Source organism: Rhea pennata, chromosome 23 (assembly GCF_028389875.1).
Source record: "Rhea pennata isolate bPtePen1 chromosome 23, bPtePen1.pri, whole genome shotgun sequence".
Lineage (NCBI taxonomy): Eukaryota > Metazoa > Chordata > Aves > Rheiformes > Rheidae > Rhea > Rhea pennata.
The window spans coordinates 4,518,690-4,574,944 of record NC_084685.1 but is presented as its reverse complement, the minus strand read 5'-3'; the positions used below and the strand labels follow the sequence as shown (position 1 = coordinate 4,574,944).

General features: G+C 63.0%; 3 protein-coding genes across 8 annotated transcripts; all 3 read right to left on the bottom strand.

The window, feature by feature from the left end:
- Window positions 1–6,058: 6,058 nt before the first annotated feature.
- OPRD1 (opioid receptor delta 1) lies at window positions 6,059–12,226 on the bottom strand. Of its 2 annotated transcripts, none has more exons than XM_062594021.1 (3): window positions 12,195–12,226; window positions 6,927–7,276; window positions 6,059–6,686 (listed from the first exon to the last, which is right to left on the bottom strand). In XM_062594021.1, coding segments are annotated over exons 1-3 (885 nt in total). In that variant the 5' UTR covers window positions 12,197–12,226; the 3' UTR covers window positions 6,059–6,153. The 2 variants fall into 2 exon arrangements, with proteins under 2 accessions (XP_062450005.1, XP_062450004.1); XM_062594020.1 differs by having other exon boundaries at window positions 12,180–12,211.
- A 12,141-nt stretch (window positions 12,227–24,367) lies between these two features.
- TCEA3 (transcription elongation factor A3) lies at window positions 24,368–33,264 on the bottom strand. Of its 4 annotated transcripts, none has more exons than XM_062594330.1 (14): window positions 33,044–33,264; window positions 30,620–30,682; window positions 30,352–30,457; window positions 29,792–29,960; window positions 29,608–29,676; window positions 29,254–29,307; window positions 29,015–29,104; window positions 28,482–28,559; window positions 28,188–28,342; window positions 27,788–27,843; window positions 26,462–26,617; window positions 25,603–25,749; window positions 25,444–25,515; window positions 24,368–25,036 (listed from the first exon to the last, which is right to left on the bottom strand). In XM_062594330.1, the coding sequence occupies exons 1-14, from the start codon at window positions 33,110–33,112 to the stop codon at window positions 25,028–25,030; spliced, it is 1,293 nt and encodes a 430-aa protein (XP_062450314.1). In that variant the 5' UTR covers window positions 33,113–33,264; the 3' UTR covers window positions 24,368–25,027. The 4 variants fall into 4 exon arrangements, with proteins under 4 accessions (XP_062450314.1, XP_062450311.1, XP_062450312.1 ...); XM_062594327.1 differs by having other exon boundaries at window positions 29,254–29,304; window positions 33,044–33,172; XM_062594328.1 differs by lacking the exon at window positions 29,608–29,676 and having other exon boundaries at window positions 33,044–33,172.
- A 289-nt stretch (window positions 33,265–33,553) lies between these two features.
- Window positions 33,554–53,814, bottom strand: ASAP3 (ArfGAP with SH3 domain, ankyrin repeat and PH domain 3). Of its 2 annotated transcripts, none has more exons than XM_062593865.1 (26): window positions 53,623–53,814; window positions 49,294–49,366; window positions 48,799–48,944; window positions 47,067–47,141; window positions 46,756–46,805; window positions 46,371–46,497; window positions 43,557–43,642; window positions 42,625–42,700; window positions 42,379–42,465; window positions 41,923–42,032; window positions 41,010–41,079; window positions 39,928–40,015; window positions 39,331–39,379; window positions 38,887–39,074; window positions 38,519–38,652; window positions 37,905–37,999; window positions 37,397–37,577; window positions 37,149–37,234; window positions 36,945–37,060; window positions 36,737–36,804; window positions 36,534–36,641; window positions 36,141–36,387; window positions 35,589–35,868; window positions 34,872–35,016; window positions 34,573–34,695; window positions 33,554–34,482 (listed from the first exon to the last, which is right to left on the bottom strand). In XM_062593865.1, exons 1-26 carry the CDS (start codon window positions 53,749–53,751, stop codon window positions 34,408–34,410), a joined length of 3,012 nt encoding a protein of 1,003 aa, XP_062449849.1. In that variant the 5' UTR covers window positions 53,752–53,814; the 3' UTR covers window positions 33,554–34,407. The 2 variants fall into 2 exon arrangements, with proteins under 2 accessions (XP_062449849.1, XP_062449851.1); XM_062593867.1 differs by having other exon boundaries at window positions 36,534–36,605.
- Window positions 53,815–56,255: the final 2,441 nt, after the last annotated feature.

Here is a 56,255-nt window from a genome sequence, read left to right as displayed (position 1 = left end):
TCGCGGAGCCTCTGTCTGCTGGTATCTGTTCGCTCGTAATTAGTTTGGGAGCAGGTTTCTTAACGAGCCTTCGGCAGGGGATTCGGGGTTGGACGGTGCCTCGTTTTTCTTTCACGCGACCGTGAAGTTAGGATGTGGACCGCGGGGCGGGTTCTCCTCGCCGGGCCGGAGCGCTTTCCCTGAATTCCCTGTCGCTAGCACGAGCCGCGAGCGAGCGCGCGCAAAATGCGGGTGATGCTGCTCCGGCGGGACGGCCGGCGCTCCGCCGCCCGGCGCGGATACCGGCTGGGAAAAACGCTCGTCGTCTTGCGTCCGATTCCCGGGCACAAGCTCGTGGAAATGTTAAAAGTCCCATTTCCAAAAACAGCACTGTTATTTTTATATCCCTTCGGGGGGGGGGGGGGATAAGCCGAGCCGCCCCGCGCTTGCTCTGCAGCCTTTTTCCGAGCCCGTTAACGCCGCGGTGACATAGACGGCTGCGTCGGCCTCTGCAAAAAGTCCTATTTAGGCTGTTCCTCTTTTTGATGTGCGTCTGCGTGCGTCTCCGCACGCCTCACTTTAAACATTGCCGATCTATTTATAGCTAATAAGTGCGGAGAGATTTAATAAAGGGAGACATGGGAATCCTCCGGCGTTGCAGAGATGGGGCGATGCTGACGAGCCACGCTGGCTGCTCGGGCTGCAGGAATATCTGCCGGCACCCGCGGAGAGCGGCTCTTGGCTCAGCCGAGCTCCGGCGGGTGACGTCTGCGGCCCTTGGCAGAGCTGGGGCTTGGGGGTGGATCCAGGTGGGCTAAACTGGTGGAAAGCCTGAGGCTTCGATCTGGGCTCGGGGCCTCGGGGGCTACGAGGGCTTTGGTTGTGTGAAACCCTCCCGAAACGGATGAGGAATAGTCTGTGAACAGTGTGCTCCCATGGAAAACGTTTCTAGGAAGGCCAAAACTTGCCTCGGTGGGAGCTCACCCTGCTCCCGGCTGCTGGGCGCCCTGGATCTCTGCACCTGACCTGAAGGACTTGCACCAGCACGGTGGGTTTGGGGTGGCGGTGGTCCCGGGAGACCCCGGCCGAGCCGACGTGCCGCGTGCTCCGTCCTTCTCCCAGCAGGACCTGACCACAGGTTTGCGCCCCCTCGGTCACTGCGGGAAACGTGGCACGGGGCAAAGCTGCACCCAAAAAGCCTCCACCGCGGGCAAAGGTGGCATCTGAGGAGGCTTCCAAGGAGCCCGGAGCTGCTCGGCTCAGGGGCGGGGGAGAGGGTTTCTCCTCCCTTCTGCCACCGGGGTTTGTCCCCTCGTTTCCTTTCCTGCCCTCGGAGCGGAGGAGCCCGCGGGCGCTGCGCAGGGCGAGGAGGCTTTTCGAGGGGGAGGCAAGGGTGGGCAGAACGGGAGCGCCGGGCGACGAGGGGGCTCCTGCGGGGGCTCCCCCCGGCGCCCTGCCGCTCTCCCCCTTCCCACCCGGGACTATCCGAGCGCACAAAGACGCTTCCTCGGTTTGCAGGTGGAAGATAGCGGGAATGTGGGATCTGGGGCTTGGAGCATCCGCGGAGGAGGAGCTCTTGCGTCGTGAGGCTCTTCTGCCCCTGGAGGAAAAGCACTCGGTGTGTTGTTCAAGCAACAGGGTGTCTTCTTCTTCCTCTTTTTTCCCTTCCTTTTTTTTTCTTTCTTTTTTTTTTTTTTTTTTTTTTTAATATGCTGCTTTTTTTTGACTGCAAAATATCTACCTGCGCAAGTCTCCCAAAGGACCTGCAAGGGGAGATGGTGTCTGTCTTCAGGCTGGTGCGGTTTGGGAGATGCCGAGGTGCTTTCTTGTCCTCCTTTCCTGCCTCAAATAGGAAATAAGCTTTAATTATTGCAAAGTTTCCTGCTGGCAGCGCAATGTGATTTGAGATATATATATATATATATATATATATATATATATATATATATATATTATATTTTTTTTCCTTTGGGCTTTGGGAATTGACTAATTAAACTGCTTTCTGCAGCGTGTCGGCCTTTACCGATGACTCTCCAGCCAAAGGAAAGAGTTTGGTGCTTGTGCTGTCCCAGCCATATGAAATAGCTGCAAAATCTGGCGTTTTCCCAAGCGTCTTCGTGCGAAGCGTCGCTGCTCGACGGAGGCTGTTGCGTTCGAGGGAGCGGGGAAACGGGCTCGAGCCGGGCAGAGGGGCTGGCCGCCGCCGCCGGGGCCTCCCGCGAGCGCCCAGCCTGGTGCCGCTGGGCCAAGCGTTGGTCTCCGGGGCCGAGGAACAGCACGATTCCCCCTCGGCACGCGGGGAAACCGAGGCACTGGATGGGACGAAGCGTCCGACGCCCGTGGTTTCAGGGCACGGGGAAACCGCGGCTGAGCCATGGGGCAGTGTCTCCCCTGCCCCTCTTGCTCCCTAGGAGCAGTAATTGCAAAGACTCTGGGGATCTGGGGAAGTCTAGGGTTGCTTTCTGGCAACAAAGCAACAAAGATTCAATATTATTATGCTAATATTGCATCTTGCGGCATCGAAGTCTGTCCTTCTGCTCTACCCTTATTATCACCTTGCTATCTTTTTAATTAAAAACCAAAAAACTAATAAGAACTCTGAACCAAAAACAAACCTGGCCAGTATATCCCAATGTATGTATATATATGCACATACATATATATATATATATATATATATATATATATACATGGCTGCTGGTAGGGGAGCAGGTCGGTGGTCTCTGGGGCTGGGAATTGGGCTGAAACAGCAACACGCAGAGTGCTCTGCCCCCTCCCAGCTACATGAGGGAGAAAAAAAAAATCCGTAGGAATTATTTATGTTGGATTTCTTTTTGTTGCTGCTTTAAATGATGAATTGCAAGTCGAGCAGCATCTCTTCGGGCCTGGGAGCCCGAACGCGTTTGCAGGTTACTCTGGCGAAGGGGTGGGAGAAGCTTTCTCCTGAACCTCCGCCAGGAAAGGCAGATCGAGTCATTTCCATATGCATAATAATGCAATTACGGAGTCGGTCTAGACCTGAGATGCAGACAAAGAAGCGGGCGGATGTGTAATTAATCACGTGTGTAAGCCTGTTACATTAGGGTTAGTTGTGCGGTTGATTAGTCAAAAAAGCATGTTCCCTGCAAAAGCAGATGTGATATCAGGCTGCAAAGACGTAACGCGGAAACGTCTCCGGACCGCACGGGAGGACGGTCCGTCGCGGGCGAGCCGGTGGCTCTCGGCCGGCACCGGAGCCGGCGTCCTCCGCCCGGCAGCCCGCGGGCTCCGGCACGCCGCCTTGCTCAGCAGGGCGGGAAGGGCCGGAGATCTGCTCCTGTCTAATCTCATCGCTCGTTAGCCCCATGTTCTGCCGGCCTTCAGGAACTCGCAAGACACTTCATAAATTACCCTGGCACAAGTGATAAATACTTTAATATCCAGAGCCTTATTAAGTGGGAGCAGAGTTACAGGCTCTAGCACCCCACTCTGTGGCATTTACACTAAATCCTCATTTGCATTTAAATTACAAATTTAATTTGAGCCAAACGATTTACTGGGCTATTAAAATAAAACTCCATCATGATGACCTGCAGCAGCGATGCCTCGAACGCCGCCGATTCAACGCCTGCAAAATAACCTGAGCAAAAGGGGTAAATACGAACGGGTAAATATTATGGTGAAGTTAGGGGTGGACTTTCCCAGCACCTGAGGGGTTTTGAAATTTGGTCTAATCCCACTCGAAGAAGGATCCTGTTTGTCTGCCCTGTCTCGGATTGTAGCCGATCCGTGCGAGTAAAGTGATTTTTTTAAAGGAGGGAGAGGGCCCGCGAGCAGGCGCGTTGGGGTCTGCCGGCCGAGAGGCAGCCGCTGCTCCGGCTCTCGTTTTACTGCGTTTTTTACAGTTGAGGACAGCTCTCCGGGGAAGCTGAACCGGCAGCGAGTGCCTGTGGGGATGAGCCTTTGAGCCTCGGCTTTGAGACTTGCAGAGCGGAGCCGGAGCCGGCCGGGCCGGGCTGAGCCCGCGCGGGGGTCCGGGCACCAGCCAGCTCCGCTCCCGCCCTGAGCCACGTGGTGCCCGAGAGCTGAAGGAGAGCTGGAAACCCTTTGCTGTGTTTTATTTTATTTTATTTTTTCAAGAAAGCGTCGTTTCTGATGCAGAAATGCCATCAAAATCCCAGAATCGCAAGGGCTGGAAATACAAGCTCAAGCACTTAAGAAGGGGCCAGGTCCCGCAGACGCGACCCGTGCTGCAAGCTCGCCGGCAGAGCTCGCTCCATCACGCGCACGGTGGCAGGCTGCTAGCGCAGGCGGCACTGGCTCGACCGGGAGTCGCTCTAATTCCATATATTTACAGGCAGAAAGAGATATACACCTATACATACGTACGCAGGAACGTGCGGCTGGGCAGAGCCGGCCGGGCGGTCGCGAGCTGCCGGCGGCCGTTTGCTTTGCTGGGGTTCACCCCGCTTCCCAGCCCGAAGGGGAGGCCGCGTCGATCCTCGCGCGCCTGCCGAAACCGCTCCAAGTCGGTACCGTTAAAAACGGGGCGTCCGTCGTTCGCCACGACTAACCCCGTCCTCCATCCAGCGGTTGAGAGCGGCTGTGACACCCGATCGGCGACGGGGGCTGCGGCGTTAGAGGAAGCGTTTGCTCGGGCAGGATAAAACTGCAAGACGTGGCAGAGCTGCATCAAGCTGTTAACGAATTAACTTCAGCTTCCCCGTAGGCGGCTTGATTATTCGATTCAGCGTTCCTGGGGTAGCAACAAGGCTAAATTTCTCCTCTGCTTTCTCTTGTGCCGGTCCTTTCGTGCCGCGGGCCGGGCTCCCAGCTCCCCAGGGAGGTAAGGCCCCTGGTGAGCCCCGGGCACGGCCGGGCGCCGAGCGGCGGTCTCCAGCGGGGATCGCTCCGAGCCGAGAAGCACCGGGAAAGAGGAAATCGGCGATCTGGGATCTCCCGCCACTGCCCCGGGTGCCTCGGTTTCCCTTCTCGTGCTGAGCAATCCCGGATGCTGAACCTCAGCTTTGCAAGCCCCCGCAGGGATTCATCCCACCAGGCGGGGATTTATCCCAAATTCTGCACCGGGGATTTCCATTTCTGCACCGGGCAAGTGAGGGGCCGCGCGGCCGCGGCGGCTGGAGACGCTCGAAGGGACGCGGTGCCGAGCGAGATGGCTTTTCCTCGGGGACGGACGGGCTCTCGGGAGGCCAGGCGGGTTGCTCATGTGCTCCACTGGCGCTTTTTTTTTTTTTTTTTTTTTTTTTAATAAAAGCTCTAAATGGGCAATTTTGCCCCATTTTGTCCTTGCAGAAAAGCAATCGCTTTGGGCCGCGACGTCTGCAGGCAGCCCGAGAGCGCTGCGGAAAGGTAGGGCTCAGGAGGAGAGGTAATGTCCTTTATTAGCCTAAATTGATGCGGCTGGAAAAAACCAGAGACGCAAGCCGGCCCCTCGTCTGAGCCCCAGGTGCACCCGGCCGCGCGCCTGCTTCCTCCGGCAGCATCAATTTGTCCAATAAAAGCCATTACCGCTGCCCGCGAGCCTCGGCTCTCGCGGGCGGCAGGAAGGCGAAGGCGCTGCTGGCGGCTCCTGCTCGGGGCCGGCGATCCGGGGAGCGGGAGCCGCCGGGTCTCGTTCGGCCCCGCGCGCGGCGGCCGCCGCGCCGCAGAGCTCCCCGGCCGGCAGCTCCCGGCGGGGGAAACCGGCCCCTCGAGCGGCTTCCTCGGAAAGACGTCAGGTCGAGCCGGAGCAGCGCCGAGCGCGGAGGCTTTCGCGGCGCGGACGGAGCCGACGCGGCTCCGGCCCCCGGCTGCAGGTTACGACACGACGGGCGCTTTCTTTTAATCGCTTCGCAGTTTGCAATCGGGGCATCAAAGGCTTCGCCGCCGGCGACGCGTTCGGAGACGGCCGGGCGTCCCGGCTCCACGCACCCGTGCTGGTTCTGGCTCGAGTCCTTTCCCCTCGTCGCTCTGCGAGTCCTGATTCGCCACCGTCCCAGGGAGGGGAAAAAAAAGGTCTTTGCAATCGCTTGCTTTCAGTCTGAACGAAGAAAGCGGCGTTACGGAGCGGTCCCCGTGCCACCGCCCCCCGCGCTGGCCCTGCTAGAGCTCTGTGGTGGTGACCTGAGTCACTTCGGAGTGCAGGTCATCCCCTCTCCGGCCCCGGCAGCCCCGCTGGTGGCTTTCCACGCCTAGTCATGCCGGCTTGTTGAGGGCTTCGGACGGGGTGCAGGTGGAGACCTGCTCCCGCGTAGTGTTTCTGGCTCGGGAGAAGCTGTTCTGTTCCATCCGAGCCCGGAAAGGCAGGCAAAACTCTCGGAAACACCTCTTGAAATTTTCATCCAGGAAAGCGTAAAGGACGGGGTTGAGGCTGCTGTTGGTGTATCCCAAAGCAATGCAGAAATGCAAGCTGGCCACCACGTAGGGGTTCTTCTTGTCTATGTCCACCAAGGTCCAGACAATGACGAAGATGTGGATTGGTGTCCAGCAGATGATGAAGGCCGCCACAACCACCAGCACCATGCGTGTGATGCGTCGCAGGTTGCGGTCTTTCTCCTTGGAGCCTGAGAGGAGGCGGACGCTCTTCAAGCGAAGGATCATGAGCCCGTAGCAGATGGTGATGACCAAGATGGGGACCATGAAGGCAAAAATGAAGACACAGATCTTGGTCACGGTATCCCAGTAGATGGGAGGATCAGGAAACTGGAGCGTGCATAGCACCATGCCATCTGCAGGAGAGAAGATGATCAAAGAGGGATTAAAACAGAGAGAATACGAGGAAGCGCTCTTAAAAGAACACTGTGATGACTTTCATGTGGCAGGACCTGCTTACAGCCCCATGCAGGGGTGCTCACCACTGAACTCCAAACATGGTCCAGCACCAGGTGGCTTTGGTTTGCCTAGAGGGTCAGGTCAAGGCATCGCCTCTAGGATGGACAGCTGGGGACCCTTTCCCAGAAGCCACTTGCCTTTTGACTTTGTGACAGCCATGACCATGATGGGCACCCCGATGATGGAGGAGAGCACCCAGATGCACACATTGATGATCTTGGCCTTGGCAGGCGTGCGGAAATCCAGGGCCTTGACCGGGTGGCATACGGCGATGTAGCGGTCCACGCTCATCATGGTGAGGGTGAAGATGCTGGTGAACATGTTGTAGTAGTCGATGGAGAGCACAATTTTGCAGAGCAGCTCCCCGAAGGGCCAAGTTTCCATCAGGTACTTGGCACTCTGGAAGGGCAGCGTGCTGGTGGCCAGCGCGTCTGCCAGGGCCAGGTTGAAGATGTAGATGTTGGTAGCAGTTTTCATCTTGGTGTACCTGAGCGGTGGCAGAGAGGGGAGCTGTTACACGCAGTCGGGGGCCGGCTCACCACGGCCTGAGCACGTGTGTCCACGCTCATCGTGGTGAGTGGGTCACATTCACACACGCGCTGGGAGTGCTCTGCTGAGCTGCGACCCTGCTCCGGAGCCTGTAGAATACATCTCAGCCCTTCTCAAGGCCATAATCCATTACCTGAGCAGGGAGGTGTTTTTCACTCCTGCAGCTGCCTTTACTTATTGTTCAAAAGAAATCTGAAGAGATTTTCAGAGAAGTCTCTTTTTCCAATTAAATTGATTTACTCCATTTCCCTGAATCAGTTGCACAATGCCCTTTACCTCCCCGAAACTGCCTTTATCTGATTTTCCACCCAGTAAATCGTGATTATCTAGCTTGCTTCCCTATCGAGTTTACTTGCAGAAATTGGATCGATTAGCCCCGGAAGCAGGCCATCTGGAAGTAGCACAATTAGCCAGACGGGAGCCTTTTGGGGAAGCCTGGCTGGCAAGGCAAAGCCCAGCCTGGGAAGGAGAAATGAGGAGCCCCGATCCCTGCTGCTGAGCGCCGGAGCCACTGAAACCTCCTTCTTCCCTTTGCCCGAGGCAATCCACACCGGACATGGTGTCCAACCTGCTAGGCGCAGCCAGCCCAGCTAGCCTGTTTGGGTCCCCCCCCCCCAAAAAAAGGAGCACTTTTTGCAAAACAAAAGCACCTCTTTGAAATTGCAATAAACCTCCCACTTTGTCCTCAGCTTGGATTCCTATCTTGGGGGCGTTTGAAGGGAATCTGCATCTTGCAGGTTCTGGCAAAACCAAGATCCCTAAATCACCCGCCTGAGTTTTACAGCCAGAGACCTACGGAGCTGGGAGAGTCATGGGATGGGAATAGTTTTTTGGAAGGTGTTCTGCTATATATGTATATATATATATATGGTGGTTTTTTTTTTTTTTTTTTTTTTTTTTTTTTTTTGCTCTTGGCCCATCCCTGCTGCTGCTGGGTGAGGGGTCCCTGTTCCTCCCCAAGGAGAGCACATTGGGGTCAAGCCGGGCTGGCCCAGCAGCAGCCCCCCTAGACGGTTTGCTGAGCTCTGGTTTACCTCCTTCCCGCGCCTCCCCGTCCAGCGAGTCCCACTGCCCCCAGCGTCCTGGGCAGCCCCGAGCTTTGCACGCACCCTAATGAATTAACAGGAGCGTCAGCTGGAGCACGAACATCTCTTTGCACGGATAAACCTGTTGGTGTTATCCCCGGGGCCGGCGACAAGCCGTTCAGCCCTAGACGGTGGCGGCTGATCGCGTTGTGGGTGCCCCGAGGTGAGTCCAGCCCCGTGCGCAGGGAGGGGGGTGGGATTAATTCGGTCTTTACTGGATGAAAATATATCGACCTCAGCTCCTGGGTTGTGTGCGTTGGGGTTGTGCCCCCCATCTCGGAGGGTTATCGCTCCGCCAGGCGGCTGGAGACCGTGTTGCTGCGGGAAGGAGGCTCCCCGGCTCGATGAGGCTTTGCTCTCGCGCGGTGCCGACGCCATCCCGCTCCGAGCAGCACCCTGGGCCTTGACTTCACCCTTCGCTTTGCCCCGGCTGCTCGGAGGGGTCGGGTCTCGCCAGGGCCCGGCCAGCGGGACCTGGTGCCGCGGAGACCCTGCCGGCAGGGGCTGGCAAATGGGCTCAAACACATCTTTTAGAAAACTTTTGTTCTGTGTTAAACCAAAAACTTCAGATTTTCTGTTATTTTCAGGTTTCTAGCTCCCCTAGATTAAAATTAGTCATTTTGGGTAGAATTTGCAATTCTTTAATCTTTGCTCCCCCCCCCCCCCGGTGCTGGGAGTAAAGTGGAAAAATCGGTGATTCAGGCCGTGCTCCGCCAGGCGAAACCGGCAGTGCTGGGTAAGCGTTTCCGCGCCCCGCTGCCAGATGTGCCGGGACGCGGACGGAGGCGCTGGGCAAAGGCGAGAGCAGCAATGGGGGGGGGGGATTTGGCCCCCGGGTCTGAGGGTTTGGGGTTGTTCTCAAGGGCTGCTCAGGGCCCGGCCCAGCAGGAGGGAGCTGGGCTCCCGGGCAGGATTTCGCCATCGCTGCCTCACCTCTCGGGCCGGGACCCATCAGCTGTCTGAGCCTCTCCAGAAGGCCACATCGCTTGGAAAAATAAATGAGTGGGAAAGAAAAGCAGCTGCGAAACTCCTGGGGCTGCTAAAAGCCGCCGCTTTGGGCTTAAGGAGTCTGGCTAGCGAACCCCGGGCACGGCAAAGGGTTCCCGTTCCACAACGCGGCCGGCGAGGGGGCCCGGCGGGGGCCGGAGGGGGTGACGTGCTCTGCAAGGACATCGGGCTGCTGCTCAGCTCCGGCTAGTAGCAAAGCCTGAGCTTGCAGCTGCAAAAACTGTTTCCAGGGGTATTTTTAAAAGCGCCTGACAACGCAGCAGTAATTGGAGCGGCGACCGCCGCCGGAGCTGCCGGCCGTGCTGCTGCCGGGGCTCCGGGGCAGGCAGGCGCTGCCTCTGGGTTTTTCCTATATTTTGGCTGCTCTGGGCACGGGGCGGTTGGGGTTTTGGCCGTGCTTGGCTGTGCGTGCGCTGCCCGGCGGCTCCCGGGGCTGGCGGTGCCCGCCGGGAGCGCTCAGCCGAGGGCACAGGCGCCGCGCTCCGGCTCTTGCCCTCTCCCCAGCACGCACGCGCCGCTCGGAGCCGCCGGTCTCTGCAGCATCCTTAACGCACCGCGTCCCCCAGGGTCCCTGAGCCTCGGGGGGAGGACGCGCTGCATCGGCACTCGCGGGCTGCCACGTGCTCCGCCGCGGGTCCCCGGGGTGCGGGGGGTGTCCCCGGAGGCACCGGGCGAACAGCCCCCGCCCGGCTCCCCGGCGGAGAGCTCCGGGTTGGAGCTGTGCCTCCAGCCCTGCTTTCCAGCGCTGCCCTGCGCGGATGCGGCTCTCTCCCGGGGAAGTCTGCCTGGGCGCAGGCTGAACTCCGCCGACGGGCAGCAGCTCCACTCGTGCAGCGAGTCGCACCGTCCTCATACCCCCGCAGCGGAGAGCAGAGAGGCAGCGAAGGGCTCTGAGCCTTCCCGGCTTCAGCTTCGGGAGATCATGTCCCCGGCATGCTTAGAGGCTGCCGCCGGCTTTCGGGAGCCCGGCATGGGCAGGGGGTGAGAGCGAGGGGTCCCCTCCACAAGCGTGCGCCTGCGAAGCCCCCCCCCCGGGCTCGCTCACGTCACACGCGAAGGCACACGGTTGGCTTGGTGGTGTGTTTGCACGCGCGCGCGCACGCACCCCCCTCCCCGCCATGGCAGGGGCTCGGAGTGGAGCCGATCGTTCCTGCCTGAGGAGGTGAGAATGGCTGAAACGGGGGGGGGGGGGGGGGGGGGGGGGGGGCAGCAGGGTTTGCCCCAAATCGCCCCCCCGGCTTGTTGCAGCAGCGGTCCGACCACGGCCCTCGTCGGAAGCGGCTAATCCCGACCCCCGCGGGAGCCGCCAGCCTTGGCGGGACTTGCCCGTGTTATCCCCAATAACCCCTCTTCCCCGGCAGGATAAACCTGGATCTCCTGGCCAGGGGCATCTGGGATTGCGCTTCCCACCGAAATCCCAGCTCGCCGTGCTTCGCGCTCCGGCCCCGAGAGCTTTCGGGTGAAATTCCCAGGGGCTTTGGCTCCGGGTGCCGGACTCCCAAAGGTGCCTGGATGCCCCTCCCCAATCCAGGCACCCCCAAGGAGGCTGCTGACGGAGCTGCCCCAGCGCCTCCGGGATCTGGTTTCTGCCACCCACCGGAGCAGCCGGTACCTCGTGCCAGGGTAGGGGGACGAGGGACGGCCCCGGGGCCACCGCGCCGTGTCCCCGGCCGAGCCGCAAGCTGGGGCCGGGCTGCGCCGGTTCCTGCTCTTTGTTAGGGAAAAGCCGGAGTCGGCGGCTGCAGGGGAGCTGCTGCCTGACCGCGAGCTCTCGCCAGAGCCGCAAATCCCACGGGATTCGGTAATTCGCAGTCGGAGACCATCAGGTCCTGGTGACAGAGCGGCACATGCCGCAGTCGCCCCGTCGGGACCTCTCCGGGTCGGACCCTTGGAAGCGGTGGCTCGGAAGCCTCTGGGCTAACAGAGCATCTATTAACAGAGCATCTATTAACGGAGCCTCTATTAACGGAGCCTCTATTAACGGTGGCTGCTGCTCACGGCTGGGTTTAGCGCTCGGGCGCCGCGGCGCAGAGCATCCCGGCTGCAGCGATTCCCGCCAGCCCGGACCCTCCGGCTTCTCCAGGCGGCGGCACCAGCGGCTGCCCGTCCCCGGCTCGCGCCGCGCCGCGGGAGCCGCCGCGTTTCGGGCCGTGCGAGCACCCGGGTCCCTCTTGCCGGCGCCCACCCACCCGCGCTGCCTCATGCAATGTGGTTTTTTTTTCTTTTTCCTGCGGTTTTAGCCTCAAGCAGACACGCAGCTTTTCCTCTCACCCAGACGGCCCCCCGGCACGTGTGTGTGCTCCCGCGCACGCCGTTCACACGCATGTCCCCTCTCCCCTCCATGCACACCCAGCTCAGGGCTACCTGTGCGGTGGATTAACCCCCCTCCCCGCTCACGAGCGCCGGGGGCACACCCACCCTCGGTCTCGCACACGGTGCACGCTCACCCCCGGTGCACACTCACTCCTGCTGCTGTCTCGCCCATGGTTCACACTCACTCCTGCTGCACGCTCGCTCCCACCACTGTCTTGCAGCTGGTGCACACCCACCCCCGTGCACACTCAGCCGGGCACACACCTGCTCCTGCTGCTGCCTCGCACGCGATGCACGCTCGCTCCTGGTGCACGCTCACCCCTACCCCTGCTCTTAGCCCAATTCCCGCCCCCCCCCCATGCTCTCGCGCCCTCCCGGGTGCCAAGGCGCGGCGAGCGGCGACGGCGGGCCCGGCGCGGCGCGGCCCGCTCTCACCTCACTATGCCGTACATGACGAGGACGTTGCCCAGGAGCCCCACGACGCACACCACGGAGTAGAGCGCGGTGATGACGATGGCGATGAGGATGGAGGTGGCGTTCTTGGCCCGGTACGGCGCCGTGTCGTTGGCGCTCTGGTTGGGGAAGGCGGCCCAGGCGGTGCCGTTGGCCCCCCCGGGCAGCTCCATGGCTCTGCGGGCGGCCGCGGTGCCCGCACGCCGCCGGCGCGGGTCGCAGCGCGCATCCGAGCGCCGCGGGTTCGAGCCCCGCCGCCGCCGCCGTCGCCGCCTCCTCGCACCCGGGCGGCCGATGGGGATTTCTTATAAAACCTGGCGTGTCCCGGCGAGCCACGTGGGGCCGGGGGGGCCGGGCCCGGCCCGCCTTCCCCCACCCCCGGTCGCCGCCTGCCTCCCCCCCACCCCGCCGCCGCCGCCAGCCGGACCTGCCTCCCCCCCCCCCCCCAACACGGCGAGTCCCTACCCGCAACCCGCCCCCTCGGCTTCCTGCCTCCCCCCGCCATCCCTGCCGCCTTCCTTCCCTGCCTCCCCCGACCCCCTCCCTCGCCCCCATCCTTGCGCTCCCCCCACCTCGGTGCCTGTCTCTCCTCTGTCCTTGCTGCCCCCCGCCCCCCCTCCCAGCCGCGGTCCCCGCATGCCCAAGCCCGGGCCATGCCTGCCCCCTTCCTTGCCTGCCTTCCTGCTCCCCCTATCCCTACCTGTCCCCCCCGCATCCCCCCCACCCCCGGCCGGCAAGCGCTGCAGGAGGCAGCCCCAGGCACCTGGGAGGAGAGAGGTGCCGGGGGCGGGGGGGTAGGGGGGAGAATCCATGTAATCGGGACCAGGGCAGATTGCAGAGCTTTGGGGGTTTGCTTCTTCGGAGGAAGATGGGGGGGGTGCAAAGAGCCCTCTGTCCCCAAAGCAAGGCCAGGCTGCCCTGGTCCCACTGCACGGGGGAGCCCGCAGCTGCTGGGGCTTGTTCTGGGGGCAGAGGGACCCCAGCACTACAGAGGGATGAGCAGGGACTGCTCCCACCTTGGGAGGGGGGATTGGGAGATGCTCTGGGGTGGGAGATTTGGGAGGCTGCTGCGGGGGAGGGAGATTTGAGGGAGATGCTACGGGGGGGGGGGGGGGGGGGGGACAGGTGCCCAGGATGGAGCTGGGCTTGGCCAGGGAAGATGCTGCTGTTGCCAGTTCGGGTGCCCCTGGCTCACGAGCGAACAGGGTACCTAAAGGCCTGGTGCTGCTGGCAGCTGGGTTCGGCTTTGGAGATGGGGGGTTTGAGTCTGCGCAGTGCTCTGCAAGCGTAAAAGTCCTGTATTGTCAGAGGCATCCAGATATCTCAGCAAGAGCCTCGTGAAAGTGCCCAGGAGGGAATAGTTCTTCACTCCTCCAACAGTCTGGATGGGAAACAGGTCCTCGGACTACTGAGAAGGCAAAATATATGTTGGTTATCGAGCGAGCTCTTGGTGGGAGAGCGATGCTGGCTGTGCGCTGAAGGCCTGGTGCGGGTGGACATGGGAGCTGGGAGTTAGGTGCACACAGGCAGTTTTAACGCGCTCTTTGCCTTCGCTTTGGGGTCCTGGTCTTTGCAACCTCGCAGTGGGGTTTGGGGTATTGAATTCTCCCAAAAAGGGAAAAACCTCTCCAGCAGGCAGAGAGGAAGGATTTGGGGCTGAGAAAGCAGGAGCTCGCCTGGAGTGGCAGCCGGCCCGTTGCCCGGCGAGGCAGAGATGAGGCTGCAGGCTGCTGCCTGTCTCGCGACGGTTCCCCCTCGCAGAGCCCCCGGGAGCTGGAGCTGGGGAGCTGCTGGGTTTGCTGGAACCGCGGCGCTGGTGCGCAGCCCCGGCTGGAGCTGAGCATCGCAGAAGGCGTACTCTCGGCTCAGCTTTTACATTGCTGATTTTTTTTTTTTTTTTTAAGCTGGAATGTTAAAAATAAACCCAACGGATGCATCAAACAAATCGAAAATCTTTAAAGGGCTTTGCTGTTTGTCTGCCCGGGCTCTGCTCAGCTTGCTGAGCGCCGCGGCGCGTGAGCATGCCGGGCCGCTGCCAAAGGCGCCTCTGAAAGGGGGGAAACTGAGGCAGGGAGGGCACCTGCGAGGAGACGCCTCCCTGAACGGCCGGGAATCCCCATGAGCAGCTTTTCTCCCCACCCTGACGCTCGGTCTCCCTCTATTTCCCCCGCCGGGTTCAGAGCGAAGACCCTGGTCCTGGGCAGCGGGTCCTCTCTGTGAGCCCCCGTGTTTTCTCCCCAGACAGCGCCGCGAAGCTGCTTCTCCCGGCACCTCCAAACAGCCCCTGCCATTCCCGCCGGAGAAGTTAAATCGAATCGATGCGGAGCGAGCGATTTCCGAGGCCGCAGGGGAACGGCTGGGTGAGATTCGACGTCGCTGGGCCGCGCGGCAGGAATTTACGGCCCTGGCAGCTAGCGGCCGCGACTTGATTTAGTTAGAGGCTGCAAACTTGACAACGCGCATTTCACCAGGGGAAGACCCTCTTCCCCGCAGGAATTTATCGTTTTTAATTAAAATAGCCATAAAAAAATGTCACGCGGGGACTGCGAGTCTGCTCTGGCTCCAGCCAAAATCTGTGGGAATCTCTGAATGTTAATGCAAAGGAAAGATAACGGGAACTGATTTCTCTCCCGAGGCTTTCCCAGCTCTCAGAAACGCTGAACGACGATGGGTTTTTCTCCGTGTAATTTTTTCTCTCTGTCCTGCCTGCGTTCAGGCCTCGCCCCGGGGACGGCGGTGGGGCTCAGCACCTGGCCAGGACTGGGGCTCTCCCGAAATCTGCCCCGCGCTTTCCCTGCTTCTCCGCTCGCCCTCGACGGCAGCGTTTGGCGGTGCAACGCGCCGGTTCAGTAGTGGAGCGCGGCGGCGCCGGTCGCTGAGCTCAAAGGGAGGGGGAAAAAAAAAAAAAAAACTCCTTGTAGTAGCAAATTAATAAAAACCCTCAACAAATCCAGAATGCCAGAAGTCAAAAGCAGATGCTGGGTGGAAAGTTTCCTGTTTCAGCGGCACCCTGCCAAGAGAGGGACTTTGCTGCACCAGATTTGCTCTTTGTAGCAAATGCAGCTCCTCCTGCAGGGAGGGAAAAAAAAACGTGGCACCGGCAAGAGCCCACCAGCCCCGGTCCCTTCCGCCTGGCGAAGCCGTTGCTGGGTCTGCGGGCAAGGAGGAGAGGAAGGACCCGGGAGGAGAGGGGCCGAACGGGTTACGAACGGGCAGCCGTGCGCTGCATCCCGGCGCGCCCTGGCGCATCCCGGCGCCGGTGTCCCAGCGGGAAAACACCCAAGGGTTTGGGGATGGAAGATGGAGATTTGCCTGATTGCAGAAAAAGAAGGGGGGGAAAAAAAAAGCACTTCTGGGAAGGGCGTCCCCCGCCTCTGTCCGAGGGGACCCAGACGGTGGCGACCCCGTGCCGTGTTTTTTGGGGCGACGGCCGTCTGCGGGAGCCGAGGGGGTTGGCACAGCTCCCCGCCGGCCCGGGCGCGCCGGGGCTCGAACTGGCGGCATCGATCGCGCTGATTGAATAACAGCGATTAAATAAGTATCGAATGAGTAAGCCGAGCGATTTAATAAACGGCCGCCCTGAGCGGGTCTCGTCCGGGGGGACCGAGCGGGGAAAGGAGCGGCGGTTCCCGCGGGGCGCTGCCGTCCCGGGTGGCTCTCGGCTGGCAGAAGCAGCCCCCGAGCGCTGGCTGCCTCCTCTCAGCCAGCTCCCACCGCCCGCAAGGGGCGCGGGGACGGCGGGCGGAGGGCGAAGCGCTGCCCGTTCCCGCGCGCTCTCGGCTCGCCGGGAGGAAGAACCCAGCCCCGCAACTCAGCTGCCCGCTGCCCGGCCCTGCGGCAGCGTCGCGGGCAGCGCCGGCTCTCGGCGCCGCGGCCCGAAGGCGGAGGGTGGCGGGGGACCTCTCCGCAGGCGCGGGCGGAGGAGCTTTGGGTGCTGCCGGGAGCTGTGATCCGTTTGGAGGGGTGGCAGGGAGGAGACGGGGGGTAAGAACCCGTTGCAAAACCCGAGCTCCCCGGCTCGTTCAATATTTCCCGCAGCTTCAAAGGCATCTTTGCTCGTGCCCTCCTTCCCCCTCCTCGCCAGCCGGGAGAACCTGAGACAGCGGATTAGGGAAGGCACAAAAATCCCCCCCTCTTTCCCCTGGCCCGAGCAGCCAGTGCCTTGCGGGAACGGTGCAGCCTTCCTCCCTGCCACCCCCGCTCTTCCTCCGTCCTCGGCGCTGGCGGGAGCCAGCGGGACGCGAGCCGGGGCCAGAGACGACCAGGGCTCTGGGACCCCCGTCTTGACCGTGTGGCAGGACCGGGGCCGGTGCAGCACCTGGCGTCAGCAGCGACCCCGCCGGGCGCATCGGCAGGCTGGATTTATTCCTCTATTTTATTTTATTTTATTTTATTTTGCAGAAGCCTTTTAGTGCGGAAATCCTGCAGGTTTCAGCTGGCTTGTCCCCAGGGGGTGGTTGGCCAGCCCAACCTGTGGTTCAATAATGAATAATAATAAGGAGAAACTGAAAGCGGTGGCTTAATGACTGAACCAGCTCTTCTTTCATATCTAGCTGTGTATCCATCTAAATATAGATATATATTTTCCAAACACAAAGCGCCAGCGTCCCTGTTCAAAGCCAACTGCCCATTTACCAGGTTAAGTGGCTGAGAGCCGAACCCAAGTATTTAGAAACAATATTAAATGACCGATGCCTAAGGAAATCCTTCAGCTGAAGAAAGCTCTCTCTCCCAAGGTGCGGTGTTTATTTACCGAGGTGGGAGCGTAGGCTGGAAATATGAGTCCCTCCCTCTCTCCCCCGCCCCCGGAAGGTTTTGAGTGCACCGATTTTGGAAGGGAGGTTGCATTTGAGATGCGCCTCGTGCAGGGGCATCATCACTGGCAAAAAAAAAAAAAAAACGGGGCTGAAAAGGCCCCGGGGAAGCCGTAGGGCTGCGCCAGCGGGCGACGCTGTCGCCCCAGACCCGGCACCTCCGTCCTGCGTCTGCAGCTCCGGCGCGGCCGAGGCGAGAGGGAGGCGTTACGCACCCCGAGCCGCCTTGAAGGTGTCTGACCTGCCTCTGGGCTGATTTCAGCTTGCATTTTCCAACCCGCCCTTTGCAAAAGGCCGTGGGTGCCGGGTGTGGTGGTGCGGAGCAGCATGCGGCCGGGCTGCACGCGTGCGCCGGCTGCTTGGCCACCTGCTTTGCGTGGGACTCATGGCAAAGGCAGAATTTAGGTAGTTATCAATTTATTGCATTTTTCTGCTGCGGCAGCCACACTAGTCGCTGCCACCTTGGGATGCTCGAGGACCGATTTTCCCTGGCTCACACGGAGATGCACCACATTAAAAGAGGCTTCAAAGCAATTTCCTTGGAGATGGCACCTGACAGCCGGATGGAAATACCCACCTTCCCTCCCACAAAGAGATTCCGGCTACCAGGGGAAGAAAAACACTAATAATCGTGCTGCATGTAATGGCTGGAAACGCTCCCGCCGAAGCGCTCCCATTCCTCCGCTGGACGAGCCTCTCTTCTTGTCCACCCTATAAGCGGCAAGCACTAAAACCTTCCTAATTCGGGCCGGGGCGGCCGAGGCGCCTTGGGGCCGCCATGGGTGGATGGCAGGGGAGAGGAGGGACATTTTGCTTTTTTTGTTTTCCTTGCTGTAGCCAAGATATGTAATGAGAGAAGTAATTTTTTTTTCCCCCTCGCCTCGTGTTTCTACCTTCCTCTGGATCCTCAAAGGGCTTCGATGACTCACCGCATCCGAAGTGTAAGGGCATTAGCACATGATTCCTCCAGAGGCCCCGGGGCGCTGCAGCTCCCTTCATCAGGAGTTTTTGTATTTGGAGCAGCGATCCCACCCCAAGGAAAAAAAATTTCTTTTTTTTTTCTTTTCTTTTTTTTTTTTTTTTTTTTTTTTTTTGTAAAACAGGGTGGAGGAGCGAGGGGCTGGTGGGCAGGCCAGCGGCCCCGGCGGAGCTGTGCTGCCCCGGGGCAGCAGAAGCGATGCTCCAAGGACCGCCCCACACGCTGGGGAGTGATGGGGGGGGGGGGATGTTTATTCCTGCTTTTCCATCACGTTTCTGAAACTGTAATTCAGAGACGGGAGCCGAGGCAGAAAGGTTCCCGCGGGCTGATGCGCTGCGTCCGGGAAAGCGCCAGCCTCGAGCCCGCAGCGGAGGCACCCGCAGCCTCCCCGCCGCGGGGCCTCGCGCGCTGATCGGCACAGCCCGCTCCCCGGCTGCTTCTTAGCAAACCTGAGCTCTTGCAACCTTGTCGGTCACCCGTTGCTTCCTAAACGCCTCGGAGCCGAGGTGACCGGCGCATCCTCGCTGCCAAGGGGGAGCCGCAGCCGGATCCGGTCCCTCTTCAGCCTGGGAATTAGGAGCTTGGTCATCCCTCCAGCCACAAGCTCCGTGCAGCGGAGGCTGAAGTTAACTCACTAATTGCACACCGCGCATGAGCGGGCTGCTTTGCAGAGTGCAATTAATTAGCATTTGCTTCCCTGATGATTGCTGACCCTGCCAGACTTGGTAGTAAATTGGCTGCCGTGGGTAATGGGTTCTGTACGAGGGGCTGGCGGTGGTGGCACAGCTCCTGGGTAATCACCGCCTTAGAGCCTGAGCTATTTATATTTGCACTTTGGAAGGAGACGCAGCTTGTTGCAAGAACGTGACTTTCTGTGCCACATACTTTCAGGCTAGCCAGGACCTTGCGGCAAGGGGCTACGGACCTGGTGGGGGCAAAGCGGAAGCACTGGGCACAACCCGAAATCTGTGCCTGCCTGGCATGACCCGTTCCGGGAGCAGGGGAAGGAAATTTTTGGCCAGGATCTCTGCACAGAGAGGGCGCACTGGGCGGCTGCAAAGCGAGCGGAAGATGCTCTGGAGCACCGCGGACAGCAAACCCCGTGCAGAAAATGTGCCGAGATCATTTCTGCAGGGCAAAGCCCGCCTGGCCCGTGCAGCGGGGAAGGAGAGGGCGGGTGGAGCCGGGGCGCAGAGGCAGGGCAGGTTTTGCTCCCAAAGCCCCGCTCGAACCGTGTGCAGTCGCAGAGCAAACGGCCCCTGCAAGGAGCCCGCAGCCGCGCTCGGGAGCCCTTGCTACCCGCCGCCCGGCACTTCATTATCTCACTAAAGATTAATCTGCCGTCCTAATTGCCAAGTGCCTGAGAGCTCCTGGCAGGGAGGAAAAACAAGTGTCAGGCGAAACAGCCAGCATAGTATTTTTTCCTTCTAATTAGGTTGTTCGACTGCGTGGGAAGCACAGGATTAACGCGGCTGGGGGAAACTGAGGCTTGCTGGGCGCCCCGAGGGCCGAGCTCCCACTCGGCCGCTGCCGCCACCACTTGGGGTGACGGTCCAGGCTCAGCTTGCAAATGAGCGGGGTTTGCTCCCTGGAGCAGGGGGCCTGCAATGGCGAGGGGCATTTTCTGGTTTCCTTTGCAGTTCCGGGATTTCTCTGGCAATTAGCCCGGCGTCTGCAGGACAAACAGCCGCCGCGGAGGGACGCCGAGTGCCGCGCCGAGTCGTGCACGGGCCGTTTCCATCACTGTCGGCTCTTGCCGGCCCCGAGAGGGAAGGAAGGAAGTGCATCGCTCTGGATGATGCTGGTGTAGATGCTCGTCTAAATGTCTAGAAAGACATTTTTTTTTTCCTTTTTTTTTGGGGGGGACCTTTGCTCAGTTCCTTCTCTTTTATCTAACTGAGGCAGAAAAAAGAAACTGCTGCCAAACGCCGCGATTTCAGGCAGGCTGAGATCAAAGTGCTCTGCAGGCTCTGCAGACCTCTTTGGCCAGGAAATATCAGGGCGCTCATTTTTCTTTTGAAATACATATGTATTTTGTACTTTTCCATACCACGTGTTTTGTCCTCGGTTCGGGTCTAGTTTGGGCTGCTGTGACTCATCGCCGAAAGGCTTGGAGGGACGCGGAGGGGGGGGGTTAGAGCACCGAGGGATCGCACCCTGCCAACCCGATGAGCCGTTCCCATCCGCTCGCAAAGGTTGCAGGTGACAAATTGATTTTTGACCTGTTTTTCAGGGGAAGGAACAAAAAGAAAAAAAAAAGAAAAAGAAAAGAAAAGAAAAACAGTCCAATCGGTCTAAATCAGTGTTTTTGCTTCGTGCGTTCTGGCCGCGCGGCCCCGGGCGCCGGCTTGGCAGCGCGGGGTCTCGCCGGGGTCCGCGGCGGTGGGCGCTGGGGGCGACGCCAGGGAATCGGAGCCGTTTTGCAGCCTTAAAGCATTTGTCAATTCTGAACTTTTTGCTTCTGCTCTCGCAGAGCGGTGGCAGTTTCCGGTACCCGGCACGGGGGATTTGCTCTGCTTCGCCCTTGCTTGCTGTAGCGGCTGCCCCCCCCCCTTTCCTCAGCGGCTTTGCAAAGTGGGAAAATGGGAGGGAGGAAAAAAATACCGTGCCGGAGTTTGGAAGCCGGGAGGGGCTTTGCCTTCCCGCGAGCAGCAGAACTGGCTGCGGAAAGCTGCGGCAGCGCGAATCGGGGGCACACAGGGGGCCGAGGCGGCTCTGGCCTGGCTGATCAGTATTATTGTTTTTGGAGCCGCGACGCAGCAGCTGGTTCACGAAAATCAGCAATGGAGGAGAAAGGAAATCGCTCCACGTGCGTCTCAGCCCGGAGCTGGAGCCTGGCAGACTGAGCGAATTTTTCCTCTTTCGGCGATGCTGGTGCCTTGCTCGGTGCGCGAGGAGCAGCTGCACCCAGCCGGTGCGGTCCCCCACCTTGGCTCCAGCCCCGTGGAGGCCAAATCCTGCGTGTTCCCGCATCCCGGGGCCCCATCCAAGTGGGCAGAGCAGAGGCAGCGGGTGCCCTGCAGTGGGCTTGTGCTCAGGGAAACCAGAGCTTTTGGAGTTAATTAAAACAAAAGAGAGAAAGAAAAAAAAAAAAAAAAAAAAAAAAAAACAACCCATCAACAGAGCGGCTGAGCACTCGAAATGCGGCCGAGCTGTCGCTGCAAGGAGCTGCTCAGATCTGCTGGGCTGGCGGCCACGGTCCAGCTGCTCTGCCATAACCCGCCGGCAAAGGGGCAGCAGGTCCTGGGGTCGCGGCCGAGCGGGATCCTCGGCGCTTGCTCCATCCTTGTCCTCCCCGAAAAATAAATAAATAAATAAACAATACTAAGCAGGGCTTTTGCGGACCTACAGGGTTTTTTTCTCCCGCCGGGTGTGCTGGGGGGGGGAGCCGACCTGAGATTTGCCATCTGAACCCTAAACCATGGCATGCGGCAGCCCCCCCCCCCAAAGTACAAGCGTTTGGGGTTTTTGTTCTTTTTTTTTCTTTTTTTTAACATCTATTACAATCTCCTAGTGCGTCACGGAGCTATTCTGAGCGTCTCGCCATGCCGCCGAGAGCCGGCTTCTGCCTCTGTCAAGCACGTGGCATTTTGGGGGGCTCCCTCGGGCGGCCGCAGCCCCCGGCTGGGCTCTGCCTCCTGGAGCCGGCTCCGGCCGCGGACGGGTCCCTGCCCGCTGCGGCTCCCCCGGCAGCCGTGGCCCCATGCCGCCCTCCCAGCGCCAAGCATCCCGGCTGCCCCGGGGAGACGCTCCCCGGAGCCACCGGCACGGGTGCCCCCGAAGCGCCGCCAGCCCCCCGGGGCGGGGGACACAGGAAGCCCCCTCCGGGGACGGGGAAGGTTTGCTGGCCACCAGGGCCACGGGGGCTCGGCGACTGACAGGCAAGGGGACCAGGAATAGGGTTGCCATGGAAACTGCTGAACCGCCAGTGCCTTTTTTTTTCTTTTTTTTTTCTTTCTTTCTTTTTTTTTTTTTTTGGTCAAAGCTGGAAAAAAAAAAAAAAAACAGGGAAAAGGGCAGTAGCGAGGCCCTCCACCTCCGCCAGCTTTCAGCACCCCATAGCCCGAGACTCTCCTGCACGCAGAGCCGCAGCTCGCAGCGGTCGGGTGCTCTCCCCTGGGCTGAGCCTCACCCAGGAGATCCCGAAACACCGAGCGCTTTGCGCTTCCCGCTGTCCGCCCCCGCAAGGCGACATTTCCCAGGGCTCCTCTTCCTCTCCAAATCCCTCAGCCCGGTAAGGAATAAGCACCGGAGAGCAACCCGGCAATTGCTTTTCTTGCTCCCTCCTGGACTTTGGGGGAAGCGGCCACTTCGGTTACGATTTCTCCCCAGCGCTCGAGACGTGCAGCCCTTCCTTCGAAGGGCGACCGCTGCCGCTCTGCCTGCCCGGCCCCGCGCTCCTGCCGCCGGCGGGGACGAGAGCCCGCGGCGCGCCGGGGCTCCGCACCGGCTCTCTGGGTAGCCGGAGAGGGAGGAGCGGGAAGTGCCCAGCTCTGTTGGAGGTAGGGGACTCTGATGGGAAAATAGGTGAGAAATCTGCCCTCCGGCTGCAATCGCCCTCCGCTCTCGGCTTTCCTCCCCGCAGCTGCTCCCTCGCTGCCCTCAGCTGTCTCCCCGCTTGTTTGCAAGGCACAGAGCTCCTCCGGAGCCCAACAGCTGCAGCGTGCATTTATTTATGGCCTGGGTTGTGATTCTCCCCCCCCTCCTTGCACTGGAATTTCAAGTGAAGCCAGTGCAATAAATCCTTCGCCGGGTCCTCCAGGCTCCAGCAGGCGAGAGCTCCCAGGGCTTCGCCCCCGCCGGGAGGCCGCCGGCCGCCCCAGGGCTCCTCCCGCCCGGCCCCGCACTCCCGGCCCGCTGCGCTGCTGGGACTCGCGGCCACGCTGCTGCAGGACGTACGGACGCACACGAGCGCCCGGGCTCCGCTCGCTGTGGGGCAGTTCGGGGCCAGGCACCTCTCCTGCATGGCTCAGCTCGGCCTCCCTTCGGGCGTCAGGCACCTTTGCACCACTGGGTTCCCGTGGATCCCGAATCCCGAGCTGTGACCGGAGAAGTTGAGGCAATTCCCGGAGCTAAAGCGGCAGGAGACACGGTGCCAAACCCAGCACGAAGGGAAGCTCCTTGCTGCAGGGATTGCTGGGAGCAGACAGCACGGCAACAACCACCGCTGCGGCTTTAAAGCTCTTGCAGGGGAATATAAAACCAGGACCGCAAGAAATAGGTCTGAATCTACCCCCCCCCGCCCCCCTCCTCCCCCAGGAGCCGCTCTCCAGTGGGGGCTCTGGCCGCCGGGGTTGCACGCCGCTGGTGCTGCAGTGCTGTGTGCCATTACGCACGCTGTCTGCTGCACAAAGTCATGCCAATGTGACCCAAATTGGGGTGAAATTCATGCTGTGGCCCAAGATTTAAAAAAAAAAAAAAAAAAAAAAGGCAAAACAAAGACAAAAAAAAAAAAAGGCTCCGGTTGTGCCCCAACACCCACGCGGCCTTGTGCCGACTGTAGCTACAGCAGCTCCACCCTCCTTTTCTGCTCTTGTCTGCCAGCCTCCAACATCCCCGGCGCAGGCGTAGAAATAGCACCGGCGTCCTCGGCGCCCGGGCAGCCGCTCGGCCGAGGTCGCGCCGCCCTTTCCCCCGCGCCCGTCGCGTCTCGCTGCCTGCGGACTGAGAAGCTTGGCAGCGGCGAGGACCGGCCAGGCGCCGCGACGCTCTCGGGCTGGCGCCGGCGCTGTGCCGCGGCCGGGAGGGACGGGGTGGGTGGGTGGGGGGGGTAACGGGGCTCGAACGGCTCCAGCATCCTGGGGCTTCGGAACCGAAATGTGGAGGCCGGCCCCTGCCGCGGTGCGGCCGCTCTGCCAAGTCCCTGCCAAATCTCAGCCAGGCACCTCTCGGTGCTCCGGCAGGTCAAGCGCTGCGTTGGGACTATCGTAAACCACCCCGGTTACTAGTCCTGCCTGAGTCATCCCCGGACCAAGTAGGGTGAGGGATGGATACGGGGCGCCCAGCGGCGTTGGGTGCTCCTCAGCCCTGGTGAGTCCCTGCCCCGTCCTGGGCTTCCCTGGGGCTGGAGGCATCAGGACACCCCTCGGGCAGGGACTCGAAGCACAGATAAATGCCGTGATGGGCTCCCAGCCTCCTGGTACAGCCAGAGGGAGCATGAAGCATCCATCGCCCAGCCTCAAGCACTTTGTACATCTCCCAAGCCACGGGCAGAGGCAGATGTACAAAGTGCTTTTTTGGACCATGGCCCTGGGCTGCTGCTGTAGGACGTGGGGCCTTGGGAGAGGACATCGGAGCAGCAACAGCCCTGGTCGCTCTCCCATGTGTGCCCAAGCCGGGTCCCCATCCCACCGTCGGAAAGCAGGCTGTGCTGCAGAGGCTTTTTACACTTTTATTGCTCTAGCTGGAGGTTTTCTTCCCACTTTTCTGCTCCCATCATCCCTTCTCTTTCCTGGGGACACCATTCCCTCAAGCCAAGCCAGCTGGCCAACGTGTCACGGAGCGGAGGGACAGCGGTGGCTTCCCACCAGTGTCCGGATGTTGCTGCAAGTGTCCTGCCTCCCTCTTAGCTCTCCCACCATGTGCATTTAGGAGAGGGGGAAGGCAGCTCTTGGGGGCAAAGCCTGGCTCTTTCCCACCTCAGCCCCCTCGGACGGTGAACACAGGGAAATGTCTCTCCTGGCCCCAAAATTGTTCAAGTCCAGGCTCCCTCCAAGCCACCTCCTCTGCAACCCAGGGCAGAGCAGCCTCCTTTGAGGGGATGTGCTGTTTCCAGCGGGCTCCCAGCACACCCTGAGCAAAGGGCAAATATTTTTAGGGAGGAACAGCTGGAGTTCAGCAGGTCTTCCTGAGCAAACCCCCGAATGGGCACAAGCCAAATCCCCTAGGATGTTGATGGGAACCCAACGCAACGCAAGCGGGAGGCACCACACCGGAGCAGAGCCCTTGGCCGCCCGCCCTCCCCCCGGTGCCGGACGTGGCCGGCGCGGCGTCCCCTCTCTCGTCACATCTCCAGCCGCCGGCGAAGGCGAGTGCCGTCAGCAGAACTGGAAGAGAAGCAAAGCCGTGGGGTGAGGGTGAGCCGAGACTCCACGCCAGCACCCACCCACACCTGCGGCTGACCCCGTCCGGAGGCTGCCCCTAGCCAATCCTCCATGCATCGTGCTGGTGCTGTCTGCATCCCAGAGCACCCAGTAAGTGCGGGGTGTCAGCAAGGGGCACCCAGCGCCGCGCACAGGGTGGCTGAGTGGTAGCACCCAACATTTGCAGCCCTGGGTCCTGGAGCTCATCAGAGGCCACGAGGGCAGGGGGTGCAGGCACGGACCTGGGGGCTCAGGGATAAGAGGGTGGTGGGAGCCCATGGCAGGGGGACCCTGTCCCAGGCAGACCCATGCAGGAACGTTTTTGGGGACCCAGAGTGACATCCACGCATCAACTCCCTCGGGGTCCAGACCTTCCAGCGGTTCCCGCACTCGTTGCACAGCACGAAGGTTGTCATGGGCTCGTCAGCACTCCGCGTCTGCACCTGGGGATGGAGTGGGCAGCAGGGTCAGCAAAGCCCCCGCAACGGCCCCAGGCTGGGGAAGCCTCGAGGTGGCTTTGCAGAGCTCACCTGGTTGTAGGTGCAGTTCTTCTTCTTGCACTTGCCGCACTGGAAGAGGTCGGTGACGGTGCCACCCGTCTTGGCCATCTGGTGCTCCCGGATGGCCTCCTGGGTCATGGCGTTCCTCAGCTCCTTCAGCTCATCACTGGCCATCTCCTGCCACGAGCAGTGGCCAGGCTGGGGTCAGCACTGCGACTTGGCTCTGCCCTGCAGCCACTGCTCTTAGCCAAGACGGCCACTGTCCCAGTTGGGTGGAAACCCCTAGATCCCACCACCCTCCCCATCTTATCAGGATCAAATTCATCCTCTGGGGAGGGGACAGGCCTGCCCAGAGGACAAATCAGCCCATCCTCAGATGCTGATTAGTGTCTGCAGGGGCTTGTCTCCCTGTGGAGGGAGCCTGGGCTCCTAGGACCCTTCTCCAGCGCTCAGTCCTGCTGCTGTGCCTTGGTCTGCCCTTATCCAGTCCCAGCTCTTCCCCACGCATAGCTGCTGCCTAGCGCCTGGCTCTGAGACAGGCCAGGGGTCCGTAAGGCTCTGGGGAGCAGCACCCAAACCTTCTGGCTGACTCATCTCTGCTCTCTCCCAGGACGCTCGTTATGCCCCAGCCAACACCTTTTCCAGGAAGGCATGAGCCCACGAAGCGCCTCCGGCTGGATGGATGGTTGTTTTGTACCACGCAGTGGGACAAGCCCATACTCCATGTGGATACCACTAAGCCAAGACCCAGCTGGCATTTGGGCACCAACACGCTCCCCTCCCAGAGTGGATTTTGGGGAGCAAAGTGGGGAGCTCTATCCCCCCTCGCAGGCTCCCAGAAGCAACGTGGACACAGCCCACTTCCCCAAGCCCTTGCCCTACAGTGTACCTCCGCAGTCATCCGGGCAATGAGCCTGGGCGTGATGGCCCCACACAGCACGTTCCTCCTCAGGTTGGGGTTCTTGGGGTCCTTCAGGTTGCTGATCCTGCTCCTCACCCTATTGCGGTACTTCATGTCTGTGCTCTTCAGCTCCTGGAAGATATGTGGTGCCCGTCAAGGAATAGAGGACACAACATGGCGGGGACACCAGCGCCCTGGGCACTGGCTGCTGCTCTGCCTAACTGCGCTGCTGCTTGGCTGCTAGCAATGCTCGTTGCCACCAGGTCTAATGCCCACGTGCACCTGAAGGTGGATTTCAAAGGAGGCAGCCCACCACTCGCAAACAAGGCCGTGCTCCCTGGTCCCACAGGAAATGTGCCAGTGCTTCCCTCTTCTTGGATTTAGGGTCATGCACAGCTCAGGATGTGGGGATGAAAGCATTTTTTGCATTTCTCAGCTGTGACATCCAGGCAAGGCTGTTGGGCAACAGGCACTTCTATCAAGCTTGAAGTTGTGATATGAGTTTATGGTGCAGAGGGCTCAGCCCTCTTGCTTCTTATCAGGCTTGGAACTTGCAAAAAAAACCCCAAAAACAAAAAAAATAAAACAAAACAAAACAAAAAAGGAAGAAAAAGAAGGAAAAAAGGCTCCTGATGCCTAAACAGATGTGGGGAAACAGGCTGAAGTGACAGTCCTGGGTTCAGCTCCCATGAGGCTCCAAGCGCGCATAGCCAGGGAGTTTTGGATGCGTGGGAAAGGTAGAGTGTAACCTGCCCTTCCCATACCCATGGCAGAGGAGAAACCACCTCCATGGTCGCTCTCAGCCTCAGAAGCTGCTGGAGACCCTGAAATATTGAGTAGGGAGTGACCTGGGTATTGCTCCATCCCATGCCATCGTGCTGGACCGAGGACAGCAAGACCTCAGCATGGAGATATGGCCACCTAGAGCCCAAAACAGCCCAGCCTCTGGCTCAGGAGGAGGCCTTGTTTGGCTTTGGGAAGGAAGGAAATGCTTGATCTCCCCATGGAGAAAGGCGATTCCCTGAGCAGACGGGTTTTAGCAGGGCAGGGGGACGCACAGTCTCCCCCATGGACACCAGTCCCCCTGCCCATGGGGCTGGTCCCACTTGGCATCTACTTGGCAGCACATCAGCACCACTAGCCCGGGGTCCGGGCTCCCTCTGCAGGCAACAAGCACCATCAGGTCTCAGCAGAACCCACCACCCTCTGCCCCCGGGCCTGGCACCCTCCGCCTGGGACCGCTCAGGGGGCCGATGCCTCTGTCCCCGGCAGTGGAGGGAGGCTGGGGGACCCCCACGCGCCCCAAAGGATATGGTCTTCAATCTCAGATGCCATCTTCTCGCAGTTGACACCAAACTCCTTGTAGTCGTCTACAGGGCAGAGAGGCGGAGGAGTGACTCTGCGCCTGGCACAGGCCTGGCACAGTCACACCAGCCGCGTTTCGCGGTGCCAGCGCCCAGCCAGCCCTGGCGACGGGGCCAAAATCTTTCCTCTCCCTACTTAGCAACTCAGCTAACCCAAGACACCACCCCTCCTTAAAAATATTATTTTTACCCTCCTTGAACTTGGAGTTACCCCTGCGGAAACCTGAATTCAGGCGCGGGGGCTCATTCTTTTTCCCATGCAATTAAATCAGAGGCTTGAAGCCTGGATAGCCCAGAGGGGCTGGCTCGGCCCCGCGTCCCCTCGGCCGGGGCGCTCAGTGCCCGCTCACCGTCCATGCAGAGGGCGGCCGTGAGCATCTCGATGCACTTGTCCCGCACCGAGTCGCCCGTGAGGTAGCAGGGGGGCAGGAGGCAGACGGCGGGTGAGAAAGAGGGGCTGGTGGGGGTCCGCGGCGTCTCCACTTTGGCCTTGCTGCTGTTGGCTCTGCAGAGGGCACATGGGTGGGGGAAGGTGGTCACGGGGTTACGGGAGCAAGCCCGGGCACCCCACGGCAGCAGTGGGGAGCAAATCCCACCCTAGGCTGGAGCTGGGGCCCCGGGTGCATCCTCGGACCCTTTCCTACCTTTCTTCCTTGCCATCGTTGGAGCTTCTCCACGTGCTGGTGGGAGCTGACGAGGGACTGGAGCCCGCGGAGACTCTCCTGGGGCAGCATGGGGGGACAGATGGTGAGGATGATACCATGGGGGGGACACAGGGGGACACGGGGCAGAGACCTCAGAGACCCAAGTGCTCAGCATCCCCCCAGGCGTGAGGATTTGCTCTTCATGGGGAATTTCCCAGCGCCCGTTGCAGGATCAGGGCTTGCAGCCTTCTCCAGCTGCCCCCCGCGAGTGACCCAAGGTGGGGGCAGCCCCAAACCAGGGCCATGGGCCCCCAGCAGCGCCAGGCTGGGGGAGCTTGGCCACCAGCTGGGTACCAGCTTCCCCACCGGCAGTGCAGTCCGGCCGCCGTGTCCTTTCCCAGCCTCCCCCTATCTATCAGCTCTGCCAGTGCAGAGCCCTTTGCACATCTCCGTATCGTCCTCGGGAAATGCAGACCCCAGGAGGAGAGGGCAATGCCTGCCTGGAGCCCAGGGTTTTGCCTCCCCTTCCTCACCTCTCCCCTGACGGCCTCTTCTGCGGGGAGGAAGAGGAGGAGACGGTGGTGGCAATGGCCGTGGAGCACCTTGAGTCTGCAGAGTCTCTCCTGGGAGGACCGCGGAGGGAAGGGCCACACGTCAGAGCACCGAGACGGGCTCCGCCAGCGGGTCCAGACCCCGTCCGCAGCCCGTCGAGGGGCTCGGCGGCAGGCTGCAGTCCTGCCTCTCCCACTCCCATCCAGCCTGCAGCACCCACCTCTCTTTCTTGCTGTCCGGAGGTGACTTTTTCGAGGTTGCCGGGGGGGTCCTGCTGCAGGGAAAGGAGAGATGCGGCCAGCGAGCCAAGCCAGCGCCCCGCACGTGCCGTGCCATTTGGCTTTAAAAGTGCCTGTTTCTATCCACTGATGCCACGGGAAGTGCGAGCACCATGGATACATCCAGCTGGGTGAGCTGGATCCAGCCCACTTGGCTGCGGGCCCCAAGGCCACCCCGCAGCCTCTGGTTTGCCTCCGGAACGGGGCCAGGGCTGCCCCCAAAACACCCCCCAACGCTTGGTCGAGGCCCAGAGCACCCTGCAGCCCCGCCGGCAGCGAGACCCTTCGGCAAGTACCTCTCCGGGTCGAGGTTGGCAGAGTGGCCCTTGGGGACGGCCGAGCACGAGCTGGGCTTGCCGGGCTTCCTGGAGGGAGAGCAGCCTTGGGAGGAGCGCCTCAAAACCAGCCCCCTGCCCTCCGGTCCGCCCAGGGCCGCCCCGCCGGCGTTGCCCACCCACGGGCGCTCGCGCCAGCCCACACCTCTCCTTGTGCTTCGCCCTGTGCTTCTCCGCCGGGCTCTTGCCGTGTTTCGCCGGGTGCAAGTTCGCCCCTTCGCTCGACCAGCTGGGAAAGTCCAATCTTTTCTCCTTCTCCTTCTTCTCCTTCTCCCCTTCCGCGTCCTTCTCCTTCTTTGGGGTCGCAGAGGACTCTGGCGGGAGGGGACACAGCCCAAATCAGTGCAGGGCACTTTGGAGCCGCCTCCCAGCGAGCAGCCGGGAGGGCTCAGCACCGGGCTCAGCCCTCAATGGCTTTGCGCTGATTTATACCACTCTGTCCCATAGTAGAAAAAAATCAGAATCAAAACTCATTTGAGTCCTCGTAGTGCCTGGCAGGACCCGTTACGGAGGCTGAAGCAGCACAAGAACGTCACGGAGATGCAGGGTCTGCCCGAATGCCGGGCTCGATCCCACCCAGCACCTGCCCCCGCTCTGGCCAGCTCTCTGTAGCCCCCCACGGAGGAGCACGTTAGGGGGTTTGTGGAGCAGGACACCCTAGGGAGGGGTCTGGGGAGGAGATCCCGCTTTCCCGGCATTGCTCACCCAGCAGCCGCTTCCAGTTCTTGATGAGGATTTTGGCCGAGGCCACCACCTCTTCATCCGAGCAGTGCTTCCGCACCGAGTTGACGGCCACCCCGATGCGCGTGGTCTGGGGACGCACACGGGTCGTCGTTAGGGAGGGGGAAAGCAGCACCGCGAGGAAGGGCACCAGTCCGCAACCAGGCACGCAGCATCCCGCAGGAAAGGGAGGACACGCAGGAGCAACGGCCCCGGCCACCGCTGGGCCACCGCCGCCCACGGCCCCTCTCACCTGGAGCAGCTGGATAGTCATCGTGTAGCCGGTCAGCGACTTCAGCAGATCCAGCGCCCCTTCCTAGAGCAACAAGAAGCCACGAGAGCCCTTTAGGAGCCAAAGAGAAACCTCGTGGCCATGCAGAGCTGGGCAGGAGGAACCTCCAGCTTTCCTCTTCCTGGCAAAAGCCACCACCTGAGAGGGCATCCAAAGCGCTCTGGTATAAAGCAGCCCTGTGCCACCCAAAGGGGTGGCATCAAAAGCGGGCAGGACGGCCAGCCGGGGAACGACGGCACCGTTAGCAAAGAGGTGCACCGTTAGCAGAGAGGTGCGTGCCTCAGTTTCCCCTCTGCACAACGGGGCGGGCTGCACCCAGTGCCCTGCCACTGGCTGCACAGATACCGCAGCAATAAGGGCTGGAAGCGCCCAAATCCGTTTGCCCGGATTTTCGTGACGGTGCATGCACAGAGCCGGTCTCATTTCCAAATGCCCTGGGAAGAGTTAAAACCCACCTGAAGGTCACCCATCAAAAAAAGAAAAAAAAAAAAAAAAAGAAAGAAAGAAAGGAAAAAAATGTATCGTGCCCAGTATTTCTTAAAATCTCAGCTATTTTCTGTCTTCTTTCTGGCGTTTCCTGCCACCAGCAGGTCAGTTTAGAAAGCAGCAAGTTGCTGCCTTGCAACGCTCCTGCCTGGTCCAAAAACCCCAGCGGAGCACATCCTCCCGCCGGCTTCTGCCGGGAAATCGCCGCCGGCAGCCCCCAGGCCTCTCCGGGCGGCTTTCCCGAGAGCCAGCCCCGGCGGGCACCTCTCGCCGGCCTCCCTGGGCAGCTCCGAGGCAGCACAGAGCCGGGAGGAACCCCCACGCCGGCTCCATCTGCACCCGAAACCCTCGGCCGGGCCCTCCATCTGCATGTCCCCGCGGCAGCGACCTGTCCCCGGGGAATAACCCGGCTCGGGGTCACGTCTCAGCCCGGGTGCCGGGCGGGAAGCAGCTTTCGGCGCTTCCCGGCTCCGCTCGGCCCTCGGGCTCCCACCGGCTGCAGCACTAAATATAGCCGGGGCCGGATCCCAGCAGGGTCGTTTCCCCCCTGGGTATTTTTAGAGGCGGATAAGCAGACGCGGAGTTTGCAGGTATCGCCGGCGGGATTGCAGCGCCCCGGGGCAGCGGGAATCTCCCATCCCGGGAGAGGAAGGGAGCCGGGATCGCGGCGTGCTGCTCTCGGGTGGAGGACGGGGACGGGGACACGGCCTCCCGCCAGCGCTCGCTCCGGCACGGTCGCCGCGGCCCCGGAGACGCGTCTCCAACAGCGAGGATGGGTTTTTCTCCAGCTCTGGCAGCTCCGTGCGGCGTTGAGGAGGAGGGTCTGTTCGTCCGTCCGTCCGCAGCGGGTCCTCCCCGCCGTGCAAGGGGCGCAAGGGACGGCTCCGGGCTGGGGCTCATCCCCGGTCCCGGTCCCTGAGCGGTGTAAACCAGGCGGGTTCGGGAGCCCAAAGGATGACCCGAGGCACCAGCCGCGCGGGATCAGTGCCCTCGAGCCGGCGGGGAGCAGAGCGGCGCCGTGAGCACCCGCAGAGGAGCCTCATTCGACCGCCGGCGGCCCCTGAAAGCTGCTCCGGGGCCGGCAAAGAGCGGGTGCAAGCAGAGGCCGGGAGCGCGGCTCCGCAAACAGCCCCGGGGGCGGCACCGAGGGCCGGGGGCAGCGGCCGGACCCGCCGCCTGCCCACCCCGCCCGGGAGGCCGTGCTTCGTTGGGGCAAAGGCCGGCAGAAATGGTCAAATATTAACTTTAAGGGCTGGGCTCCGCTCGCCGGCGTGTAACCGGATTGCCAGGGCACGGATCCTCGCCTGGCGTAAAGGGAGCAAAGCCGGGCGCCGGCTGCATCGCCCCGGCCGGGGCTCCACTCCCCTCCGCCGGCACCTTTGCACGCACTGGTGCAAGAAGCGGCGGCGGCGCGTTGCCAGCCCCGCGCCCCGGATCGGGTTCGTGCGGCTGGGCCACTGCCAAGCACCTGTCGCCCGCTGCGAAGCCACCAGCACGGCACGGCATGGCACAGCACGGCATGGCACAGCGCGGCACGGCCGCTCCTCGGCCCCCGGGGTGCAGCCCGGGACGGGCCCGAGCGGAGGCAGTAAAAGGCCCGCGGGTGCTGGCTGCAAAAAAAAACAAAACAAAAAAAAAAAAACACCCTCTGCAGACGGGGAGGCCGAGCGCCCCGGGTGCTGGTGCAACCTGCGGGTGCTCAGCACCGCCAGGACCCGCTCGGCCCCTCCTGGGCAGGCGGCGGCGGGAGGGGGTGCAGAGCAAACACCCCTCCTCCTCCCCGCCGCGGCTGCGAGCTTCGCCGCTCCCCCCCCCCCCCCCCCCCCCCCCGTCCTCATCCACGTTGCAATGTTTTTGCGTGCGCACACGCGCGCAACACGCGCAGCCCGGCCGCCTCACCGTGCTCTTCCTGGCCACCATCTTATCCAGCTTCTTGGCGATCCGCACCAGCTCCTCGGCCGGCCCCATGCCGGCAGCCCGCGGCCGAGGCAGCGCCGGCGGGACGGCGGGCGCGGGCGGCGGCGCAGGGCAGCCCGCAGCGCCCCGGCTGGGAAGGGCGGCGGGCCGCGGGGGGGCAGAACAAGGGGAAAAGCAAGGGAAGGAAAGGAAAGCAAGTCGGGGAAAGCAGAAAGGAGGTGGGGCCGGCCGGGCCAGTTATAAACTCCTGCCAGGCGGGCGAAATAGCACGGGGGAGGGCTAAATATAGCCGGGAGCGGCGAGCCAGCGGGACAAAGATTGCAGGGAGCCGGGGGGGGGGGGGGGGGGGCAGCGATGCACCGGGGCCGGCGGCAGCAGCGGGGCGAGCGTGGGACCCGGGCAAGGAGCCAGGTGTGCCCGGGCGCGTACAAAACCCCCCGCTTTATTAGACATCAGAGAGAGAGGAAACTTTTTTTTTTTTTTTTTAAAAAAAAAAAAAAAAAAAGAAAGAAAGGAGAGAGTGAAGTGTCTGACCCCCGCACGGGGGAATGTTGGTCCCCCCAAAAAAAGGCCCCAGGGAGCCCCAAAGTGGCTCTGCCCGCAGCGGCGCCGGCCTGGGGGCAGCAATGCAGCATGGCCCCCGCGCGAGGTGGGTGTGTTGGGGGGGAGCACGGGGGACGGACGGTTCGAAGCCTGGTCCCGTGGCCCTGCCCCGATGCAGCCCCCAACTGCGGAGCAACGCTGCAGTAGGAGTTTTGGGGTGGTTTTTTTTAAGTGAATCCCCCAAATAAAATTAATCCCCCCCCCCTTCTTAGCACTCCCCCCAGGGAAAGCTGGGGAGCAAGAAGCGATTACAGGACTGGGGGGGGGGCGATGGCTTGGGCCGGGGGCAACCCCGGGCGCGGGCTGCCAGCCGTAACGCTGCACAGACCCTCGGGCCGGGCCCCACGGGCGCTTTGCCCGGAGCGAAGCCCGGAGCCAGGGAAGCAGCCGGGCGAGCACGGAAAGCTCCTGGTGCCACCGGCGCGGCGAGCGCGTCCCTTCCCCGTGCCAGCGCAGGGCTCGCCGGAGGAGCCCTCCACGTCGGGGGGGTCCGAGCCCCGGCCGAGGGCAGCGTCCGCCTGGGATGGGGGGATGCTCCGGATCCCGACGTCGCGGGGAAGCGGTTGACGGCCGAGAGGAGTCGGAGAGCGGCTGGCTCCGGCTTCCAGCCTCCGGCAGGGCGGAGGACGGGACGGGGATGGACGAGGGCGCCTGTCCCTCGCGCCCGGCTCTGCCGAGCTCTCCGGGGATGCCGAACGGATGGAGACAGGGAAGGGGGGGGGGGAAATTGGGCATCGAGTGGCTCAGTCTTGCAAGAGGTGGACGAAGCTGGCTGGAAAGACACCGGTGCGGGAACCGTCGCCCTCGATGAAGCCGACCTGGAGGTGCGGAGAGGGGTGTCAGCGAGGGTCCCGTCTTGGAGGAACGGGGCAGAAAATGGGGATTCGGGGGGGGGGGGGCACGCTCACCCAGCTCTGCTCGTCCTCCTCCCGCGTCACCACGATCACCTCGCCCTTGGAGAAGGTCAGCTCCCGGGCTCTGTCACCCTTGCAGTCGGCCACCGCCTTCACCCGCTTCGGCCGCCCCTTGGCCTGCCCCAGCACGGCGATGGGCGAGGAGGGTGAGGGACGCGCTGCCCGGGCCGCTCCATCCCGGCCCGGCTGGCCGGGGGGCTGCCCGGCCGCGGGGGGGGGGGGGGAGATGGAGGAGCCTCTGCCCATCCCAGGGAACCTCCCCTCCGAGACCCCCCCCAAGTCGTGACACCTACCGGAGCGAAGCGCCTGGGCATGGGCACCGGGGGCGCCTTGCTCAGAGCGGGGTCCTCGGCGCAGCCGGGGCTCTGCAGGGCGACGGCCGCGCCGGGTTTGCCCGCCGTGCCGCCGATGCGCCGGTATGAGCGGGTGCTCTCCGAGCTGCCGGGGACCAACAGAGACAGCGTAAAAAAAACAGCAAAAAAAAAAAAAAATCAGCCGTCCCGCTCCGTGCGGTCGGGGCCCCCGATGGGACCCAAAGGACCAGGCCGTCGCTCCCAACTGCGGCCCCGAGCGGATGCTGATAGAGAAGGTCGCCCACGGGCTGCCCCAGGCTGTCCCCTTTCCCAGCCACCACCGGCCCTGTCCTCCCTCAACCTAACCAATCCAATTTCCCAAAAAAAAGGGGGGGGGGAAATAATAATTTCCAGGCAGTCCCAGTCCTGGTGTCTCCCCCTAACTGATCCTAGTCTCCTGGGACAACCCAGTGCCCCCAAGGCTGCCCCTTGCCCACTCCTGCACCCACCCAGGGCCACCATCAAGCCCCTGAGCAGACTGCAGGTCGGGGACGCTTTTGCTCCGTGACCACTGGGGACAACTTGAGGTTCCTCATGGCCCGTGGGAGACCAGCAGGACCCGAAGCTGACCTGCCAGCCCCATGCTTAGGGAGCCATCACCATGCAACCCCCGCCCAGCACATCCCACCAGCACCCGACCGGGCTCGGGGTCCCCACCTGAACTTCACGGGGGTCATCTGCACCCCATCCGGCGGCTGCCCGGGGGGCTGGCCGGGCTCCGACGCCCTCCGCGTGCCGCCGCTCTCCGTCTCCGAGCGGGTCTCCCAGTACGCCGCGCGCCGGGTCTCCGCGGGGCTGCGGGACGTGGCGGCCGGGTGGCTGGCGGCGCCGTCCAGGGTGCCCGGGGCGCTGGAGGAGGAGAGGCTGCGGGGCGCCGGCACCTCCGCCGGGCCGGGGAACTGCGGCTCCGAGGCTTGCCGGGGAAGCTCGGGGCGCTCTGGGGAAGGGAGAGCGTGGAGACAGGGGGGAAGAGGGGAGGGGGCCGCGTTGCCCAACCATGATGGTGGTAAAAATAATAAATAAATAAATAAATAAATAAATAAAAATGCCAGTTTGCACTGGGGCGATGCTGGAGCAAAAACCATCCTCCAGCCCTAGCCCATCTCTGCTCCTCCCCGGACCCCTCCAACCCCAAATACCCGGACGGGAGCAGTCCCGAGAGCCCCGTGCCGGGCGAACGCCCCCTCCCTGAGCCAGGACCCAGCTCACCCGTGGGGCTCTGGGCGGCTCGGGGCCGGGGGCCGCCCCGCGCGGGGTTTTTGACGGGCAGCGGCGGGGGGAGCTCCTCGCTGTGCGAGCGCCGGGGCGCGGGCCGCGAGGGCACCAGGATGGTCTCGTAGGTCTTGTTGGTGATGTCCATGCCCACGCAGCTCCAGCGGGTCTGGGGGCAGGTGGCGGGCGGGGGGCTCGCGGCCAGGGGCGACGTGCCTTTGAAGGAGCGCTGCAGGGGGCTCACCTGCGGGGCGCACACCCGGCTCCAGAGCTGCCCCCCACTGCCAGCACCCCCCCACCCAGGCCGCCCCAGGGCATCCACGCTCCCCATCCCCCCAGCATCCCTACAGCCTCCTGCCCGTCCCCGGGGACGGCCGCTCCCCGCGGTACCTTTTCCTCCAGCTCGTCCTCGCTGTCGTAGGTGTATTCCTGGGGGGGGTCCCAGTCGAAGTCCACGTGCACCTGCAGGGAGAGCTTCCCCGCCTGCGCCTGCTCCAGCTGCGGCACGGCACGGCACGGGGCTCAGCGGCACGAGCCGGGCGCTTCCCGGCGCCGCCGCCCCCAGCCCGGAGCGGGTCTCCCGCATCACCTACCAGCTCTTCGCACTCGGCGTGTCTGAGCCTCCTCGCCACGTCCAAGGCCGTCTCGCCCGCGGCGTTCACTGCGCGAGGGAGGCGCGAAAGGCGCCGGGTCCGGGTTACCGGCCTCGGACGCCTGCCCCCCTCGCCCCCGGGAAGGGCGCGTGCCCAAAGCCCGGCCCCCGGCCCCCCGGGCGACGCGGCCGGCCCCCGGTGCCCGTACCCGCCGTGCAGGCGGCTTTGCCTTTCAGGAGCAGCTTGAGGCAGTTGGGCTGGTTGTAGAGCGCGCCGTAGTGCAGAGCCGTGTTTCCATCCTGGGTCGCTCGGTCCAGCGTCCCCCTGCGCCGAGCCACCGGGAGGAAAGTCAAGGCCGGGAGCGGCGGCAGAGCGCAGCCCCGTGCCAGCACCGCTTCCCAGCCCCACGCACCCGTTCTGGATGATGAAGTCCACCAGCGGAAGGGAAGAGCGGTCCACATACCGCACGGCCACGTGCAGCGGCAGCTCGCCCTGCTCCTGCGGCGAGAGGGGAGCCGGGCTCGGCCGAGGATGCTCGCCGCCCCGCGCCACCAAGGGGAGGCTTTTGCCAGGAGGCCGGGAAAGCCCCGTGGCGCAGGAGAGGAGGAAAAGCCACTGATTTTGCTAGCAGGAGCGAGCGGGATACCAGGCAGGACTTACCTGGCCCTCGGGGCTAACCAGGGGCTTGGCCAAATCGTGTCCTTCTGCGAAGGCTTGGAGCAGGGCCAGGAGGTCCCTGGTGCGAATGGCTTCCCAGAGGCGGTGCGGGTCGTCCCGGCCGCCTTTCTGCACGTACCGCCGCTCCATGTACTTGGCCACGATGTACTCCTTCCGGGCGCTCCTGCGGGAAAAGGGGGGGGACAAGGTCGGCGCGCCCCGGGCCGGAGCGGGGGCCACGGCGCCCAGCCGGCTCTTCACCCGGCGACAGCAGCAGGCACCTCCTGCTCTGCCTCGGGATCGGAGGACGGGAACCGCCGAGGAAGGTGCAGATTCCCCCGCCACGTCCCACCGCCGGGCTGCGGGGACGGGGGCAAATGCGGCACGGCTGCTCGCCACCGTTGCAGCCCAGCGCACGAGGAGGAAGAGGAGGCAGCTCGGCCAGAGGGCGCTTGAGGCTCCAAACGCAAGACGTCGCCCTGACACCTCCGGGCCCCCGCGGCCGACTCACATGTCGCTGCCGGCCGACGGTTTGGGGCTGTCCTGCGCGGGCAGCGTGGCCTCCATGATCTCGTTGAAGCGGGCGTTTCCGATGCTGACGGCCAGCTGGGGCAAGGCAGGGGCAGGGGGAAGAGGGGCCGTGAGCGGAGAGGGGCCGACGAGCCCGGGACGCGGCCCGGCTGCGTTGCACCCCGTGCGGCGATTTGCAAACCCTCATCTCGCGGCCCCAAGGGAGGGGAAAAGCCGAGGGCGCATTTGCTCGCCGGCAGCTTTCCTTGTACCGGCCCGGAGGCACCAGCGCCCTCCCAGATCGTCATCTTCCTCCCCAGGGAGGGGAAGTTTGTTTTAACAGGGGAACTGATGTCCCCCCCACTTTAGCAAACTGCTTCCCAAAGCTCCCGCCTGCCTTCCTACTCCACAGGCTGCTACAGCGGGAGGGAAACTGAGGCAAGACGCTGGGGAAGGATTTCGAGCACTGACGGGATCCAAACCCTGGGGCAGAGCCGAGGGAGGAGGGTTGAAACCTGCACCCTGGGAGGGTTTGGAGCCACAGCGAGCCCAAAAGACAGAGCAGAAGGCGATTCCCCACGGACGCGAGAGCCCCGGGCGCGGGGAGCCGCTTACCAGCAGTTCGGAGGTGCTGAGGACGTCCAGGGTGAGGGACTGGATGCGGGAGTAATGCACGCCCAGCTCGCGGTGGATGCCGGAGCACTCGATGCACGTCAGGATGCCCAGGTTGGTGGAGAGCCACGTGGGGTCTGCGGGAAGCGGCGCGAGGGCTCAGCACCGCCCCCCACCGCCCTGCCCTCGCTGCCCCCATCCCCGCGCCCGCCGGGGAAAGCGGCGGAGCCCCGGGGACGCTCTCGGTGCGCAGCATCCTGGCAGCCGGATTTTGCAGCGACCCTCTCCGAGCACCGGCTCCGCGGTGCTTTGCCGCCGTGCCCGTGCCCCTTCCCCGTCTCCCTCCCGGAGGGTCCCAAGCCCCGACCTACCCGGGGCCCCGCAGTCGCAACACTGCTTGTTTCCCGGCATGTTCTTCACCTCGCTAATAACCAGCTTGGTGAGCTCCTGCAAGCCGCCGTCCGCCGCGCCGCCGGCCGCGGCCGCGCCGCCGTTGGGCTCGCCCCTGAAGGCGTTGCTCAGCGCTTCGTCCTTGCTGTTCTGCAGCACGGAGACCCAGCTGGGCAGCGGGGAGCGGGGGGGTCAGGCGGCCCCCGCGCCCAGCCGGCCGGCCCTCTGCTCCGAGGAGTCTCCCCGAGCGCGCGGACGGGGAAGGGATGAGGTTTGCCCGGCCGCGGTGGGCAGAGCCCACAGCGGGATCTGCGTCTCCCGCGTCCCAGGCGGCTGCTTCGGGGGTGCAGAGGGGGGGGGGATTCGCACGGTGCCTTCGCGCGCCCTCCCCACGGCGCGGGGCGGGCACGGGCCGCACCACTTACACAACGCACTCCTGCTCATCCTCCGCTTGGAAGTGATACGTCCTGTTGTCTGCAGGGAGGAGGAGGAGGAGGGGAGAAAAAGGTGAGGGGGAGATTCAGGCTAGCCCACGACAAGCAGGGGCTCAAACTGCTCCAAAGAGCTGCATTAGAAAATAAATAAAAAATCACTGCGTGTCACTCTTCGTCAGGAGATCCTTGCCCCACGCTTTCTTTCAGGTCACAAATGTCTTGACCTTGATAGATCCCACCCTGCTCCTCGCAAGGATTTGTCCTTCCTCCGCAAAAGCAGCCCGAGAGACGCCCGGAGGCGGATTAAAAGGGCAAAGTGTGCCGAGGCACCTTGGCAGAGCTGGCAGAGGGCCACCGGGAGCCGGGAAAACCCGCTCGGGCTAGTTTCGAGAAAAACTTCCTTTGAAAAGGGAGCCTACACCTCCAGCTCAGCCGCCTCCAGATCCAACGCGCCCGCCCCCCGCCGCCTCCGGAGCGTCAGTCGGGGCAGCTGCCCCGGGATAACTCCCGGCCGGCCGGCCGGCGGCTCGGCGAGAGGGGAGACCAAGCGGCACGCACCCCGCCGGTGTCTCCCTCCCCGTCACTCACGGGTCACCAGGTCGAAGCACTTCTTCTCCTCGGCGTGGGGCCGCACTTGGCAGGTCAGGAGGTTCAGCTTGACGGGGGGACGGTTTATCTGCAAGGAGCAAGGACAGAGACAGGTGAAAGACCGGGATAAGAAGTGGTGCGGGTCACTGCTGTTTAAACGCGCCCGTTGATGAGCATTGCCAACCACGTATCTCCTACAGCAGCCACCCCTCCAGCAGGAGGGCAACCAGCGCCAGATGCTGCCTCCGGCTGTAGCTCCCTTTGGGGTAACTGCGAGTCAGGTGGTCTCGGACCGTCTGCACGCTCCCTTTGCGAGGGATCCAAGCAGGAAACGTCTCCCGTTCTCCTTCCTTGCTGCGATTTGGGCCCTCCACCCCCAGAGGGCAGCAGCTCCCTCCAGAATCGCCTCGTCCCCTTTGGCCTAGTCTGGAACCTCAACGTCCATCTCCTTGTCCTTGCCAAAAACGCCTCTTACTCGCCACCTTCTCACGTCAACACATAGCAAACACTGGGGACGAGAGACACGAGCGGGGCGCTCCCCATGTGGCATTTCCAGCCATAACGGTGCTCAGGCACTGTTGACCCCCTTTTTTCTAAGGTGAGATTTCAAGTCAGCGCGGGCAAAACTAAACCTGATATCAAACAACAGCAACACTCAAAGGACATATTCAAGGACCAGATGGGCCCTACAGAAAAGTCTACTCAATCTAGTCTTGTAGTACTTGGAAGTCACACTCTAGTGGCTTGTTTTCCTGCCGAGACCCACGGGGTGTAGATGGGACTTTCAGGCTAAAGGAAAGACCCTCTGAAAGACAGGAAGGAGTGGAGGCCTCTGGGTCACATTCCCAAAGGACACATGAGAAACTGAGTACCTGGAAGGTTTGAAAAGACTTTGGCCAGGGCCTGCATAAACCCCTCCCATATCCAGCAGGAGAGACTGTACAAACCAGGTTCTCAAGTTTGGCACGAGCAGTGTGCAAATGTGTGCCCCGTGCACCAGACGAGGGTCTGCACATGAGCAGTGTCTGACGGCAGATCGCTCTTTGAGGACAACCTCACGAGTGAAGCCCCTCACTGCTTACCGTGCTGTGGGAGATGGTGAGACACCCATACTTCACGCCACACTTCCTCTTCTGCCACACTTTCCGAATGCTGAGCAGGAGAAGGAAGAGGAGTGAGGAATCATTGCACAGCCCTAATTGCCTACATCCCTCCATCCCCCTAAATCACAGACGCTCCCACTGGGCACAGAAGTCCTCTACAGAGGCTGACTGCTCTCTGGATGCTCCCTGTAACTCACAGGGCATAAAATGTCCTACTACGCTTGTTGTCTTTGGGTCACGCTAGCTTCACACACTGCCAAAACGGCGTCATGAATCTCGTAGCCTGGCTTTATAGCAGAGCCCGTAACCACGTGCTCCAAGCCTGGTGAGCCAGGGCTCATTTCCAAGAGGTGCTTTGAGAAGGTGAAGACCTTTTGAACTCCAAGGGCTTTATTTTTTCATCCTGATGCTTCCCTTCGGGATCTATTTCCTCTCCACACACCAGAAACAAGGCATTTCTTCCTTTCCTATCAGCCTCACAGTGCACAGCTCTTCCGAGTGAACCTGATGCTGAGTTGCTATTCCTGGAGACACACATCCAAGAAGCAGCTCCTTGAAGCCCCTCAGTTCCACCTCCACAACATCCTCCTCCCCCAGCAGCAGGGGGAGGGATCCCTGACCATCAACTCCCCTCATCTAAGATCTCAGCTCTCCTCCAGGCTAGGCAAAATTGCATTATCCAAGAGTTCGTACGTGTATAACACCAGAAAGGACTAAATGCAACTGAAGGCCTGTACAGTAAGGAGTAAAGGCCTCACCCAAACATTTCTGCCTCAGGGTCTCCCAATTCTAGTTGCTCTGTAGTCTCCCCTGAGCAGGGCACTCTCTTAGCCCACAGCAAGGCCAGGATGGTGTCAGGGAGGGTCTCAGGGTAAGTTATACTCGTCCTCACCCATCACTCTTCTTGTACAGAAATCCCGACTTCTCCGTCCCATACTGCTTGTTCCCTTGGTGCTGGTGGATGCTGTAGCCACTGCCAGAATTCTTCCTGCTCAGGTTTTCCTGAGCTCACCAGGAAAAAAAAAAAAAAAGCATTAAAAGAAATGAGCGGAGCAGTTGTGGTGTCTGTGGCAGGGTGACCTAGTCCTCGGGGACACTGCCAGTGCATGAGCAACGTACCCACCAGGACAGGGGAGCTCCTGCAGCCCTCAGCTCCCCTCCCAGCCTCCCCCAGGCCTCCTGCTCTCTGCCAGCTCCTGCGGATGTCCCCCTTGATCCCCAGCTTCCCGTTCCCTGCTCTCCTTGTCCCCAGGCTACACCTTCGCACACTTCTCCTTACCTCCCCGCACCCCATGACCCTCCTTCTCACGTCTGTACGGGCTGGTCCTGTATCATCCCTTGGCCTCACCTCTTTGCTCTCCAGCTGCAGGATGCTCCGGAGGGAATCGCGTGTCTGCGTGAGCTGTTTCACCTCCTCCTCCTGGGCTTGGTGGAGCTGGAAAGAGAAGCAGCTACTGTCACTGCTGTGCTGAACACGTGCACTCTCAGCACCACAGGCTGGCACAGGGGGCTGAGGGGCAAGGCACAAGAGGGACATACGCCATCTCAGCAGTTGTGTCCGAGTGGAGCTGGACAGGAGGATGGGGAGACTTACTGTGTGGAGGGACACAGCGAGCTTCTCAATGAAGGGGTAGAGGTTCTGGGCAGCTTTCCAGCCATCTTGGAAGAAACTAGGCATTTATTTCAATCAATTAAGAAAAGATGCAAATGGGGAGCACGGAGAAAGAGAGCTTATTTAGAGAAAACGTGACATGAGATGTGAGCAACCTCCCAGGAAGCTGCTCTTGCTCTGTGCCTCCCCTGCTAGTGGGATCTAGGGAGATACTGCTGAAGGCTGAGTCTAGCCTAAGAGGTCAGGACACTCCAAACGTTTGGGGTATTTGGGACATAGGAGTAGCCTTGTGTTAAGTACAAGCTCATCTCTCATCTCGTTAGGAACCATCCCTGCTAGAGGCTGGATCCCCAGGGGCCCTGTGGCCCAACCCCAACCAAGGACATGCCCTTGGCCAATGCAACTGCTTCCTCCTTGCCCCGGTTTCCTCAGCTGTGAAACAGAAGAAGTGACCCAACGCCCACACGCTGGACGAGGCTCACTAGGTGCAGCAGGAAAGGAGCAGGGACATTAATGCTCGTTCAGAGCACACTTGTTAGGAGCTCTACAGTTAACGGAGGAGTTGCTCAGCTTATTTCATCCTTGGAAATCTGTCAAGCAACCAAATCACTGGATACATATCCCAGGCCAGACCCCTTCCCCATAACCCCAGCAGCCACATTTATAGCTCCTCAAGTCAAAGCATGTTCCCACTCCCTAGATATAACTGGACGATGATGTGCATTGCTGAGCCCCAGCCCAGCACCATCCCAGACAGTGCAGCCTGAACACCAACAGCTTGAAAGAGAAGGACAGAACGAGGAAGGTGCCCCCAGCCCAGGTCCATCTCCATCGGCCCACGAGCGCGGCCAGCGGTGCCGCGCGGCCCCGGGGCCGAGCCAGCCCACCTCGGCTCACCGGCGAGCGGCACCTACTTGTGCTGAGCGTGGAAAAACTTGATGAGGCTCTGCAGGAAATCTGGTCCTTGCTTCATCTGACTCTCGCTGGCTTTCAGCAGGTACTGGAGAGGGAGAAGGCACACGGATTAGGGAGTTAAAGCAAGGACTAGCTAAAAACCCCCAAGAGAAAGAGCAAGATGGGTGAAGCGGTTCAGAAACTGGGATTTCTTGCTTCCAGCAGGCAGCACTTCGAATTTACAGTCCATCAGAGGCTGGAAACGGCAATGCCGTGACGGACCTGGTTGGAAAACCCCGAATTCATCATACGCAAGCATTGAGCAGGTCCAGCCACCAACTTAAATCTGCTCAAGGGCGAGGGGAGAGCTGACACCAGTGCAAAGCTTGCCCTGCGCTTGCCTCCTTTCCCTGTGCGGGGAGGAAGGTTAAAACTGTAGCTCACTTTCAAGGGGCCACGGCACTATGCAGGATTTGAAGTCAGCTTGCTGGGGATGACCCTCAGAAAACCTGGATTTGGAAGTCCTCCAAGCCTTGAAAAGTTCAAGGGCCAAGGCAGGCCCCTGGGGTTACCAACGGAGCATGCTTCTCTCACTGCTTATTACTTCTGGAGTTAATAAATAACCCCAACCCAGCTCAGCTGAAGAAAAAAAAATAATCCAAATATTTTTAAGACGTGACCCCTTTGCTCCTAAAATCGTATCTCAAGTAGAGAGCGCCTGCAAAGCATCAACCCAGGAGGTCTGCGGTCCTCCCCAGGGATGTCCTGGGGGACGAGGGCGCACAGCGTTTCAGCGTTATAAACCAAACCGATCAATCAACCACAGGCGGGGTGGGGGGAAACACACACAAAACCCAACCCACACCCAAAACTTTCTGGTCATGCGAGCAAAAAGCAAAGAAAAGCAAAAAGAAATTTCCCTTCGCAGGCTCATCTCCAGGCTCGCGCAGCTGTCAAATTGCCCAGGAGGTAAAATTTCCTCTCCTCCGCTGCGCTCTCTCCCAGGAATTGCAACCGGGAGGCGAGCGGAGGGGGAGGCGGATGACCCGCCAGCCCTCCTCCAGCTGCGGAGGGCTCCGGGGCCTTTCCACGGCGAGGAAACCCACGGGGGCCGTGGGAGGACAGCCCGGCCCGGCCCCGGGTGGGTTTGCTCATGGCAGGACACGAATAGAGCGCAGGGAGAACAAAAAAAAACCCCTCACCCCAGCGCAACCCGGGTGCCTGCTCTGGCACCGAGGATACCCACAGATGCCATGGACCAAAATCCGGTTGCAGCAGTTTGCAGGATGCTGCCCAGAGCCAGTGGGTCTTTTGTATCCCCAAAAAAGGGGGAAATTTTCCCGTTTTGCTGGAAATCCCTGGGATGGAGCCTGCTGACCCCCATGTGTCTGTGCACGGCCACAGCTCGGCTGCTCCAGGCGGGTTCCTGAGCTGGCTGGGGAGCGGGATGGACAAGGCACTCGGTGGCATTTCCAGCAGCACAGCGCTAGGGTGAAACGTGGCAGAGGAAGCAGGCAGGGGTGGGGGTTAAGGCGGCTTTTTCTCTGAAATCCCGTGTGCACGGGCAGCCAGGGGCACAGGAGCACGCGGCGGGGAGCAGCCCTTCATGGAGACGTCTCCCGGGCAGCCAAGCAGGACTCCACCGATGGGGAAAGGAGAGGATTTCTGGTTCTCTTGTTCCCTGCCAGCAGCACAGCTGCAGAAGCATGCCAAGAAGCTGGATAAATGTGCCGAGAGCTGGGAGAAAGGGCAGCCCAGCACGGGGAGGGGGATGCGCCAAGCAGGACTGCGAGGCAGGAGTGGGAGAGGAAGCAGGAATAACGCTCACGCAGGGAGTTCCCGCTGCGGCACGGCCAGAGACGGAGCAGGACTCCCGGGTCCCTGCCCGGGCTCCAAATCTGACTCCTTGGGAGGGGCGTGCGGTTTGGCCACATCTCCGCTCGGGGCCTCAGTTTCCCCCACCCAGACTCAGCCCTCTGGGCCCAGGGGTCTATTAACCTGCTCCATGCAGCCAGCAGCTGCAAAGCCGGAGAGACTTCCAACCTGGAGACCTGGGGTTGGACCAACCCTGAGCAAAGTCCCAGCCAGAAAGGACTACGGATGCCCGGCTCCCGCGGGACTTCCCTGCTGCCGAGGCTGTGGCAGGGCCCGAGGGAGAAGGAGGTGGCAGGAGAGTCCCAGCTCTCGGACATCCCAGCTGGAGCAGGGGAAACCTCCCAGCGCTGCAGCAGATGGGGGTCCAGCCACCTCCATCCCCCTCAGTACCGACCTCGGGGAGAAACCGGACCGTGTCCCCGCCTCAGGAGCCACAGGGAGTGATGGATATCACGCGCGGATACGCCCGCGTGCGCGAACCCCAGCGCCTGGGCGATCCGCGTCCCCGTTTGCACGCGGCCTCGTTTCGCAGGGCTGCCTGGAAGCGGGCCCCTCCCCAGCGGCGCTGCCGCCGCCGCAGCGGCCCCGTTTCCATGTGCTGTTATTTATTTAACAGTGGTGCTATTCAAAGCAATGACTCATCTGGCCGGGCCCCAGCCCCGCGCTGAGCCCCGACCCGCTGCAGCCGCGGCGGCGGCTCCTCGCCCAGCCCCAGCCTCCTCCCCTGCCCTTTGCTCCGGCTCCGGCTCCGGCTCCGGCCCCGGGGCGGCGAGAGGGGCCGACGCTGCACCCTGCACCGGGATGCGGGCGACCCTGGGCGCTTGTCCCCCTGCCCTGCATCCCTCCCAAGCCACCGAGGAGACTCCTGGATTTCTCCCTTAGCGGTAGCTAAATGGGGGGACGAGACCCTGAGCCCGGACACTGGGGGTCCCTCCTCCCCACCCCGACACGGCCCCTACCTCGCACATGTGGAGCTGGAAGAGCCGCCGCTCCTTCTGCACGTCCTCGGCCCCCTCGGCCGCGGCCGGCTCGGCCGGGGGGAGCCCCGCCAGGCGCGCTCGCTCCTTCTCCTTCTCCATCTTCCCTCTGCCGGGCGGGAGGCGAGAGGTGGGGATGGGCCCTGCTGCTGGGACGCGGATGGGGCAGCGGGTTGCGCTAGCGGAGCGGGACGAGGGAAAAGCATCTCCAGGCTCAGCTGCTTCCAGCCGGCAGGACCGGGGACGAGCGGGTTCCCGCTCGGCTCAAACACGAACCTCACGGGAAACCGGCCGCGGCCGCGGGACAAAACCCCTTTGTGCGGCGGGGGATTAGGCGCGTTTCTGCCGGAGGCAGCGGCTGACTTACACTTTGGTCTCGTAATCCTTCCAGGCCTTCTCGATCTGCTTCTTGGAGTCCTGCGGCAGGAGGAGAGCGGGGCGGGCAGCGCGGAGGGGAACGCACAGACCCCGCGGCGATGCCCCCGCCAGCTCCGTCCCTTTGCAGCCCTCCTTGCCCCTCTCCAGCGCCCGCTGCCACGTTCGCCCACGACCCGAGGGGATGCCAGGAGCGGGTCTCGCTGCTGTGCATCCCCCGGGTCCCGGTATGGGGAGGGGGGCAGCGAATCCCGCTTTCCCCGGCTGCTCCCTCCCCGGCGCCCGTGCCCGGCGGGGACTCACCAGGCGCCCGTCCTTCAGCTGCCCCTTCAGCAGGCTGTCCAGGGGGAAGGAGACGATGTTGTTCAGGTTCTGCACCTGCGCAGCGCAGAGAGGGTGCCGGGGTCACCCCGCGCAGCCGGCGTCCCCGGCGCCGCCGGCTCCACCGCTGCCCCGCCAAGGGTTAAGGAGGCTGCAGACGGGGCCGGCTCCAGGCACCACCGGGACAGGCTGCGGCTTGCCGGAGCTGGCTGCAAGATGTGCGACGCGGGGCCCTTCCCACAAACCGCACCAGCGCCGGAGCTGCCAGGAAACGAGCTGCTTCCCACCCCCCTCCCTGCTCCCTCCCCAACCCTCAGGGGGGGCAACCCTCAGCAAGGGCGGCACGGATCGCCGGGGAGGCGCCGGCCCCGCGCCGGGCATTCGAAGGCGAGAGTGGGCTCAGTGCTTGCCTTCGGCCTCAAGGAGGAAGATGGAGGAGACCGCAAAACCCCACCGCCCGGCCCCGGTTCGCCCCGTGCCGCAGCACGCAGTTTCGTGCCGCTGGGAGCAGCGGCAGCCCCCCTGCGGGACCACCCTGCCGCAGCCGGGGCTCGGCGCGGAGGCCGGGACGAGCCGCGTCCTCCTCGCGGAGCGACACCCAGCCGGAGGCAGCAGCTGCTCCGGAAAGGGGGAAGCTCCGATGCTCAGAAATTTCTTCTGGAGGCTCCCGCGGGCCAGGGGAGCGCGTGGCGCCGGCCCGGCGAGGGGACCCAAACGCAAACTCGTTCCTCGAGGCAGGGGGAAAGCGAGGGGGAAAGGCAGCGGCCGGGAGGCTCTGGCTGCCTGTTCCCACGCCTCCAGCACGGCGCTGGAACCGGTTTGACTCCTTTGCTGGGACAGTTCCCCAAAAAGCCCCGGGAAGAGCGCGCGGGGGCTCCGGCCGGGCTGGGACAACCAGGGGGAGGGAAGGCGAGAAGCAGGGAGGCCTGGACTGGGATAACTGGGAGAGGAGGACGCCAGAAGAGCCCCCGAACTGCAGGCGAACCGCAGCAAAAGCGAGCTTTGCTTTCTGGCTCGCTCCGGCAAGCGGGGCCGGGGGCCAGCGATGCCTCTTTGCGGGGCTCCGCCAGGGACCGCGGAGGCGGGATGCCCGCGCCGGATGCCTCAGGGCTTTGCCTCCGGGCGCGCACGGACCCAGCTCGCTCCGGCAACCCCTTTCCCAAGCCGGAGTTTTTCGGATCCCGTCTCGGCCCAGCCAGCCCCCCAGCAGCCCGCACCTCCCTGCGGGGCGAGCCTACGAGCCGCTGCCCTGGAAAAACCGAAACAAAAAGCTGAAACAGAAAGCTGCCCCCGGAGCAGAGCGAGGGGCCGGGAGGGGCTCCGCGGCGGGGAAGGCGCCGGCGGCGCGCGGCCTGCCTCTCCCTCCCGCCGCGTGGCTCCGCGGGGCTTTGATTCGCTTTCTTGGCGAGCGCGATCGGAGATGCAACCGATACGAGGGGGAGGAAAAAAGAAAGAAAGAAAGAAAGAGCGCAGCTCCAAGCGCACAGCAGCTCACCGCGTCCACGGCCCCGGCAGAGCTGGGAACGGGCTGCAAAACGCAGCGCGGGGGAGCGGACGAGCTTGGGGCACCGGGCAGGCACAGGGGAAGCCTAGTCCGGCCCTGCCTGGGGTGGATGGGGCAGGGGGTCTTTCCAAACTCCTGTGCACCGGAGGCACCGGGATGCTGCCCCGTGCACCGGAGGCACCGGGATGCTCTCCCCGGCGGGTCCCTCACCAGGTTCTTGAAGAGCGCGGTGACCTCGCGGGTGAAAACGGCCAGGTTGAGGAAGCCGGTGGAGAGCTCGTGGTTGTTCTGGGAGAGGTGGTTGTTGCCGAAGGTCTCCAGGGCTTCGCTGTACTGCTCCTCGTTCTCCACGTGGGCTGCGCGGCAGGGGCGCGCCGGTGAGGCCGCGCCGGCTCCGCCGAGAGCCCTCCGGCCGCGGCGGGCGCCGGCTCGCCCCGCAGCACCCCTGCCCCGGGGGAGGAGGTCCCGCCAGCTACCACCCGCCACGTCCCCGCTCCCCGCGAGCGGAGCCGCGTTCAGCCGGCCGCAGGACACGCGCTCTAAACAACCTCCTCGAAGCTCTCGATTTCCCTTCCCCCCCTCCCCCCTTTTTTTTTTAAGCTTGCAGGCCCACGGACAGGCACGGACACCGCCCGCGGAGGACGGGACCGCCGCAGGCACCGCCTGGGGACTGGGATGCCCAGCACCTCCCGAAGCGCAGCTTACTGAGCCCGGAGACGTGGATGGCTTTCACATATTTCCTTATCCTCTGGAGTATGGCTTGGTCCCCGTCCAGGCTCTGCGAAAGCACAGAAACAAAACAAAATGAGATCCTTCGCCTCGCCGCGACTCTCCCGCCGCCCCAGCTGGCCACACAGGGGCCTTTGGAAAGGCGCTTTCTCTGCCACGCAGATGTGCGGGGCAGCAGCCAAGCTCCCGGCGCTGGGAGAGCAGCCCGAGGGATCCCAGCCCGCGGAGGCACGGGCCTGGGGATGCCGGAGTCACACCATCCGGCCCATCCTCTGCCGGGCCAGCGGGTCCGGCGGCCTTCGCGCTGCCAGGCAAGGCTTCGGCTGCCCCCGGAGAGGCCGTGTGCGAGCAAGGCGGTAGCACGGGGTGACAGGCTCAGCCAGCGTCCGTGGCACGCGAATGCTTGGCAGCCGCAGCGGCGGGGCAGCATCTGTTCGAACCCAAGCAGCTTCCAGTAACCGTGGAAAATGCCTCCAGAGCGCTCACGGGAAGTGCTGAACCAGGGAAAGGAGGAAGGCTGCACCAGGGCCTTCCCACGAACATGCCAACCTGCCTCCACCGCACATCCCGGGGTCGGGCACAGCAGGAAGCCACAGGAGAGTCCAGGGCTCGATGCAGAGCCAAAAACATGGCTCACATCTTTCTAATGCCCAAAAAGCGCTTAAACCACATGGGCAGCAAATTCCAGAGGCTGGGATCGCTGCCACCTGCGGATGTGCAGGACTGTGGTTGCGAGGATCCCCCACTCCATCCCAGAGACTTCCCGCATGCAGCTGGCTCCTTCCACGCCCAGACGGACTGTCGGCACAAACCGGCTTCCCGACGCCCAGCTCTTCCCGCAGCCCCCTCCAGCAGCCGGATCCCGGTTAGGGAGAGAAAGGGCACGCGCCCCCCCTGCCCAGCCTCATTGCAAGTCCCTTCCCCGTGCATCCAACGGGGATGCGCCCGACCCGCGATTCCCCCAGACGCGGGAGCGCCGGCAAAGCGAAAACCCGCGCCATCAGGAAAGAGTTAAAGGCGGCTTGGCTGCGCCGCAGGTACCAGAGGCATGATAACAGGCTGGAAATATTTGGAGGGCGTGAACGGCAAGAAGGGCGAGGGATGAAACCGCGGAGGAATTGCAATAAAGAGCCTCTCTCTCGCTCGCCGGAGGTTTTCGGGCTGATGTCAAGGCCGATTTCCTGACGGCGAGGGCAGCCTGGCTCCGGCGCTTCTCTCCTAGGAAGCGAGAGGGTCTCCCCGCCGGCCGGCGGGCTCCAGGCAGGCTTTGATGGGGATGTGCAGCTGAGGGAGAGGCGGAAAGCGGCTGCCCCCGGCGTCCCGGTCGGCAGCCCCGCAGTGCCCGGTGAAAACACTGTTTACCCACCTGCTGCCCCGCTCCACGGGACAGCCGAGCAAAGCACCCCAAGCACCCTCGGGGCAAGCTCCGGGGCTCGACACCCTTCTCCTGGCCCTGCCAGGGCTGAGGCTGGACCCCGCGGCCCGGAGATGCGGCACCATGCCGTATCAGCTGCAAGGACATGAGGGGAGGCCGCTGGGGTCCCCCAAAGCTGCCCGCATCCCCTCGCTGCACCCAAGCCCAGCGCCCTGGAGTGGAGGCATCCGCTCGCCTCGGAGGCGGATGCAAACGTCTGGGAGAGGTGCAAGCCCTCCGGCACAGCTCTGCCCCAGGGAGGCCGCGGCATCACCGCCAGCAGCGGTCCCAGGCTAGAAAACCCGGCAAAAGTGGCCTGGCTTAACCTGGGGAAGAGGAAACTGCGGCAGGATCGGACACTTCGGCTGCATAACGGCCCCCTGCAACGAGGGGAAGGAACCGCTCTGTCCCCCACGAGGACGGGGCAGGTCGCCCTGGCTCGAGCTTGCAGCCGGAGAGGCGAAGCCGAGGGCTGGTGAGAGCTGGTCGGGGAAGGACACAGCGGGGTTGGGGGGTTTTGAGCAGCCGGGAAGGTCCCTAGCTCCGCCGGGTGGGGAAACGGAGCGGGGTCCCACTGGGAATCACGGCACGGTCCTCTCCCGCTGTTAGGGGATCCCACCGGGCCCTGGCATGTCGGCTTCCCCGTGCCTGGCTCTGGGAGGAGAAACCTCCCGCCGTTCCCCCAGCCAGGGCCGCGTGGGCTTCCCCGCCGGCTCCGCATCCCCCGCGGATGCTCAGCGGGGGCCGTTCTTCCGCCTCCCCTCCCGCCGGTCTCCTGTCCCCGGCGCCCCGCACGCTGCCACCCGGACACGAAGGGCAGCAGCGCGGATGCTGGGCGAGTTGCACTGCGACGAGGCAACCGGAGAGATCGGCTCCCAGCTCCGCTACCGAGCCCATCCGCGGCCTGTCGCGTCGTGTCGCCTAGATCCCGAACGGGGGAAATGCTTCTCCCGCCCGGATCCGGAGGCACCCAGTGCCTGCACAACGCTTCTCATGCGAACAGCACCCGGCACCGTCTGACACCATACAGCACCAGGCGCAAGCTGGACCTTTTAGCCCGCTCCAGGGAGGTCAAAATCAGGGCTCAGCACATCCCAGGACCAGAGGGGACAAGGACCATCCTCATGTTCCCCTTCCCTCCCGACTGCCCAGGGGAGGGAGAGGCAGCAGAGCCGATTCAGACCTCGGGGAGCTGCTTTGCTGCCCCGGTTTTGCAGAGGCCAATACAACCCCACCGGGGGCAGGATGGACGATGCAGCGCAGCGGGAGGAGTGGGGGATTCAAGGCCTGACTTCCAGCCCCAAAGCACATCAGTTCACAGGAAAACTCAGCTCCAAAGCCCAGCCCTGTCCCGAGCTCTTGACAGGCTCCAGGCCAAGTCACATCCCACCCAGGCCTCGGTTTCCCCTCCCCGAGCACATGCAGCAGATCCCTCCCCCCGCCGCCTCGCACGTGCCTCGCCTGCCCCCTCGCCTACCCCCCACGGGAGAGCCGTAACCCCCATGGGAAACGGCCCACGCCTCTGCCACAGCCTGGAGACCCCCCAAATTCCCCCTTCTTCCTCCTGGGAGGGAAACTGAGGCACAGCACACCTTCACACAACATCGGCATGACCAAGCTGAACAAGCCTGTGGGATCTTTATCAAATCCAGGAAAAAAAACCCCAACACACAGCTGAGGGCGGGGGGGGGGGTGTTGCTCAGCCACGATGCACGGCTCCCACCCATTTCACTTCCCTTCCGTTAGCACCTCTGCAGCCGGTGCCAGCACCCGCGGGGGCCGCTGGCCCTTCTCCCCGAGCGACGGCGGCGGGCGGGCGGGCACCGGGACGCTCCCCGCCGCGCCGTCTCGCGGCTCGGCGGACGGAGCCGAGGGGGTCCGGCGTGGCGGGGGCCGCCGGCTCCGGCACCTGGCCCCGCTCTCCCGGCGCGGCCTGGCTCTCCATCAAAGCCATTCCTTCGCTAAGAGGAGTTGGCAAAGGACGCGGGACCAGCTGGAAAGCGCCTCGATTAAAAGCAAGAGCGGGGAGAGGGGGACGGAGCTGGACCCCTGCCCTTCCTGCTGCCGGGGCTTTCGGGGGGGGGGGAAGGGGAACACTAAAAACACGGTTGGTTTTTTAATCACGGGGCAATGGCGGATACCGCATCGCAGCAGGGCTGGCTCCAGTGCGGCAACTTGATCCCAAGCTTTTCCCCAAACTGCAGAGCCAGAGCTGCCGGGCTGATGCTCTTCCCAACTCTGAGGAAAACCGAGGGGCTGGAAGCGGAACCAGTTAAAGGAGACGTTTCGTCCATCCCCGCAGGCCTCAGCCCCGCGAAAGCGGGCGCGCGGGGCCGCCCCGGGGATGCGGACGGCCACCTCGGGGATCCCCGATCGCCGGCTCGCGAGCGCTGCTGGGCGACGGAGCCCGGAAGGCACCGGCAGCCCCGCGGGACGCGACACCCCGGGGCGCACCCGGCACCCTGCCGCACCCGCCGAAGGGCGGTGCGAACGGCACGAGCCTCCCCCAGATTTTCGGGCGCTGGCTTTCTCGCGACGCCGTTGGCGGGGAAGGTGAGGGAGGCGCCGCGGCCCGGCAGCGCCCAACGAGCCCTTTCGCCAAAACGGGGCGAGAAACGGGGCGATTTGCAGCGAGTGAAGCAAACTCTCCGCCGAGCAGGGCTCGGTGGAAGCCAGGCGGCCCCACTCAGCCCGCGCCGGGCTCCGTCTGGGGGGGGCCAAGCGGAGCACAGAGGGGAACCCCAACTAGCTGAGGCCGCTGCAGGAAGAGCACCTATGGGTGCCCGAGGCACCCGCAGCCCGGCAGAAGGGCGGGGTGTGGGGGGGCGGGGGGGTGTTTCCCAGGTGGGGAGCGCAGCCCCAACCTCCCCCCTCCCCCAGGCCCCGCTCACCTCCTCCAGTGCCCCCACCGCCCCCCGGCACTTCGGCATCTTGGAGGCGAAGGCGGCGGCGGCGGCCGGGGAGCTCAGGTCCTCGCCGGTCGCGGCCAGGAACTCGGCCACGCTCATCTGCTCCGGCATGGCGCGGCGGCGGCCGCCGGGGGCTGCAGCCTGGGCAGCGAGGCGCCGCGCGGGCGCTGCAGACGGCACGGCTCGGCTCGGCTCGGCTCGGCTCGGCTCGGCGCACCGGGCCCGCCGGGCTGCGCCGGGGAGTTTCTCCCTCTGCCCGCCCGCTCGCTCGCTCGCGCCCGCCCCCCGCCGTCATGCGGGCGGGCCCCGGCGCTCCGCCGCCGGCCCGTTAAAGGCGAAGCGCCGCCGGGACCCCGGGACCCCCCGACCCGCGGAGGAGGAGGGGGGGGAGGCACCTCCGGCCGCCCGGCAGAGCGGCGAGGAGGACAAACCCCTTCGGCCTCGCCGCCCTCGCCTCGCGTGGCAGGGCCCGCTCCGCCGCCCGCGGGGTTCCCCGGTGCCTCGTGCAGCACCCCGAGCCCCCCCGCGCGATCCGGCACCCGCCGGGCAAGCGGATCCCCGGCGATGGGTGTCGACGCTCCGGGCGGAAAGGGCAGCGCGCGGCGGCCGCCGGTGCCTGCGGGCACGGCCTGGAGCTCCAGAGCAGCCGGGAGGGATCAGGACCGAGGCTGCACCACGGCTTCGCTCTGAAAAAGCCCCGCAGAGAAGTGACGTGTAAGAACCGGGAGTAACAACAGGGAGATTTCTAGGGGAAGGAAAAAGGAGAAGAAAGAACTTATCACAAATAACAGGAAAGAGAAGCAGAGAAGGGGGCCAGGGTCATGTCTCCGTTGGAGACTCTCCAGAGCTCTCGGGGTGCCGGACTCCTGATTCCCTTTCCTGCTTTTCCTTTTCCTCCCTCCTTTTCTCCTCTTGCCTGGAGTAGGGGCCAGGAAACTGCAGCTTTGTGTCCAACTAGGCAGAGCTGGGCCAAGCCTCCAGCCGAATGCAGCGCCGCCGGCACGTGCAGACCCTCCAAACCGCCCCTCTGCAGCCCGGCGGCTCCTTTCCCTCGCTGCGTCTGGAGCCTCCCAACTCCCCTGTTTCCGGGAACGACTCATGTCACGGGCATTCCCGGCCAAGGGACCCATCGCCAGCAGCTCAGGGAGACAGAATACACCCGGATATCAGAAAGAAACACCCCGCCAAGCCCCAGCGAGCGCCGGGGTGTCCTGGCCCGCGGCGCCCGCCATGCCGTGCCATTCGGGGAGGGCCGGGGTGATGCGTCGTGTGCGGTCGGTCCATCGCGGCTCTCCCTGAGCCGGCGCCTTCCCAGGAACGCGGCAGCAGCCTCGGGGCTGGGAAACGGGGCAGGAGCACGGGCCGGGGCAGCGTTTCCACTCGGGCTGTTGATCTGGGAGCAGCGAGGAGCAGCAGGAGGGAAGGGGGATGCGGAGCAAGGAAGGGCGCCGAGCTGGGAAAGGGGGACCTGGCTGCGTCGCGTCGCAGCTCGGGAAGGACGTACAGGCAGAACAAACCCCGTCGCTGCCCCTCTTCGCCCTCTGATGCTTCGTAGCTGTATTTCCCCGGGCGGTGCTGGAGGGGAGCTGCAGCTCCCACCCCGCGGTGGGGGGAGCCCCCGGCTCAGTCCTCGTCCCCACCCCTCCACCTCCCCCCGGGGGCCAGAGAGGGTCCCTCCAGGCAGGAGCAGGGGCTGGGGCATGGGCTCTCTTTCCTAGGGTGGCCCTGCCACCTCCTGGCCAGCATGGGGACTGCCAGCCGGGCCGGTGGCACCTCCACCCCCCCACCCCCCCGGGACCCGCAGCCGTCGGGGGGACGCAGGCTGGGGACAGGGACGGGCCCCCCTGCCCCATCAATCTGTGCCCCTCACTCGGCCCCGGCCTTTCCCCCTCCTCCCGGCCGGATACCATCGGACGCGCGATGCAGGGGTGGTAGCCACGGCATCACGGGGTGCCACCGAGTACCGTGGGATGTCACCGGGTGCCACGGGCCGTCGCCGGCTCTCGGTGCTGCGAGCCCTGCGGAGGGCCTGGTGCTGCTGGGGCAGCGCCCGGGAGAAGGACCCATCTCGGGCACGGCCCCACGCACGCTTCTCACCCTCCGGTCTCCAAACCCTACCCTAAAACGTAGGCACGTGAGCCTGTCTCGGAGGCCCCAGCCTCCCTGCCCTGCCGCCGGCCACCGGGCTCATCCCACGCTCGCTGTCTTAGACCCAAGGAGAGAGTCTTTGCCAGGAGCAAAACCAGCCCAGCATCTCCCCTCTCCCCCCCAAGCCCCCGCAGACACCACGAGCTTATTGTTAATAGAGGAAAACTCTCTTCGACTCAAAATTTTTATTCCATTTCATCCCTTCCTGGGCAGAAAACATCAAGTGCCACAAGTTTTTCACAATAAAACACATTCTCACCCACAACAAGCCAAACTGCAGAACAGACTCTAGGGAGGACAACTTAAATACACTCGCTTAAAAACCAAAACACCGAACAAATCCTCAACACACCGCGTCCAAAGGTGGGTCCCGTATAAATACAGTGCAATAATTACGTACGTTTTTACAATGGCTGGGACTAAAAGCACAGACCGATTTCATAGCAAATTCACAGCGGGAAGGGCTC

Excerpts from the sequence above, each read along its gene's own strand:
- OPRD1 (XM_062594020.1), bottom strand. Across the intron at positions 6,687-6,926 it reads GGCTGTCACAAAGTCAAAAG|ATGGCATGGTGCTATGCACG; the intron begins GCAAGTGGCTTC and ends TCTCTCCTGCAG.
- TCEA3 (XM_062594330.1), bottom strand. The coding sequence starts at position 33,112 with ATGGGGCCGGCCGAGGAGCTGGTGCGGATCGCCAAGAAGCTGGATAAG. Across the intron at positions 29,677-29,791 it reads AGGGCGAAGCACAAGGAGAG|GAAGCCCGGCAAGCCCAGCT; the intron begins GTGTGGGCTGGC and ends CTCTCCCTCCAG. Across the intron at positions 28,560-29,014 it reads AAGAGGCCGTCAGGGGAGAG|GAGAGTCTCCGCGGGCTCCA; the intron begins GTGAGGAAGGGG and ends ATGCTGCCCCAG.
- ASAP3 (XM_062593865.1), bottom strand. The coding sequence starts at position 53,751 with ATGCCGGAGCAGATGAGCGTGGCCGAGTTCCTGGCCGCGACCGGCGAG. Across the intron at positions 36,388-36,533 it reads AGGACGAGCTGGAGGAAAAG|GTGAGCCCCCTGCAGCGCTC; the intron begins GTACCGCGGGGA and ends TGCGCCCCGCAG. Across the intron at positions 34,696-34,871 it reads TGCCCAGGCGCTTCGCTCCG|GCCAAGGGGCGGCCGAAGCG; the intron begins GTAGGTGTCACG and ends GTGCTGGGGCAG.